Source organism: Hippopotamus amphibius, chromosome 2 (genome assembly GCF_030028045.1).
Source record: "Hippopotamus amphibius kiboko isolate mHipAmp2 chromosome 2, mHipAmp2.hap2, whole genome shotgun sequence".
Classification (NCBI taxonomy): Eukaryota; Metazoa; Chordata; class Mammalia; order Artiodactyla; family Hippopotamidae; genus Hippopotamus; species Hippopotamus amphibius.
The window spans coordinates 118,195,295-118,267,383 of NC_080187.1; the positions used below are offsets into that span (position 1 = coordinate 118,195,295).

General features: G+C 42.3%; 2 pseudogenes; one reads left to right on the top strand and one right to left on the bottom strand.

Annotated features, from left to right (window-relative positions):
- Nucleotides 1-5,372: 5,372 nt before the first annotated feature.
- Nucleotides 5,373-6,776, top strand: LOC130844461 (elongation factor 1-alpha 1-like; annotated as a pseudogene).
- Nucleotides 6,777-15,963: 9,187 nt separating this feature from the next.
- LOC130844462 (F-box/WD repeat-containing protein 12-like) lies at nucleotides 15,964-34,634 on the bottom strand (annotated as a pseudogene).
- Nucleotides 34,635-72,089: the final 37,455 nt, after the last annotated feature.

Here is a 72,089-nt window from a genome sequence, read left to right on the forward strand (position 1 = left end):
ATAAAATTATATTACTCTATATGTTCCCTCTTCTAAATGTTTTATAGTTTACTTCACACATGTCATGGAATTAATTCTTGCCTATGGTTTGAGGAAGGAATACAGTTTTTCTTCTATAAGGATACCTGATTATCCTTGCACTATTTATTTAAAAAGTTGTCCTTTCCTTGAAATTTTTTAATCTAGTTAAAGGTTTGTAAATTTTATCTTTAAAAATCACCTCTTAGTTTTATTAATTTTTTGTATTATTTTCTTGCTCTCTATTTCATTTATCTTTGCTCCGACCTCTGTTATTTCCTTCCTTCTGCTAACTTTGGGCTGGTTTGTTCTTTTTCCAGGTCCTTGAGGTGTAAAGTTGGGTTGTTTGAGCTATTTCTTCTTTCTTAATGTAAGTGTAAACCATAACCTCATAAATCTCACTCTTAGAACTACTTATGCTGTATCCCACAAGTTTTGGTATGCTGTTTCCATTCTCATTTGTTTCAAGATACATTTTCATGCTCCTTTTGACTTTGTCTTTGATCCACTGGTTGTTCATTATTATGTTTTTTCATTTCCACATATTTGTGATTTTCTAGTTTTCCTTCTGTTATTGATTTCTAGTTTCATACCACTGTGGTTAGAAAAGATAATTGGTTTGATTTCAGTCTTCTTGAATTTGCCAAGATTTGATTTGTGACTTAACATGTGATATATCCTGGAGAATATTCCATGGGCATTTGGGAGAAAGCATATCCTGCTGCTATTGGATTGAATGCTCTGTATATGTCTGTTCCTTCCTCTTAGTCTAAAGTATAGGTCAAGTCCAATGTTTCTTTATTGATTCCCTGCCTGGATCATGAATTCTTCGTAGAAAGTAGGGTACTGAATTCCCCTAATATTATTATATTATTGTCTATTTCTCACTTCAGATCTGTTAGGATTTACTTAATTCATTTGGGTGCTCCAGTACTGGGTGCATACATTTACAATTGTTATATTTTCTTGATGAACTGATGCCTTCATTATTATATAATGTCCTTCTTTGTCTCTTGTTACAGCTTTTGAGTGAAAGAGTATTTTGTCTGACATAAGTATAGCTACTGTTGCTTTTTTTAATTTCTATTGACCTGAAATACTTTTTTCCTTTCCTCACTTGAAATCTATATATCCTTAAAGCTGAAGTGAGTCTCTGGCAGTAGCATAGAGTTGGGTCTTCTTTTTACATCCACTTGGACACTCTATGCCTTTGATTGGATAATTTAATCCATTTACATTTAGAGTAATTGTTGGTAGCTAAGGACTTACTAATGCCATGTTATTAACTTTCTCTGGCTGATTTGTAGTTCCCTTGTTCTTTTCTTCTTCTCTTGCTGTCTTCTTTTGTGAACTGATGATTTTCCATAGCATATGATTTTTGTTCCAAATTTATTTATTTACTTACTTATTTATTTATATATATATATATATATATATATATATATATATATTATTTTTGGCTGCACTGGGTCTTAGTTGCAGCATGCAGGATATTTGTTGTGGTGTGCAGGATCTTCTGTTGCAGTGCGTGGGCTCTTGGCTGTGGTGCATGGGCTTCTCTCTAGTTGTGGCATGCAGGTTTTCTCTCTTGTTGAGGAGCATGGGCTCAGTAGTTGTGGTGCACAGGCTTAGTTGTCCCATGGCATGTGGGATCTTAGTTCCCTGACCAGGGATGGAACCCGCGTCCCCTGCATTGGAAGGCAGATTCTTAACCCCTGGACAACCAGGGAAGTCCTGCATAAGCTTTGATTTTCTTCTCTTTAGCTTATGTATATCTCTGCAGGTATTTGCTTTGTGATTATCATGAAGGCCTACATAAAACATCTTATAGATGTAACAATATACTTTTAGCTGGTAACAACTTAAGTTCAAGCACATAGAAAAACTCTACCTTTTATTTCCCCTCTTTTGTTTTTGATGTCACAATTTACCCATTTTTATATTGTGTATTCATTAACAAATTGTTGTAGTTATAGTTATTTTTATTTATTTAAAAAAATATTTATTTATTTGGCTGCACCAGGTCTCAGTTGCAGCATGTGGGATCTTTTTTTTAGTTGCAATATGCGGGATATTTGTTGCAATGTGCAGGATCTTTAGTTACGGCATGTGAACTCTTAGTTGCGGCATGCATGCAGCATCTAGTTCCCCGACCAGGGATCGCACCCGGGCCCTCTGCACTGGGAGCATGGAGTCTTACCCACTGCACCACCAGGGAAGTCCCTCTAGTTACTTTTAATATTCTTATCCTTTAACCATTATACTAGATTTAAGTGGTTGTTAACACATTACCATAATACAGTATTAGAGTATTCTGTATTTGACTATACTCTTATTTTTACCAGCGTGTTCATATATTCATATGTTTTCTTATTATTCACTAACATCCTTTCATTTCAGCTTGAAGAACTCCTTTTAGTATTTCTTGTAAGGCAGGTCTAGTGGTGATGAACTCACTTAGCTCTTGTTTGGGAACATCTTTATCCTTCATATCTGAAGGATAATTTTGCTGTATAAAGTAGTGTTGATTGGTAGGTTTTTTTCTTTCAATGCTTTGAATATACTGTCCTACTCTTTACTGGCCTGTAGGCTTCTGAAAAATCTGCTAGTAGCTTTATAGGAGTTCCTTTGTAGGTGATACACTTCTTTTCTCTTTCTTCTGTTAAAATTCTCTTTGTCTTTGATTTTTGACAGTTTTATTATAATGTGTTTGGAGACCTTTTTGAGTTGAATTTGTTTGGGGACCTATGATATTCATGGACTTGAATGGCCAAATCTCTTCCCAAGATTCGGGAAGTTCTCAGCCATTATATTTTTAAATAAGCATTCTGACCCTTTCTCCTTCTCTTCTCCTTCTGGGATTCCAGTAATGCTCAGATGCTTCTCCTGATGGTATCCTATAATTCATGTGTGCTTTCTTCACTCTTTTTTATCTTTTACTTTTACTTGTTCTCCTCTGATTGAATAATTTCAAAGATCCTGTCTTCTCCTTCACAAATCAGATTCTTTCTTCTGCTTGATCTATTTTGTTGTCAGTGTTCTCAATTTCATGTTTCATTTCATTTATTGTATTCTTTAGCCCCAGAATTTTAAAAAAAAAATTGATTTCTAGCTCCTTGTTAAACTTCTCGTTTTGTTCATGTTGTTTTCTTGACTTCACTGAATTGTCTTTCTGTGTTTTCTTGTAGCTCATAGAGCTTCCTGAAAACAGCTATTTAAAATTATTTATAAGGTAAGTTACAGATCTCCACATTTTTAGAGTCAGTCACTGGAAGATTATTTTGATCCTTTGTTGATATCATGTTTCTTTGATTTTTCATGTTCCTTGAAGTCTTGTATTACTGTCTTCACATTTAAAGTAGCAGCCATGCCTCCAGTCTTTATTGTTTGACTTTGGAAGATAAATAACTTCCATCAGCCCTGCTAGTGTACTGAGGTTTTCTCAGACCTTCTAGGATATAGCTGCTCTGCACTTCTTGCTCCCACATTGTGGCAGAATTCTCAACTTGGGTGACTTCCTTTGATCCTGCAACACACCAGGCTGGGTGTTGATGGCTTCTCTTTTGTTTCCCAAAAGCAGTGCTAAAGCTCTAATTTGTGATCTCTCCCTTGCCCACAGATTTGGGCTGGCTTTCTGCACATGCTTACCAGCTGCCTGTCAAAGTTTGCTTGTTGCCATTGGAAGCTCACACAGGGAGCAAGCCACAGGGTATGGGTGAGATGCATGGTGTGCTGGGGATACTTGTGGGCCAGTCTGGGGGATCCATGGGCAAGGCATTCTCAGTGGCTCAGGGCAGGTTTCTTGCTGGAGTTCACAATGCAGTTAATAGGATCTACATCCCTTTACTGCCCACTGAAAGTCCAGTTTTCCTCTACTAGCCCCCAAGTTATGTAGCTCACTATTCAGTACCCTGAATGGGGCCAGAGAGAAATGGACCTCTTTAGCAGCATCCTGCATAGCTGGAGAAGCCAGGTGCTCACTCACATGCTCCCACTTTCCCCATAGAAGAAATCATGGGCTGAGAAAATCTGTCTCGAAACTGAGCTGTGCTGTCTTGGGAGAAGGTTTATGTGAGTAAAATCAATTGGTTCCTCTTACTCTCTCCGATGCACCCAGTCTCAGATTTCTCTTGCTCCAATGGTGTGCTACAACTTCTCCATTGGACTCCTGGACCTCTGCAAGGTCATTAGGGTTCTCCAAGGTCTTCTGTATTATGGCCAAGATGGAGCTGGAGCCAGTTTATGGGCCACTGCAAGATCCATAGGTGGTTCTGAGTTCTGTACTCCTGTTACCTGAGACCACAGTGAGCAAGACTCCTCTCAGGTCCTTTGCATATGGTGCTGGATCCCACAGCAACAACAAGGGTACTTTCGTCCATGAATGGATGTCAAGTTTTTGTTGTGGGAGGGGGTATGTGTAAGAGATATCTTATTCAGCCATTGTGCTGACATCACTCCGGTCTTAGCTCTTTGTATTGGCATATAAATTTTAGAATCAGATTGTCAAGTTCCAGAGAAAAAGTATGTTGAGATTTTGTTGGGATTACATTAAATATAGTTATTTATCTTCACCATTGAGCCTTTCGATCAAAAACAAAACAAATTCTGTATTTACTTAGGTCTTCTTTAATAGATCTAAGTAAAGATTTATAATTTTACCTGAAAAGATTGTACACACTTTGGTACACTTATTTCCAGGTACTTTTAACTTTGTTATTCCATTATAATTAATATCTATTTTATTTTATAATTTGCTGGTATGTAGAAACACAGACTTTTATCTTTTCATTTTTTTTATCCAGCAAAGTTGCTAAAATATCTTATCAATGTTAGTAGTTTATTGTAAGCTCATTTTGAATTTAGTACATACATTGTCATCTTATTTCCAAAAAGGATATACTGTTCTCTCATTTGTCCAATCACTATGCATTTAGTTTTATTTACCTTATTGCTCAGGCTCAGTTTTCCAATAAAAATGTTAAACAACAGAAGTAATAGTGGATTGTTTTGTTCCTGGTTGCAAAGGGGAAGATTTCAATGTTGCATCAGTAAGGATGCTTTGTGGTAGCTTTTTTTATAGGAACATTTATAAAATTAACAGTTACCTTTTATTTCTTGTTTGCTAAGACTTTCTATCAACATAAATGGATATGAATTCTAGTAAGTCATTTTTCTGGATCTTTTGAGGTCATATGATTTTTATCCTTTTATCCATTAAAGTGGTGACTTACATAGATAGATTTTCTAATCTTATACCAACCTTATATTCTTAGGATAAATTTGTCTTGACTATGATATATTGTCTATTTTTAAACTATATTATTGGACTTTCACAATAATTTTGCACCGGTGTCATGAAAACCACTGATAAACCTAAACTAAAATGGGAACGAGAAAGACATACCAACATCATCATCACTGGGCACATAGATTTGGGCAAGTCTACTGCTACTGGCCATCTGATCTACAAATGTGGGATTGACAAAAGAACTATCAGAAAATTTGAGAAGGAGGCTGCTGAGATAGAGAAGTGCTCCTTCACGTATTCCTGGGACTTGGATAAACTGAAAGCTGAATGTGAGCATGGTGTTACTATTGATATTTCCCTGTGGAAATTTGAGACCAGCAAGTGTTACGTGACCACCACTGACGTCCCAGGACACAGAGACTTTATGAAAAGCATGATTACAGGCACATCTCAGGCTGAGTGTGCTGTCCTGATAGTTGCTGCTGGTGATGGTGAAGTTGAAGCAAGTATCTCCAAGAATGGGCAGACCCATGAGCATGCACTTCTGGCTTCCACACTGAGTGAGAAACAATTAATTGTTGGTGTTAACAAAATGGGCTTCCACTGAGCCACCCTACAACCAGAAGAGATATGAGGAAATCATTAAAGATGTCAGCACCTACATAAAGAAAACTGGCTACAATCCTGATACAGCAGCATTTGTCCTAATTTCTGGTTGGAATGGTGACAGGATGCTGGAGACAAATGCTAACATGCCTTAGTTCAAAGGAGAGACACTCACATGTAAAGATGGCAATACCAGTGGAACCACACTGCTTAAAGCTCTGGATTGCACTGTCACCAACTCGTCCAACAGACAAGCCCTTGCTTCTGCCCCTCCAGGATGTCTACAAAATTGGTGGTATTGATACCGTTCCTGCAGGCTGAGTGGAGACTGGTGTTCTCAAATCTGGCAACGGTGGTCACCTTTGCTCCAATCAAAATAACAACTAAAGTCAAGTCTGTTGAAATGCACCATGAAGATTTGAGTGAAGCTCTTCCCGGGGACAGTGTGGATTTCAATGCCAAGGAGATGTCTGTTAAAGATGTTCATCATGGTGGTGCGGCTGATGACACCAAAAATGACCCACCAATGAAGGCAGCTCAGGTGATTATCCTAAACCATCCAGGTCAAATCAGTGCTGGATATGCATCTCTGCTGGCTTGCCACGCAGCTCACATTGCTTGCAGGTTTGCCAAGCTGAAGGAGAAGATAGATCATTGATCTGGAGAAAAGTTGGAAGATAGCCCCAAATTCTTGAAATGTGGTGACGCTGTCATTGTTGATATGGTTCCTGGCAAGCCCATGTGTGTTGAGAGCTTCTCTGACTATTCCCCGCCCCCAGGCTGTTTTGTTGTTTGTAACATGAGACAGACGATTGCTGTGTGTGTCATCAAAGAAGCGGACAAGAAGGCAGCTGGAGCTGGCAAGGTCACCAGTTGTGCCCAGAAAGGTCAGAAGGCTAAATGAATATTACCCTCAATACTGCTACTTCAGTCTTAATCAGAGGTGAAAGAATGGTCCCAGAACTGTTTGTCTCAATTGGCCATTTAAGTTTAATAGTAAAAGACTGGTTAATGATAACAATGCATTGTAAAGCCTTCAGAAGGAAAAGAGAATGTTTTGTGGACCATTTGTTTTCAACCCATAAGGTTCCCTCATGCCACCATGTATTTGATCCCCTCTCCTTGCCCTCAGACTCAAGAAACCACTGATTTCGTTTCTGTTCCTATAGTTTTGTGTTTTCAATAATGTCCTATACGTGGGATCATAGATATGTAGCCTTTGTGACTGGCTTCTTTCACTTAGCATAATACTTAATACTTTTAAGATTCATTCATGCTTGCGTGTATCAGAATTTTGTTCCTTTTTATTGTTCAGTAGTAGTCCACTGTGTAGATGAACCACAATTTGTTTATCCACTCCCCAGTTGATACACATTTGGGTTGTTCCTAGTCTCTATTATCAGTAAAGTTTCTATAAACATCCTTGCTCAAGCCTTTGGGTGGATATGGTGGTCACCCTGCAAAGGTATATTTGCCAAGTTTGCTTTGGATGTCGAGACTGATAATGCCACCCATACACCAAGGAAAGACTGAGTACATTATGAGGTTTCCTGGGGAGAGCAGGATAGCTACGAAACCATTCTAAAAATGGCTTGAAAGACGAAGGAAAGGAGCCAAGCTTGGAGTTTTTATGGTGGTTGTTGGGTGGGGCAAGGGTGAGAGTTCCAAGCATGGGCAGGGGCTTTTGTGGTTTAAGCCTCCCATGATCAAGGGAGAGAGCACCTGAGCTGAGGTCTTGTCTTCTTGCTCAGATGTGGACAGAGGGGAGGAGAGAGGTGTTAGGCTTAAAAGCTATCAAACATCAAAAGAACAACAACAAAAAGTTAGACTCCTACAGTGCATGTATAACTTCATAAGAAACTAGCAAACTCTTTTCCAAAGTGGATGTACCATTTTGCATCCACACCAGCAGTGTATGAGAGTTCCTGTTGTTCTACGTCCTTGTCAACGTTTGTCATTTTGGGGATTTTTTTTTCCTTTAAAATTTTTACCTATATTAGTAGTTGTGGTTTTAATTTTCATTTGCCCAGTGACTAGTGATCCTGAGCATTTTTCATGTGCTTATTTGCCATCTATATATCTTCTCTGCTAATTTTTGTGGAAACTCTCAACTCTGTTCAATTCTGTTTTTAATGAATATAGGACTATTCAAGTTCCCTGTTCCTTTTGGTGGGTAATCCTTTCCTAAGAATTTATCCATGTCATCCAAACTAAAAATTTACTAGCATATAACTATTCATATTTTCTGTTTTTCCTATTATTATAGTATCTTTAATGATGTCCCTTACTTTCCGAAAATTGGCTTTTTGTGATTTTTAAAAAAAAATGTTCATTAATCTTGCTAGGGAGTTGTCAATTTGTTAGTCTTGTCAAAGAACAAAATTTTAACCTTTGTTGTTCATTTTATTATGTACTTTTTCTATTTTATGAACTTACTGTTTTTATGATTTCATTTCCTGTTCTTTTATTATTTATTTTCCTTTTCTTTCTTTTTAACAGTTTTAGATGGATGGAGGCTCATTAATTTTCAGCCTTTTTTTCCCTCTGAATATAGACACATAAGACTATAAAATTTACATAATACTAGTTTAGCTGCATTCTGCAGATTTTGATAATATTTTTTCATCATTTAGTTCAAAAATTATCAAATTTCTCTTTCAGTGTATTCTTAGACATGGCTATTTTGTTGTATGCTTCTTAATTTCAAAACATATGGGAACTTCTGATTATATTTTTGTCACATACTTCTAAAATAATTTTATTATGGCCAGAGAACATAATTCATGTAATATTAGTTCCTTGACATTTATTGAGAGTTTATTTCCAAGTATATATTTTCTTTTTCTTTCTTTTCTTTTTTCCTTTCTTTCTTGTTTTCCTGTGTACTTGCAAAGAAAATATATTCTGTAGCTGTAGAAGTGATGTCCATGTTGGGATGGAAACTCTGTGTACCTTCTTAGATTCTCTATAACTCCTGCTTCTTTCTCTCTTGGTCAACGACGTACCTGAGATTAATTTCCCCTCTAGTACTTGGATGAAATACAATATCTTGTCATTTTACAAAAAGTAGATGACAGCCACCTTTCAACTTAAGCTATTCTCTGAAAACCAGAGAACCATATCTTCTGCAGCCACAGGGCAGGTTGCTGAAAATCGGGCTCAGGATCTGATTATAAAAGTGCCAGAGCTGCAAAAGAGACTAAATGTACAGTCTCAGCAGGTCTCATATAAAAATTAGGCCCAGACATGGAAAGAATAAGACTCTAAGATTTGGAGTTGGGATATTTGAGTGAACAATCTGAGAATCTTGAACCCACCCCCAAATTTCCCTGAGCTCTTCCTGATGGCAGAAACAGCCCCTTCCACATTATCAGGGATGATCAGCCTTACCTGAGGTGGATGCCTTGCAAGATGATGTTGGTTCTTCTCAGGGCCTACTCCTCATTACTTCTAGGGTTATATCAAGAGCCAGGTACCAGCAAAGCCCAGACTGAGAAATACAAACCCTGCCTCAGAAAAAAAAAAATGCCTTCATAGCAAAATAATTATAGGACCTGCCTAATAATAGGACCTGGGAGCATGCGTAAAAGTGGATCTTGGTGTAGGACAACGGAAGGCAGAATTTAAGACTGGAGACGACACTGACATAGGGCACTCATCTTTGAGGATTCTTACTGGGGTAAAAACACCTGAAGCCATCCTGGCAAGCTAAGGACCAGCAGGCTTGGAGTGGCAATCAAGGTGGTTTGACCTGCAGGATCTGAAGTGGTGGTTGATACATCACAATTCCCTAAATGGAGAGCCAACTAGGGCGCTAGTATACTTACATAAACAGAGAAAAGTGAGAATGTGTGAACTGTCTTCCACCTCAATGGAAAATTAAGGCCCCACACCCAGTTTCCAGACCTAAATGTACAGATCCAGAGCACCTGATTGAAAAGGTCAGTTCCACTTGAGTAAAGTGCCTGTAACTCCGTCACAAATATATGCAGTGAATATCCCCGCAATCCTTTCTCACAGGAACAATCTGTGACCATATGCCAGAGTAACCATGCCCCAAGCAAGGTCTAGGGCATGTCAGGATGTTTCCCCTCAGGTGAAGGACACGCTCCTGCACCTCAAATATCTGAACAGTAAAACAAAAACAACAGAAGGCACCTGGTGGGCCTCTTGGGCATTTGAATTTGGAGGAAACAAGTACCAAATTTTGAAATACTTCTCTGATTCAGTTATTGAATAACCCCAAAGGCTGCCAAATTTTTAGGGGCCTAAAGCAAGAGATGGCTGTACAATCAGATCCACAACCAGATCCTCGTTGTGGCACAAGTTTCCCTCTTTCTTGGTCATATAACCCAGCAGGTCAGATGATGCTAGAGATATCTAATGGGAAGGAATCTAGAAAGTTCCAATAGGGGAAAGTTTCAGTAGGGAGCCACAAAAAAGACCATTATAATTTGGGAGTAAATCTACACCCTCCACAGAAGAAAACCAGTCTTCATTTACAGAACATCTCTTGTGCCCTGGTAGCAACAAACCACCCCGTCACATGACACAAAGTGACAGTTGATACGAGTTATACCTCATGAGCTGGATGTGATCTATTCCAATGAATCATAAGATTTGGTGTGCACCGCAGTGATCTATTGTGCAAAAGTAGTGGCCCAGTTGGAGCTGAGCTTGGACAGGACCACACGGCCCAAGTAAATTACCCAGACTCCCACATCACCTGCCTCTGCTGCACTGCTGCCTCTCCCTCGACCAGCACCAGGCCTCATGGCCCTACAACTAGCCAGCACATGAGGAAAGGACTCAGGTGCAGATCCTAACTAGGTCGCCTCATTATGCGGGCTTTTGCTGAAAATGGTTGCCCGCTGCACTGCTGCCTCATCTCAGCACCACTTGGGGATATCCCTGAAAGACATATAAAAGGAGGTCCTTCACATGGGCCAAAATCAGAGTGGCTCAGTCATTCATTCATATGGAAAGAAAAGTGGTTGGAGGTACAGATATATGCTTTTGGCAGTGGCTAATGGCTTCGGCTTCTCAAGGGCTTGCAAGGATCAAAACTGAAGGTCTGAGGAAGAGGTATGTAAGTGGGTGAACAGTACGCAGATCTATTTTACCTAAAAGACCAACAGAGACCAATGCATTTCAGAGAAAGCTCTCAGTAGTCAGGAGGATGGGATGGTGGTCCTCTGGCTGCTAGGCAGACTCTTCTTACCAACCCAGTCCTTGAGCAAAGGGACCATGGACAGTGTAAAGGGTCACAGCTCAGCATGGACCCAACAACGTCTTCCTCTGTCAACACTGACGTAGTTGCTGACTGATGCTGAGCTCTTGACTTGGCACCATTAACCACAGGGCAGTGTTCTGGCCTCATGAACCCTGCCCATACTTCTGCCAGCATCACCCCCCAAACCTGCAGAATGCCTTATCCAGGTATCTTGCACAGTACTGCCTCAGAACAAAAGGACCCATTTTACATCAGAGGTGTGACAATGAGCCCATGACTATGGAATGCATTGACTTTGTCACTTGTCCATCATCAAGTAACTGGCCTGATACAACGGTGGGATGGCCTTACTGAAGGCTCAGCTAAGGTGCTGGCTGGGGGAGACAGCACTCAGTGACGTCTGGACACAATCTTCCAATGCAGGATGTGGTATGTACTCTGAACCAATGACCAATGATCGACAGTGTGACTATAGCTAGAATACACGAGTCTGAGAACCAACAGGTATAGCGGTGGGCCCTTTTATTATTACACCCAGCAGCCCACTTGTTTATTTTTTGTTTCCCATTCATGCCACCTTAGGCTCTCAGTGTTGTAGGCCCTAGTTCCTCTGGAGGTAGGAGTGGAGACAGTTCTTTCAGGAGTCACTGAAATTGTTCCTCTTCAGTGGAAGCTGTGATTACCACCTGAGTACTTTCTGTTCTTTTTCCATGGCCCAACAGGCAAAGAAAGGAATGACTATCATGATTAGGGTTATAACTGACAAACATCAGGGACTAGATTGCTGGTGTGTAATGTGAGTAGGGTGGCGTGTGTCTGGAACTGAGGTAAGTAGCTGGGCTATCTTTCTTATACCCAGAAATGACTTTCAATGAGCACGGGAAACAACCACAACCAACACCTTGGGGATGAAGGGCTGGGGCACCACACCAAGCAAACAACCCAGACTGTCCAAAGCACTCATTTGGGTGGAGGAAATCCAGCAGAGGGGACTCTACCTTGTTTCACTAACACTCTTGTCATAGGCTTCCGGATCAGAAATGGTCACCAGCTTGGGGTCTCCAATCCGACTTGTAGCGTAAGGATGTCTCCATTCTCAATAGAGGGGGCCTGGGGGACAGCAGGCCTCATTACAGTAGGAGGGTTGTATATAATGGGAGGACGTGAGTGGTACAAAGCGTGGACTGAGTTGGGACACAAACTTGTACACTTTCTCAAATTCCCTCAGCCATTCTCCTCTCTCCCTTGGTTGGCACCTCACCTGCACCAGGCTACTCCCACTTCTGGAGTTGGTTGAGGCACACTGCAGGGCAGATACGGTCTTCCCTCAGCCATCGAAGTGTTGGATGCTGCAAACTGGAAGTGCACAGGAGTCAGTCCCACAATGAGCTAGGACCTCAAAGAAGGACCCTCTCAGAATAAAGGTGTTTAGCATCTAAACCTACCCCTACTCCAGCCAATTGCAGGGAGTAACAGATAGGCAACCTTGGTGTTGACCAGAGCAGGAAACTGGGTGGGGGCAGAGTGGGGAGCTGAAAAACTGTGACCATGAACATGCACTGGATGGATGTGCACTACTGGAATGGCCAAAGACCTTCAGACTGTGAACAGGGTTGACACAGCCTCCGTCATTAGGGTCCTGTATCCCCATATGCCTGCAAACACTTGGCATCATGCATCTTCCTCTCCCCCGCCCCCATCCCCTGCCGCCAACCTTTTCTAACCAGCCTAATAAAGTGATGGGTCATTATTGTTTTATTTGCTTGTGATTATTAACGATTTTGAACATTTTATCTCATACTTCAGGATCTGGTTTGGTTTGTTCTGTAAATCACATTTCTTGGCAGTTGCTGTCAACATGGATGTATCTCTTTATTCTTTAGAAAAGCTTTGTTTTTTCTCCATAAAGTTTGTTAAAAATTACTCTGGGATATTATAGTTTCTGCTGTTATTGTGAATGGAATACTGTTCCTATCATATTTTCTAATTGTTAGTACACTGATTTTAAGAGGTAGATAACCTCTTCACCAGTCATGCAGAACTGTGCTTACTAATTCTACTGATTTTCTTAGTTTTCTAAAGGAGGTTGTACTGTTTAGAAATTATGGTAAATAAACCTCTTATCCTTTTAGAACTCAGTTTTGTCTTCTAAAAGTATTATATTTATTAGCACTTTCAGGGCGATACTTAATTATGCTGGTGATATCACCCTTACCGTGCTCCTAACACCAGCGAAAGTGTTCCCCATGATCATTATGCATGTTTGCTGTAATTTTTTTAGATTCCTTTATTGAGTTAAGAAAACTATCTTCTATCTCTATTTTATTGAGATTTTTATAATTTCTACTTAATTCGTCAATTATTTTAAATCGTGTGTGTGCACACACGTGTGTGTGTGTGTGTGTGTGTGTGTGTATTCAAAGGGACTCGATTAAAAAGGAATTATTGAATTATGGTTAGCAATTAGTATTTTGCAAATTGTTAAGACTTGACTTGTGGCCAGATACTAGGGAACTTTTTTTCCAATTAATACAGACTATCTTGGGCTACACCAGGAATGCATGGAAGATCTCACAGAGATGTGCCTGCTTCTGAAGGACTCAAGGAGGACCACTTAGGTCCTCACGCTCCTCCAGTGGCACAGTGCCCCCTGCATGCTGGAGAACAAGCCTTCAGGGCTTGGATCTAGAGGCTTGAAAGCATGGCGTACTTTCTAAGGGCCTCTTCCTGCAGCCATGGCACCACACCTCAGCAGGTCATGTTTTCCTAATGACAGCCCATCTGCCAGACTCAGGACTCACCCTCAGCAAGATTCACAAAATCCCCCAGAGCTTCCTGTGTTCCCATAAAGACTCCCTTACCAAGACTCTCCACACACCCAAAACAGGGATCCCTAGAGTTGCACATGTTCTCGGGTAGGGCTGCCATCCCCAGACATGACACCCCTCTAATGTTGCAGCTGAGGACAGAGTGCCTGGACCTGATTAGTTGCCTTCCCCTAAGAAATGACCAGAACTGCTTTCCTAGCCATTGTGTCTCCAAGCTTCTCAGGTGGACCCATACACTCAACATTCCCTTGTCTGGTCCCCAATCTCTTGCCGACACCCCAACTCCTTCCCCTGTGTCTTCAGCAAACCTCCCTATATCTCAATTTACCTGAATTTTTCCTTCACCTTCTGAACAGCTATATCCTTTCTTGCTGTGTCGTGTGTGTGTGTGTGTGTGTGTGTGTGCATTTATTTCAGCTAATTTCTCATCTCCTTCCCCTTTCCCCACTGCTTTGGAACAGTAAGCAAAACTATGATAGAACTAAAAGAGAGACACACACCCCTAAGAGTTCTGACTTGATGCCAGTTTCCAGAGCTAACAAAGACCTTGAGTTTTCAAATGTATCACAGTCATGCAAGGTTAATACATTACGGGTAAAAGGCATATGGGAATCCTCTGTACTGTCTTTGCAACTTTTCTGTAAATCTAAAATTACTCCAAGGACTTCCTAGGTGGCGCAGTGGTTAAGAATCTGCCTGCCAATGTAGGGGACACAGGTTTGATCCCTGCTCCAGGAAGATGCTGAGGAGCAACTAAGCCCATGCACCACAACTATTGAGCCCACATGCCCCAACTACTGAAGCCCAAGAGCCTAGAGCCTGTGCTCTACAACAAAAGAAGCCACCACAATGAGAAAGCCCATGCACCACAATGAAGAGCAGCCCTGACTCGCCGCAACTAGAGAAAGCCCGTGTGCAGCAATGAAGACCCAATGCAGCCAATAAATAAGGAAATAAATTTATAAAATAAAGTAACTCCAAAATAAACCTCACCTCAGACTAAAAAAAAAAAGGAAAGAAAGAAAGAAAAAAAGCCTTAGATTTTCTCCTTTGGGGGAAATGACTGCATCTGGAGTTGGCTACGTAGGATATAGATACTGTTAGGCCAAAAAACTGTTGTTAAAAGGCAAATACAGGAAATAGCATATATTGGGTATTGGGCAGCCACAGTATTAGAATGTAATAAAGAGGTTTTTAATCCTTATTTCCTATTTTTGAGGAATTTTTCATTGTGTGAGTCTTGGTTGGCAGTAACTACTATTAGAGCTGAAGGGGCAGACTCTCCCATCCTGGACTTGATGATGTGGGCATGTGACCCAGGTCAGCAAATCACACACACACACACACACACACACACACACACCCTGCCCCGCTACAGTGTCAAAGAATCACACTTCCTCAGGGGCAGCTGGGAAGTTTCCAGCTGGTGGCAGTGATGCCTGTTCAGTGACAGCGATGGGAGGACAGTGGCAGCAACACGGTGGAGCCAGAGGGGAAATGGTGCTGCGAGCGGCAGAGCCAGGGACGGCCTAGGCCAGGCCTTGCTGAAGCAGGCCCTGGTGGCTGCCTGCTGCCTGGCTTCCCTTGGTGTCAAGTCTGTTTCTCAAGCCTGCACACTGACCCAGTGCTCTACTCTATTTCTTTCCAATAAATTCCATTTTTGATGTTAGTGAGCCAGCTTGCTGTTCCTGCTGCCTGCAATTAAGAACTCTAAAGATACATGCACTAAACTAGCCAGGGCTTCCTTGTGGACCAAATCCAGGGGCGCCACTTTCACAAAACACAAAGCGGCATCCCTGCAGCTATGCAACATGGCGCCACACCACTCACGTGTATGACAGTGAGAACCGTTCACTAGTGTGTGTCTAGGGCACAACAGGGATGAGGAAGATAAAAAAGGTTTCCTTAGTTACATATTAGGACAACAAAAAACAATTATGTTACAATCCCAGTACTTTAAACCTGGGCTTTCTAGCACCCAAAGTCTTGCACTCACCCCTCGTGGCTACTTGATATCTGAATAACCTCCGGGCAGCTTGCTTGATAGCTGGAAAATGGAATAACAATGGGTTAACTACTCTTCTGTTATATTTCATGCTCTTTGTCTGAAAAATAGAGACAATAATACCCATTTCGTTGCCTTCTTGCCAGGATTTAAAAATAAAGTCACATCACACAGTGTGTGGCCCATAGTATTTGAGGATTACTACTTCCTTTCCCAATGTTCATGCATTAATTACTTTAGGCTTTGTATGCAGACAAGCTCCTCATCAGATGTCCTGATCATCTTCAGTTGATGCAGTCATCTCAGCCACACTGCACTTTGAAGTAATATGATCTTAGAATACTCGTTCCGATGTTTCTGGCTTCCACGCCGACAATGCTCATACTGTTGCTTTCCACATGAGTAGATCCACTGCGAAGGGAAGGGACATGCTGTGTGTTAACTTGAGAAAAGGAGAAATGTTTAAGTGTCAAAGCTTTTACAGGAAGATGGAGTGTAACCTCGTACCTTTTCCACCCAGTCCACCCCATCCATGTTTACTCTGGGCTCTGACTTGAGGACTTACGTTCATTTGTATGAATTAGCAAAAATCACCACGTACTTGAGCGTGATCAGTTCTAGGTCCTCCTGATAGTAGCTGCCTGAATCACAATGATTCCAGCTACTCTAGAAACTTCTCCTGATACAGGAGTGGAAGGCACCTCATCCAATCTGGGCAAGTCAGAGTCATTTCTCCAGAATTTAGAAGTACTATCATTTCCTAACCAGTCTCAGTGAAGGAGACATAAATGCAGGAGCCAATGGGGCCCTCATTTTTCCACAAACATACAATGCTGTTCTATTGCACAAGAGAAAAATGAAGCAAGTGTATAGAGAACTGAATCAAACCAACAAACAAAAAAACTAGAGAAGGAACTTCCTGAGTTCCCTACAGAAGCCCAGTTTTTGTCTATAGGTTGCTTCTGAAATATTTCTGCTTTGGCTTTCATGAAATATCTTTCAACGTAAATTCTATGCTGATTTACTGAGTGTCTTTAAGCAGCAACTGAAGTTCTATTCAATTTAGAATTTAACATCAAGACTGGAATACGACAGTTTCCAGACTACGTCAGAAAACTGCAGCATTGGCTGGTCTATGTGGGGCTGAGCAAGAAGCAGGGTGACAGGTGCTCCCTGAGATGGTACGGCAGCCAGAAGTCTCTGTGGTTTGTTAGCACAGAAGGTTGAACTAGTACCTGTCTTCTTTCTTTTTCTCTTTAGAGACTTCGTCTTAGTCTTTCTCCCCCCTCAACTGATTTTTACTAAATTTGCAGAACTGTGTAACTATCACCAAAACCCAGTTTAAGAATATTTCCATCAGCCCAAAAAGATCTGTCATAGTCATTTGCAATAATGGCTCCCAGCCCCGGGCAGCCAGTAACTTACCTTCTGTTCCCACAGATTTTCTGGATGTACCACATTAATGGAATCATTCAATACGTGATCTTATACATTTGACTTCTTTCACTGGCACCATGCTTTTGCAGTTCAACCATGTCAAGTGTGTGTCAATGCACCGTTCCTCTTTATGGCTGAATAACATTCCCCTGTGGGTTTATCCATTCACCTGCTGATGGACATTTGCACTGTCTGCACTTTCGGGGTATTCTGAACAGAGCTGCTAAGAACAGTCAAGTCTTTGTAGCCACATGCAGACATATGTTTTATTTCTCCCAGGGGTACGCTCCTAGGTTGTTGTTAAATTTATGTTTAACACACCCGTTTTCTTTGGAGAATCAGAATACATGTTCACAGATGATAACACTTTAGGAAACCGAAAAGCTCCTAAAAAGTACTCTTTATCTCCTACAGCATTCAATAAGGTGCTGGAAAAGAGAGAGGAAATGCAGTCCATGGCTGCCTGTCTTGCAGGGAACAGCAAGAAGCAAGACTACTGGGTCTATGATTGCCAAATGAAACTCCCAAAGAGAAATTACCACTCATCCAATCAACTAAGGATTTCTCGAGGACTCTGTGATGAATCAGGAAAGAGTGTAATTCAAGACTGTAATCCATTCTAGGGTTCTGATTAAAGCACATTTCTCAGAAGATGCTTCTAAGTGTGCTACTCACATCGAGAACAGTCATTTCAGTGAATGGATGAGTTTACCATCCTATAGTGCAGGTAGTGCAGTTTACAAATACCTGTAAAAAAGAAGTTTCTAACTCTGCTACATGCTCACCACGAGTATAATTTCAGTGAATGAAAGTTTTGCTTTGCGTAATGCATGTAGTGCAGTGTTTAAAAACACATGTAAACATATGCTAACTCATATATATGGAATCTAAAAAAATGGTACTGATGAACCCAGTGACAGGGCAAGAATGAAGATGCAGATGTGAAGAAAGGACTTGAGGACATGGGGTGGAGGGTGAAGGGGAAGCTGGGACGAAGTGATAGAGTAGCATTGACATATATACACTACCAAATGTAAAACAGATAGCGGGCTGCTGCATAACATAGGGAGAGAAACTTGATGATGGGTGATAACCCAGAGGGCCGGGGTGGGGAGGGTAGGAGGGAGTCGCAGAAGGGAGGGGATATGGGGATAACATTTATAAGTACAGCTGCTTCACTCTGGTGTACCTCAAAGGGTGGCACAGCAGTGTAAAGCAATTATATTCCAATAAAGACCTTTAAAAAAAAAACAACATGTAAGAAAGAAGTTTCTAGAAGTGCTCCTTCCTTGTTAAGTTGACAAGTGTTACTTCAGTGAAAAGATATTCTAACCATTCAGTAATGATGTAAGAATTCTTTAAAGACATGTATAAAAAAGGAAAGAAAAAAAAATCACATCTTGGAGGCCAACATCAGCACACAAACCCCTGAAGGGTGAGCTGGCCAGGGCCCTGGCAACCTCTTCAATGGCCTCTTTCCAGCGGCAACAAGTGTCTGCACGGATGTCTCCCTTAGAAGAGGAAAGGTTTTCCTGCCACTGGAGGGAGAAAATCATTACTGAGGAGTCATGAGTGCTTGTGGGGAGTGTAGCCACCGGCCTGAGGGCTTTGCTTCACAAAGGCTGGCCTGTGGCCAAACGCAGAAACAGCCCAGCAAGGCCACCTATCCCGAGTGCAGGGGAGAGTAAGTAGCAACATATCAGGGTGCTAAGTAGGAAAAATACAGCACTTCACGGCCTGCAGTGTGGAGGTGGAGCATTAGGGCTCGCAAACTCAGAAACTAGGTAGGTTTGTTATAGAAATCTTTAACTTTAAAAATATTTAGTTTGGGGCATTGTATTTTTTCATTTAACACTGTGAGATGTTTGTTACAGGAAGCTGAATTTACCCCATACCTCGTGACAAGTAACTGACAGCTGTGAGGTCAGTGGTCTCACCATAACCCAGGGGGAGTATAACATCTGTCAGCCCTGTCCTTACTTTGTAGGACTTACTCTGACAAGAAGGAACATAAGTCATTCCAAAATTCTAATTTTAAACCACAACACAAAAGCGCATTCTTTCTGACTTTTACAATCTTGCCCCCACTGACTCCCCCTGGGTATGGTAAATGGCTCTGGGATTGTGCGGGTTACGGAGGGGAGGTAAGAGCCGGGCTGCAGGGCTGCATCAAAGCCCACCCTGGGCTCCACTATGCATCCCTGTGGGTCTTTGGGCAAAACAGCTACATCTCTGAGCCTCTGTTTCATCTGGGAAATGTGGGTGACGCTAACTGCAGGCGGTGGTTTTGTACATTAAAGGAGATAATGTAGATGATGCACAGCGTAGCTTCTTTCTATAAAACAGTGGATGAATATCAGCAATGACTTGCCTCAGGTCCCCAGATAGTGAGGGGCAGGCTGGGCTATGACGCCAAGTCCCATTCACATCCTTTCCAATGGCATCCTCCTGCTGGGAGGCCAGGAGAGGCCATCATACAGGTAACATTTTAAAAATCAGAAGCAATTACCTGGCCCATCTGTGTGACCCACCAAGCAAATGATAGCAGCTCTTGAGGACAGGAAATTTATTTTCCTTTTTCCACACGTAGACTCGCAAGGAGAGGTCGAAGGAAGAGGTGACGACTCGACTCTGGTCCTTGAAATGAAAAACCAAGTGAGGCAGGGACGTGGGCTCCAAAGCATGGAGCTGAGAGGCAGGCAGGCGGGCAGGGCACCACACTCACCACCCACGTGGACGTGATAGGCCTCTGGTGGTCCTGAAAGGCTGCCAGCTGCAGGCTGTGTATGGTGAAGAGAACCAGCTCCGATCTGGACACGAGCAGGATCACCTGAAAGCCAGGGCCCTTCATGAGGTGAGGAGGCATCATGGTGTCTGGCAGCAGGAAACTTGCGATCTGCTGTACTTTTTGAAATAAAAACACACAGACTGTCATTTCTTAGGAGCAGCTGGGGTCTGGAATAGACACGCCTCTCATAAGATGATGTGGCATAATGAAAACAACAACAACTTTGTGGTCCCACCTGCATTCAGTCCGGACCCACGCATTTACTCCCCTACGCCTCCCGGTCATTGCCTCCCGGTCATCGCCTCCCGGTCATCGCCTCCCAGTCATCGGCTCTAAACTGCTGATTTTGATGCTGATTACAGCCTCACAGGGTCTGTAAAGGTTCAAGGCCATATGCATGTGAAAGTGACAGTATCTGGCACACAGCGCTATCCAGGGATGAGGCTTCCACCCTGTGTTCTACCCTTCCTCATCTAAAACACGTTGATGTAAGAAATGGCCACATGAGAACTGTGACACTTATGACAAAACTACTGTTGAAGATACTGTCTTTTATACTGTATAGCATTCCCTGTTAAAAAAAATTGATCATTTCCTCATGGAGTTTAGCAGCAGGAAAATAAAATTACCTCTTCTGAAGAATTCATGCATTTTCTCATATCAGACAAGGGATTACAGTACCCATCCCATTTCCCTTTTTTCCTCGGCTGCTGGGAAGCTCAGTGTAAAATTTATGGTCAAATGATGACACAAAAACAAATGAATAGAATACAAAAGAAAAAAATGATAAGGACCATAGGAAAGGCCTATCAGGGTGATTTGGGGTTTGGGAAACAGAGGTGGTAGGAAAGGAGAGGGATGTGGGTCTTACTTTCCTACTAGACTAGGAGCTCCTTAGGGAAGAGAGAGTTGTGGCTTTTATTCATCTCTGTATGCACTCAGTGCTGAGAACTGTGACTCTGACATAAAATTGTGAAAGAAGAGATAGGGATGAATGGAAGCAGAGAAGGGAGGAGAGTGGACAGTAGCTAACGTCTGAATCCCAGGGCCATGCAGAGGACCCAACACACAGCAAGTACTCAACCACTCCACCAGTACACAAAATCACAAGAACACATCTGTGGGGTCACTATGATTCACTGAGAAGAAAGAAAAAGTACCCCAAAGGAAACATGAGGAACCTGTGCTTGAAGCACTATAAGGCAGTGGTGGTGACCATCCTGATATGGGCATCCTCACCCAGAACATCCGCTCTATCCCTGGACTTCTTGGCCCCCAGCTCATAGGTGGTAACAGCCAACTGCACACCGTTGTCACTTACGTATATCACCATTAGCCTGGCTGCCTCTGCGTGTCAGACGGGTGGGAAGAGTGGCGGAGACAGGAGGCTTGTCTTCTGACGGGCAGAGCAAGGAGTGAGTGTGGAGCACCTGGCAAAATAGCACCGCAAGTCTCCTCATTGCCAGTGAGGGAGGGCACTTCTTCAACCCAGGAGCACTCTGAAAGCCCCTTCCACAGACCCACACCCACAGTGACCTTACTGGGTCTTACAGGATGGCCCATGTGGACCCTCCTTTCCTGACCACAATGACCAAGAGGGAGCAAGGTCAACCCCAGCTCACATCTGGCCAAGAGGGAGCAAGGTCAACCCCAGCTCACATCTGGCCCCGCTGGAAACATCTTGGCACACCAGTCCCAGTGAGGTCAGTGTAATGGGTGAATCAAATAAATGGATTTTCTGTTTTTGAGCAGCTGCATTTCACCATCTTGCTTCTGTTTCCCATGTCTTCCTCTGTCTTCCTTTCCTATCTCCTTGCAGTCTGGCTCCAAACACCCCTTCTCGGCCCCCAGAACTGCTCTGTTGCTGCCCGTTGATCCAGTGGCCTCTCTCCTCTGGCTGCCCCCTGACCACTGGCCTCCCCTGGCTACCAGGTCCCAGCACTGCCCATCCTGTCCAGCTCTGCCACTGCTTCTCTTTCTCTATCCTTCCTTGTCTCAAGACCCTCTCCAGCTGCCCACTTTTTACTCTGGTCTAATTTTCAGCCTGGCACCCAGGCTGAGCATCTCTGAGTCCAAGAATCTCTCACAGAGGCAGCCACTCTCCCAGGCCAGCTGTGTGCGGGCCTGCAGGTGACGGACACTATCCCCATGCTGTCAGCACCTCCTCTGTGCCTGACCTGGAAACTCTCTTCCTCACTCCTGTGGAAGCCTGTTCTCAGGCCACCAAATACCTCATGATCATTTCCACCAGGAGGGCCCTAAGGCCCCAAACCTCTTCAGAACTAAGCTCTGTCGTCTCCAGCTGGGCAGCTGACCCCTTCCAACCTGTGGGCAACATGGGAGCCTAGAAAGAGTAGAGGCTCCTGGGAGAGGCCAGCACAGCCATCAACCCAGCTGGTGGCCCTGAGAAGGGGTTCACTGCTGTGAACAGCCACGGATGACTCATCGTCATCATCCTCACAGCTATGGGACTTGGTCCTACGTGAGAAGCTGCCCCCAGATGCACCCCACAAGCCTAGGGCACAGGACCCGTCACCCTGTATACATAGAGCCAGGCCCCTCCCTCAGGCAAGGGACACAGCCCACCACTGACCTTCGGGCCCAGGTCTGAGTTCTGGGTTGATGCAAACACCCACTGCCGGTCAGGAAAGCAGAGGAGACTGGTGGGGTTGTTGGGAAACACGTTCACTCTGGAGAGTGGCTGCAGCTGCGGCACCATCAGCGTGTAGAGCGCCCCTTCGGCACAGGTGGCCTGCAAGCAAGAGAACAAAAATGGAATCAAGAACCAAAAAGAATCGAAGAGAAGGTGTCCAAGAAGAGAAGCGAAGATCTAATAAACACATAAGTGAGTTTCGTACAAAGGAAAAGTTAAATAATTAACAGACATTTAAAATTCATGTGCAATGAAACTTTTTTGGAAATAAAAGAAATCCTGGGAAAGTTGAGCTGGGATGGTCATCACAGACATGTCACAATACAACTACTACACTTTAAATATTTCAAAAAAGTCTTTTAGGCCTTTGATTTAAAAAGTCCAGTGTCTAACAAAAGAAATAAGGATGGCTGTAGACTTTTCAACAGAAATATACACTGTGGAATGATATTTCCACAAAATTCAAGGAAAGCATGAGCCAGAGATTTAGTGCCCAGCCAGGCCATCCTTCAAGCATCAAGGCTACAGAACAGCAGCGTTAAACATGCAAGAACTGCATTCCTGAGCACTTCCTCGGGAACTGACTAGGGGATGGGCTTCATCAAACCACAAGATACAAGGAAAAGGTCACCAAAGAACTGCTGTGGTTATGAAATATATTAAACTGTAGATCAAAGAGCTATTAAATAAAAAAGTGGACACAAGGGAAGAACAGTGTATAAATACTGTATGGTCTCAAAAAAGTTGGAAATAATACATCTTAAAAAATGAGAAGAAAGATCAAAATAGAATAATTCAACTACCGTAGGAGTAAAGGAGTGTCATCGAAAGTTAACAAATATAATAGGAGACAGGCCATACCAAGGAAAAAGGAGAGAGACAATGTTAAGATAAAGAAAACCACTACAACAAAAATACAAACCCGCCTATATGACAAAAGATATCACCCCCTAACCCAACACACAGATTAAACAGGAAGAAAACAGATGTGGAGAAAGGAGCCTGGTAATGAACCACATCACATAGCAAACGTGAGATAAAACGCAAGGCGATATCGCACAGTGTAAATGGCTTAATTCACTTATTCAAATAAAACGATTTTCAGATTGATGAACAAAAGAAAACACAACTATCTGTATTTTCTTTTTTTGTGACATCTTTGTCTGGTTTTGGTATCAGAATGATGGTGGCCTCATAGAATGAGTTTGGGAGTGTTTCTCCTTCTGCTATATTTTGGAAGAGTTTGAGAAGAATACCTGTTAGCTTTTCTCTAAATGTTTGATAGAGTTCGCCTGTGAAGCCATCTGGCCCTGGGCTTTTGTTTGTTGGAAGATTTTTAATCACAGTTTCAATTTCAGTGCGTGTGATTGGTCTGCTCATATTTTCTATTTCTTCCTGGTTCAGTCTTGGAAGATTGTACTTTTCTAAGAATTTACCCATTTCTTCCAGGTTGTCCAATTTATTGGCGTATAGTTGCTTGTAGTAGTCTCTCATGATCTTCTGTATTTCTGTGGTGTCAGTTGTTACTTCTCCTTTTTCATTTCTAATTCTGTTGTTTTGTGTCTTCTCTCTTTTTTTCCTGATGAGTCTGGCTAATGGTTTATCAATTTTGTTAATCTTCTCAAAGAACCAGCTTTTAGTTTTATTGATCTTTGCTATTGTTTCCTTCATTTCTTTTTCATTTATTTCTGATCTAATCTTTATGATTTGTTTCCTTCTGCTCACTTTGGGGGTTTTTTGTTCTTCTCTCTCTAATTGTTTTAGGTGTAAGGTTAGGTTGCTAATTCGATATTTTTCTTGTTTCTTGAGGTAGGATTGTATTGCTATAAACTTCCCTCTTAGAACTGCTTTTGCTGCATCCCATAGGTTTTGGGTCGTTGTGTTTTCATTGTTATTGTTTTCTAGGTATTTTTTTATTTCTTCTTTGATTTTGCACAGCAAAAGAAACCATAAACAAGACAAGAATACAACCCTCAGAATGGGAGAAAATATTCATCAATGAAACAACTGACAAAGGATTAATCTCCAAAATATACAAGGAGCTCATGCAGCTCAATATTGAAAAAACAACCCAATCAAAAAATGGGCGGGAAACCTAAATAGACATTTCTCCAAAGAAGACATGCAGATGGCCAAGAGGCATGTGAAAAGATGCTCAACATCACTTCTCATCAGAGAAATGCAAGTCAAAGCCACAATGAGGTATCACCACACATCAGTCAGAATGGCCATCATCAAGAAATCTAGAAACAATAAATGCTGGAGAGGGTGTGGAGAAAAGAGAACCCTCCTGCACTGTTAGTGGGAATGTAAACTGGTACAGCCACTATGGAAAACAGTTTGGAGGGTCCTTAAAAAGCTAAAAATAGAACTACCAAATGACCCAACAATCCCACTACTGGGCATATACCCTGAGAAAACCATAATTCAAAAAGATACATGTACCATAATGTTCATTGCAGCACTATTTACAATAGCCAGGACATGGAAGCAACCTAAATGCCCATCAACAGATGAATGGATAAAGAAGATGTGGCACATATATACAATGGAATATTACTCAGCCATAAAAAGGAATGAAACTGAGTTATTTGTAGTGAGGTGGCTGGACCTAGAGCCTGTCACACAGAGTGTGTAAGCCGAAAGAGAAAAAGAAATACTGTATGCTAACTCATATATATGGAATCTAAAAAAAATGGTACTGATGAACCCAGTGGCAGGGCAAGAATAAAGATGCAGATGTAGAGAATGGACTTGAGGACATGGCGGGGAGGGGAAGCTGGGACGAGGTGAGAGAATAGCAATGACATATATACACTACCAAATGTAAAATAGGTAGCTAGTGGGAAGCTGCTGCCTAACACAGGGAGATCAACTTGATGCTTGGTGATGACCTAGAGGGGTGGGATGAGGAGGGTGGGAGGGAGACTCAAAAGGGAGGGGATATGGCGACATATGTATAAATACAGCTGACTCACTTTGTTGTACAGCAGAAACTGGCACAACAGTGTAAACCAATAATACTCTAATAAAAAAAAATGACTATATTTGGACCTTTGCACCCAATAATGGAGAACACACTGCCCTTGCAAGCACACACGGACATTTACAAAAACTGAATATAGAGTCACAAAGAAAACTTAATAAGTTATGTATGGCAAAGTAATACAAACAATATTCTCTAATCACAGTGATATAAAACTAGAAATCAATAGCAATATTAAATAAAACAGACAAGGCACTAGCTAATATAATCACAAAAAAAATGGGAGAAAAGTCTTATATACAAGAAGAAATGACAAGAGGGAAACAAATGTTCAAATAGAGGAAATTTAAAGAAAAAAAACCTTAAGAGAATATCCTAGACAACTGTGTGCATAAAAAATTGAAAACTTGGATATATTGGGCAGTTCCCTAGAAAAATACAATATATCAAAATTGATCCCAGCAGAGACAGAAAGGCTTGAGCAGACCAATTTCCATAGATGAGAGAGAGAAAACTACCGGACAAAAAAGTATCCAGCACCAGATGATGTCAAAGATTAATTCTACCAAACTGAAAAGTATGTAATTTCAATGTAACTTAAATTGTTCCAAAGCATTAAAAAAGAAGAAAAATGTTCAGATTTCTTTCATGAAGAAAGCAGAGCCTTTATATGTAACCCTGATAAAGGAAAGTCCCCAAAGAAGAACTACAGAACAATCTCACATACACAGATCCAAAATCCTAATAAAATATCAGCATTTAAAATACATCAGTACATTAAAAAGAAATGCATGGATGACATATTTTAAAAATCCAATATTTCACCATAACAATAGAACTAAGGAGAAAATCCTATATCTCCATGCTGAAAAAGCCTTTCACAAAATTCAACATTCAATCCTGATTTTAAAAAACTAATATTAAGGGACTTCTCTGGTGGTGCAGTGGTTAAGAATCCACCTACCAATGCAGGGGACACAGGTTCGAGCCCTGGTCCGGGAAGATCTCACATGCCACGGAGCAACTAAGCCCATGCGCCACAACTACTAAGCCTGCACTCTAGAGCCCACTAGCCACACCTACTGAGCCCTCATGCCTAGAGCCGGTGCTCCACAACAAGAGAAGCCACCACAATGAGAAGCCTGTGCACCACAACAAAGAACAGCCCCCACTCACCACAACTAGAGAAAGCCCACATGCAGCAACAAAGACCCAATGCAGTCAGTAAATAAACAGAGAAAATTTCTTTAAAAATTTTTCAAAAAACAAAATAATTAGTTTGGTGCATTGTATTCTTTCATTGTAAGATGTCTGTCACAGGAGGTTGAATTTACTGCATACCTCGTGAGAAGTAACTGACAGCTGTGAGGTCGGCGGTCTCACCATAACCCAGGAGGAATATAAAATCTGTCAGCCCTGTCCTTACTTTGTAGGACTTACTCTGACAAGAAAAAACATGTCATTCCAAAATTCTAATTTTAAACCACAGCATAAAATCACACTCTTTCCGACTTTACAGTCTTGTCCCCCTGACTCCCACTGCCGCCTGGGTTTGGTAAATGGACCTTGTACACAAATAGAATTTAACTTGAAATGAGCCACTGACCTACATGTAGAACAACTTCCAAATAACCCTTGGGACAGAGAAAAAGTCACACAAAGCCGAGTCAAGGTGGCAGGGTGCTAGCTTCTCATTTGGGGGCCCATTCAGGTTGTTGGCAGTTCAGGACATTGTGGCTGCAGAACTGAGGTTTCCCCGCCCGCTGGCTGTTGGCAGAGATTATTCTCATTCCCAGGCCCACTAACAGCCTGGCAGCTAGCACATAAGGCCCCTGTGCCCTCGCTTCTCTGACTTCCCCTTCTGTGACCAGCCAGAGAAAACTGTCTGCTTTTAAAGTGCTCATGGAATGCGTGTGGGTCCACCCAGATCATCTCTCTTTAGCCAGGTAACAGAAATTTCTCCTCTGCTCATAGCTTTGGCCATTTCTGTTTGAAATTCCACACATTTTTGCTTGATATATATTTTAGGCTATATTTTGGAGGTGCATTAAAAATTAGCCTTGCCAGGGACTTCCCTGGCAGTCCAGTGGTTAGGACTCTGAGCTTCCACTGCAGGGAGCGCAGGTTCAATCCCTGGTCAGGGAACTAAGATCCCACGTGCTGCATGGCGAGGCCAAAATAAATAAGTAAATAAAACCACCACCAACAAAAACATACACACACACAAAAACAAAACACAACAACAACAACAACAAAACACAAAACACAAAAAACAAAACCAAAACCAAAACCAAAATAAACAAAAAAACCTACAAAGCAAAAATTAGCCTTGCTGTATCTTCCTGGGAGGTTGATCTAATTATTATTCTGAAATGACTGCTAAGATATAGTAAAGACTTTTATCATCTCGTCTTCTCATCTAACATTACTAGCTGTGTTAGCTAGCTTCTGATTAGCATCTCCAACGCCCATCATTTTCCCATTCTTTTAATTCCAAACATCCTTAAGTGTTCTCTTTTAGATGAGTCTTGCATTAGTTTCCTAGGAGTGCAGTAACAAAACAAGGTGACTTATAAAAACAAAAATTTATTCTCTCACAGTTCTGGAGGATATAGGTCTGAAATCAAGGTGCCAGCAGGGCTATGCTTCCTCTGAAGGCTCTAGGGCTTTCCTTGGCTTGTAACAGCACATCCCAATGTCTGTAGCGTCTGCACATGGCTTCTCTCTGTGTGTGTGTGTGTGTGTGTGTGTGTGTGTGTGTGTGTGTCCTCTCCTCTTCTTATAAAGATACCACTTGTTAGATTAAGGGCCCAAACTAAATCTAGGATGATTTCATCTTGAGATCCTTAAATATATGGCAAATGCACCATTTCCAAGGAAGGACAAAGAAGGTCACATTTTGAGGCCCTGGGCAGACCTGAATTTTGGGGGAATGCTCTTTTCCGTACCCTGTTGGTACATGTGTAGTCAGCAGTCTCCAAAATTTGAGCCAAATTTTGGTTAGGGGTTGATCCTGCCCCATCCTCCGACAGGGCAACCTCAAGAAAATCAGTGCTTCTGGTATAAAATCTGCCAACCTCGGCCATGCACAACACACGATCAAAGTGAAAGTTATAGTTATATCTGGGCTCTTGTGGTGACAGAGGTGATCACAGGTCCAGAACCCATGACTCTTTGTTGTCAGGTAGGTATTGTGCCTCAGGAGGTGGAGGTAGCATCCTGCAGGCTCTGCAAAGCCACTAAAGCCTCCTTGCTAAGACAGAAATGACACCTTCAGGGTGAAGGCAGGCCTGGTCATCTGGTGCAGGAGGAAGCAGCTTCCCATTGTCCTCAGACCCTTGCCACAGGCAATGACACTAGAGTAGGCCACCCTTTGAGTAGATAAGAAAAGGAATTCTCACACTGTATAGATAGCACTGCCACCACCCCATGCCATGTGGTCCACCAGAGCAGTGCTGCTGCCTGTACCTTAACCAGGTATCCCTGATAGAGGAAGGACCCAACAGTCCACACAAATGGTTAACCTCCAGGCAGTCAGCTTAGCCCTCAATGCCCAGCCAATAACCAGCCCTGAACATGCATGTTTACACTCTCAGGCCATGTGGTGTGGCCATGTGGCCAGTGAATGCAGAAACTAAATTCTTATCCAAGGTTTCCCCCTTTGGGATGAAGACCTCAGGACCTCCTGCCCCCCAGACATCCCAAATATTAATGACGGTCACACATGTCTCCACATATACCAGGCACCTCTATCTGCTTTGTAGACCCAGACATTACCTACAGTGACCAAGACTCTCATTTCACACAATACTGAGCTCCTGAGCAAGTCACCCCAAAGAACTTCCCTTCATCTGCCAATTTAACGCAGGCTAATTGGTATGTTTAATCTTCTTGGACAATTTAAGGAGCTTAGACCGTTCAATTCTTCATAAACTGCTCCCAACCTAAATGCTAAAGTCACACATTTTACTTCTATATATAGTTAAAAGTCCATAAGGGATTGTTGTTGCTGTTTTATACAGTTGATACTCATTTAGATTTCCTCATATTTCCCACAGTTTTTGCTCATAAATCTTTCCTGCTTCTCTGAAATTTCATCTGTGGTCACTTTCCCTTTGATTGAAGCAGTTTCATTAGTATTACACTGAAGGTAGTTTTATTTCCTCTTTCTGCTACTAAATAGATTTTTCTTAGTCTTCAATGATCTCAGTTCACTCTGATGGGTCTCTATGCAGATTTATTTTTATTTACCCTGCTTGGGGTTTGCGGGGATTTCCTGATTCCATGGATTAACGTCCTTAGTCTAGTTTGGAAACATATGTACCATCATCTCTTCAAATGTTTCTCATGCCTCCCTGCCTCAACTACTCTTAGGACATCAAAGAAACAAATAGTAGAATTTTTCATGGATCCTTTATGGCCTCACCACTCAAAGTGTGTTCTGTGACCTGATAGCATCAATATTCTCAAGAAGCTTCTAAAAAACTCAAAAATCTCAGGCATCCCCAGGGACCCACCGAATCAGAATCTTCATTTAAACAAGAACCCCCACTGATTCACGTCCCATTCAAGTCTGAGAAACAGTGGTCTCCATCTCTCAGCCTCTCTTCTACATTTACCACTCTTGGTATCCCCATTCCATTCCAGAAAATTACTTTGATAGTCCAGTTCACTATTCTTTTATATTCTTAACTTCTTAATTGATATATATAATACACATGGAAACTTGCACAAAACATAAACGTAAAAAAGCTCAGTAACTTATTACAAAATAAATGTTCATGTTGCTACCAAAGTAAAGAAGTAGAACACTGCCAGTGGCCCACAAGGTCCCCTCACCCTCCCCAGACTTTTGTGTGATTCAACTGTCCTGCTATTAAATTCATCCACTGAGTCCTAACCTTTGTTATTCAGTTCTGCTATGCTAGAATTTCCTTCTACTTGGTTCTTTTCCAAATCTACAACATCATTTTTCATGGCTTTAAGTTCTCTGTTGAAATTTCTCTCCCTGAGCAGAGCAACTATATGCTTGCTAGTGTTTAGAGCTACTAACTGCAATATCTGAAGCCCCTGGGGCTCTACTGACATTGTCTGCTGCTTATCCTGCAGGTCCTAGTTCACATTATCTCCTTTTTTTTTAAATTTCTATTGGAGTATAGTTGATTTACAATGTTGTGTTAGTTTCAGGTGTAGAGCAAAGTGATTCAGTTATACATATACATATATTCATTCTTTTTTAGATTCTTTCTCATATATGTTATTACAGAATATTGGGTAGAGTTCCCTGTGCTATACAGTAGGTCCTTGTTGGTTATCTATCATATATATAGCAGTTGCATGTGTTCATCCCAAGCTCCTGAGTTATCCCTCCCCACCATTTTCCCCCTTTGGTAACCATAAGTTTGTTTTTGATATCTATTAAGCCTGCTTCTGTTTTGTAACTAAGTTCACTTGTATCTTTTTTTTTAATTAGATTCCACATATGAGTGACATCATATGGTATATGTCCTTCTCTGTCTGACTCATTTCATTTAGTATGATAATCTCTAGGTCTATTCATGTTGCCGCAAATGGCATTATTTCATTCTTTTTTATGGCTGAGTAATATTTCCTTGTATACATGTACCACATCTTCTTTATCCACTCCTCTGTCAATGGACATTTAGGCTGCTTCCATATCTTGGCTATTGTAAATAGTGCTGCAATGAACATAGAGGTGTGTGCATCCTCTCGGATTATGGTTTTCTCCAGATATATGCCCAGGAGTGGGATTGCTGAGTCATATGGTAGCTCTATTTTAAGTTTTTTAAGGACGCTCCATTCTGTTTTCCATAGTGGTTGTACCAATTTACATTACCACCAACAGTAGGAGAGTTCTCTTCTCCACAGCCACTACAGCATTTACTGTTTGTAGACTTTTTGATGATGGCCATTCTGACGAGCATGAAGTGATATCTCATTGATGTTTTAGCATCATGATTTGCATTTCTCCGATAACTAGTGATGCTGAGCATCTTTTCATGTGGTTTTTGGCCATCTGTATGCCTTCTTTGGAGAATTGTCTATTTAGATCTTCTGCCCATATTTTGATTGGGGTGTTTGTGTTTTTTTTTTTGACATAGAATTCCATAAGCTGTTTGTATATTTTGGAGATTAATCCCTTGTCAGTTGCATCACTTGCAAAAATTTTCTCCCATTCTGTGGGTTGTCTTTTCGTTTTATTATAAACAAAAGTTTAATAGGTCCCACATGTTTATTTTGTTTTTATTTCCATTACTCTAGCAGATGGATCATGCGATTTATGTCACAGAGTGTTCTTCCTATATTTTTCTCTATGAGTTTTATAGTGCCTGGCCTTACATTTAAGTCTTTGATCCATTTTGAGTTTATTTTTGTGTATGGTGTTAGAGAATGTTCTAATTTCATTCTTTTACACGTAGCTGTCCAGTTTTCCCAGCACCACTTATCAAAGAGACTGTCTTTTCTCCATTGTATATTCTTGTCTCCCTTGTCATAGATTAATTGACCACAGGTGCATGGGTTTATTTCTGGGCTTTCTATCCACTTCCATTGATATGTATTTCTGTTTTTGTGCCAGTACCATACTGTTTTGATGACGGTAGCTTTATAGTATAGTCTGAAGTCAGGGTGTCTGATTCCTTCAGCTCTGTTTTTCTTTCTCAAGATTGCTTTGGCTATTCGGGATCTTTTGTGTTTCCATATAAATTTTAAAACTTTTGCTCTAGTTCTGTGAAAAATGCCATCGGTAGTTTGATAGGGATTGCACTGAATCTGCAGATTGCCGTGGGTAGTTCACATTATCTCATCTCACATGCCTATTCAGCTCTGAGTGCTGAACACTGTATTTGAACAGAGAGGCCTTGGGAGGTGTTAACCTCCAGAAAGGATTTTCACTCACTCCTACCTGGTAACTGGGCAGCTGCAGCCAGTGCAGGGACCATTTGCTTTCAGACCACCCTCACCCTTAGGTTGCAACTTGATAACCTGCCCAAAGTAAGAGACTTCACAGGGCCCCAAACCTTGGTGGCCCTGCACTCCAACTTTTCTCTACTTGGCTATTAAAGCTCTGCTCATCCCCTTAGCCTTGAAGTAAACATCTCCAGAACAAAGGCAGCCCCAGTGTTAAGCTCAACACTTTGATTTCTGCCACCTTCTGAATCTTGGCTTAGAAACCATTTGTTCTTTTTAACTCTCTGACCTGATATATATTCTAATTTTTCTAATTGTCCTTTACCAACAAGTAAGTGTGAATCATGTGCTCTACCATTCCCAGGAGAGAATCATAGTGGCTTCCTCTTCATCTGTACAATATATTCTCAAATTGCTGTGGAGATGTTAATTACACTTATTCCAAAGTCTTCTTTAAACAACTATAGAGTTGTTTATATGAAATCTGTTTCATCAGGTCTTACTTTTCTTGTTTACAAGCTTAGTTCATTTACAGAGTTAGTTCTGTTTACATATGAAACTTTTCCTGGATGTCTGTTCATCTTGATATTTGGGATGCCAGCTTGCCCACACTTTCAAAGACCTCCTTCCCCCCAGGAGGAGGATACTGACCCCAGATGGAGGCCACTTCCTCCATCTGACAGCTTATACCCACTTTCACTATTTCTCTGTGGTCAAATGCTCCCTCCCAATGCCTAAGAATCACCTCTAAACCAAATGTCCTGACAACAGGAGGCCTTCATCATCTCAGGCAAATGCTTGCATTCTGTCAAACATGCCTCAATTTTCCTTTGAGTTGGGCCCTCACAGAGACTTGAAAAGGGGGAAAGAAGGGTGAGAATGCAGTAGGGAGAAGGAACCGCAAGGGGAAGAATGACTATGAGCAGGACCAGGAAACAGGAAAGCAGGAGCCCGTGGATAAAAAATCACAGCCAGCCCACAGGGCAAGGTGCCACCTGGCACAGTGGTCTGGTGCCAGGTCCACAGACCCTGGGAAACAGCAGAGACTCCTGGGAGCCGGGTCACTCACCAGCAGGAGGGGGCCCTCTGGAATGTCACAGGCCTCCAATGAAGACGAGTACGTAGGCAGGGAGAAAGAGGCTTGCTCACACCCTTCCTCTGCTTTCCATACTTTGATCAGTCCCCACTTGTCCACGGTGACAACCAGTTGCAGCTGAGGGTAGGTCACCAAATTCAGCAGAGCCACAGGCTGCAGAGGGCTCGACCAGATCTCCGTGCCCTGGACAACAGCAAGATTAATGTAACAACTCACATAGACCCCATTCGTTTCCTAAACATGTATTATTTTCATTCATTCAACCATCACCCAGCTCACACTGGGGAAGTGTAGGTGGAAAGGGTGTGATCCCCATCCTCACAGGATGCACAGCTTGGTAGGGAACACAACACAGAAGAAATGTTCCACTACAGAGGAGACAGGTGCATCCGGGAGGAAAGCAGTTGCTGAGCATGGGTGTGGACACTGCCTGGGATTGTGCCATTGCAGGGGGACTGACGGTGGGGTCTTTTGTGAGCATGGGCACAGCATGTCTGAAGCATTCCTGGTGGTTACCTACAGCTCAACTGAAGAAGGCTGCACAGGGAGGCAGGACCCAATACTACCCACCCTGCCTGGGACCTGGGCTGTACTCAGAACCAGGGCTGTGCAGGGCCGCATACAGAGAACTTCCACTTGGAGCATCTCACTTGGTCCCCAAGGAGCCCAGGTTTACAGATAAGCACATTCGGGCCTGTGGATGTAAACAGCTTCTGTTGCATATCTGCAGCTGCCTGCTCAGAACACACCCTTCCCAGCAGTGCACCCAGCAGTGCCACCACGGGCCAGGCCTGGCCAAGGTCCATGCCCTGTCACGGCCATTAGCACAGAGGAAAACAACTGGTCCAAGATGGGCTGATTCCCAGATACACAGTCTCTCTCAGGATTCTGATAGTTAGAACAATGAGGTAGATTAGGAAGAAAAAAAAGATGGCAGTGAAGTAGAGGGTGTGGAATGCATCCCTCTCCACAGATGCATTGGGAATGAACCAAAAGACACAATAATTCCCATAGAGAACCAACTGAACACCAGCACACGACCTCGGACACCAGAAAGTATTGTAAGGATCCTGACATAACCAGTAGGGAGGCATCTACGATGGCTCAAAGAGGGTGAAGCGGCAGAGCTGTGGCAGATGGGAGGGAGTGAGAAACACATGGAGGGTCCACACTGCAGCTCAGCGTTCCTGGACTGAGACGTTGATTCACAGCTGAACAGAGGGTCCAGGAGTGGGAATGTGGGAACTGGAGAGCTGATTCAGAGTGAGAAAAATTGTTACCAGTAAGGTGACGGACTGAGAGGACAGGAGGGAAGAGGCCCACAGCGAGGAGTGCTTGCCCCTGAGAGCTGCCTGGCCACGATGGCTGCTGGATGCTGCAGGCTCATGGGCGGAGGGGAGGAGCCGTGAGCATAGCCTCTCTTTCTCTTTCGGCACCTGCAGGAGGCAGTGGAGGGACCCCCTGTGGGCCATCTAAGGCGCTCAGGGATAACAAGCACTCTCAGGCACTCGGGCGGGGCTAGATTAAAACCCCTTGGAGCACTGGCAGCAGGGAGGCTGCCGAGAAACAAACAAACAAAAAAACCCTGAGAAAGGCCCAACTCTGAGACTTTCTGTTTACACCTGAGCCACCGGCGTCCGTCTGCAACAAGCACTTCCAAGCCCGACTGAAACAACAGTGCACCACTGCTCACTCACTCCCAGGGGAAGGAGCCACTACTGTACCCTCTCCCTCCCCACACACCAATACTTACAGACGAACAATAAAGGAACCTCTGCTGGTCACAGAATAATACAAAAAACCCAAGGCGAGTAGGAGGACACTTACAGCTGAGACTCTAAAGAAACAGAAATATTAGTATCAATTCTACTGAACTGGTCCATTCTGGGATGAGTTCTGGATTTTTTTTTTTCTTTTTCTCTCCCTTTTTTATTTTCCCATTAATAATTACAATCTTAGTCCTAAGGGATCTACAAGTTTTACAACATATTTTCTTAATTCTATTTTTTATTCTATTTTTATATTTTTTGCCTTTTTATATACTTCTATTTCTAGCTAAGTTTTTGGTAGTACAGACGACATATCTCTCATAGCTTCCTTTCATCCTATCTTTTATACATTTCTATTCCTTTCCTTTTATTTGCATATTTCCAGTCACACTACGCTCTTCTGTTCCCTGTCTTCCATCCATTTTTAGTTTATTTTATCTTAACATACTTATAAGCAACACTATCAATCTGCTCAGACTCCTTGCTCTATTTTCCAGATGACACACCGCCTTGGTATTTAATGTCAGGTTTTTGTCTTTATCTTAGCTCTTAGTACAATTGTCTAATTTCATTCTAAGAATCTCCATTCTGACTGGTGGTACTCTAGCTCTTTTTTATATTTGATCCTAGCCTACAAAATCTCCCTGGATTAGCGTTTGTATGTGTAAGCTGTTATTTGTTTGTTTGTTTTTGCTTTTGTTTCTGTTTTGTTCTGTTTTGATTTTGAATTTCCTTGGGATTTCTCTTTGAATATCTGGTAGCGTACTGGGATTCTTCTGTCAGGTCTTTCCAGAGACTTCTGTCCTAATGGATTCAGTAATTATGTGTCTTATACATGTATGTGTTTCCTAGACTTAGTATTTGTTTAATCCAACACTCGGACATTAGTTTGGGGCATGAACAGTCTTCTATAAACCCCTCTATTGCCGGGACAAGCAACCCTAAAAGTTTGGACTACCATGAGGAAACAAAGAAACACCATGCAGACAAAGGAGCAGGAAAAAAACTCCACAAGACCAAATAAATGAAGAGGAAATACGAAAAATGCCTGAAAAAGAATTCAGAGTAATGATAGTAAAAATGATACAAAATCTCGATAACAAAATAGAGAAAGTACAAGAAACAGTTCATAAGAACTCAGAAAACAAACAGCAATGGATAACAAAATAACTGAAATTAAGAACACTCTAGATGGTATAACCAGCAGAATGACTGAGGCTGAAGAACGAACAAGTGAGTTGGAAGATAGAATGGGAGAAATAAACGCCACAGAGCAGGAAAACGAAAAAAGAATAAAAAGAATAGAAGACAGTCTCAGAGACCTCAGTGATAACATTAAGTGCACCAACATTCGAATTATAGGCATCCCAGAAGAAGACAAACAAAAGAAAAGGTCTGAGAAAATATTTGAAGAGGTTATAGTGGAAAACTTCCCCAACATGGGAAAGGAATTAATTAACAAAGTTCAAGAAGCACGGAGAGTCCCATACAGAATAAACCCAAGCAGAAATACACCAAGGCACATATTAATCAAGCTAATGACAATTAAACACAAAGAAAAACTATTAAAAGCAGCAAGAGAAAAGCAACAAATAACATATAAAGGAAAATCCATAAGGATAACAGCTGACCTCTCTATAGAAACTCTGCAGGCCAGAAGGGAATGGCAGGATATACTGAAAGTCCTGAAAGAGAGAAACCTACAGCCAAGAAGACTCTACCCAGCAAGAATCTCATTCAGATTTGAGGGAGAAATCAAAAGCTTTCCAGACAAGCAAAAGTTAAGAGAATTCAGCACCACCAAACCAGCCTTACAACAAGTGCTAAAGGAACTTCTCTAAGTAGGAAACACAAGAAAAGGAAAACACCTACAAATACAAACCCAAAATAATTAAGAAAATGGTAATTGGAACACAAATGTCAATATTCACCTTAAATGTAAATGGATTAAATACTCAAACCAAAAGACACAGGCAGGCTGAATGGAACAAAAACAAGACCCTTCTATATGCTGCCTACAAAAAAACCCACTTCAGACCAAGGGACACATATAGACTGAAAGGAAAGGGATGGAAAAAGATATTCCATGAAAATGGAAATCAAAAGAAAGCTGGCATAGCACTACTCATATCAGACAAATTAGACTTTAAAGTAAAGACTATTACAAGAGACAAGGAAGGACACTGTATAATGATCAAGGAATCCATCCAAGAAGAACATATCACAATGGAAAATATCTATACACCCAACACAGGAACACCTCAATACATAAGGAGAATGCTAACAGCCATAAAATGGGAAATCGACAGTAACACAATAACAGTGGGAGACTTGATCACCCCACGTACATCAATGGACAGATCATCCAAACAGAAAATAAAGACACACAAGCTTTAAGTGACACATTAGACCATCTCAACTTAATGGATATTTATAGCATATTCCATCCAAAAATGACAGAATACACTTTCTTCTCAAGTGCACACACAACATTTTCTAGGAGAGATCACTTCTTGGGTCACAAATCAAACCTCAGCAAATTCAAGAAAATTGAAATCATATCATGCATCTTCTCAGACCACAACACCATGAGACTAGATATCAATGACAGGAAAAAACTGCAAAAAATACAAACACATGGAGGCTAAACAATTCACTATTAAACAACCAAGAAATCATTAAAGAAATCAAGGAGGAAATCAAAAAAAAATCTAGAAACAAATGACAGTGAAAACACAACAACCCAAAACCTATGGGATGCAGCAAAAGCAGTTCTAAGAGGGAAGTTTATAGCAATACAGTTCTACCTTAAGAAACAAGAAAAATATCAAATAAACAACCTATCCTTACACCTAAAACAATTAGAGAAAGAAGAATAAAGAAACCTCAAAGTGAGCAGAAGGAAAGAAATTGTAAAGATCAGATCAGAAATAAATGAAAAATAATGGAAGGAAACAAATTGCAAAAATTAATGAAACTAATATGTGTTTCTTGAGAAGATAAACAAAATTGATAAACCATTAGCCAGACTTATCAAGTAAAAAAGGGAGAAGATGCAAATCAACAGAATTAGAATTGAAAAGGGAGAAGTAACAGACACTGCAGAAATAAAAAGATCATGAGAGACTACTACAAGCAACTATATGCCAATAAATTCGATAACCTGGAAGAAATGGATACATTCTTAGAAAAATACAAGCTTCCAAGACTGAACCAGGAGGAAATAGAAACCATGAACAGACCAATCACAAGTATGGAAATTGAGGCTGTGATTAACAATCTCTCAACAAAAAAGAGCCCAGGGCCAGATGGAATCATGGGCGAATTCTATCAAACATTTAGAGAAGAGCTAACACCTATCCTTCTCAAATTCTTCCAGAGTATAGCAGAAGGAGGAACACCCCCAAACTCATTCTACAAGGCCACCATCATCCTGATACCAAAACCAGGCAAAGATGTCACAAAAAAAGAAAATTACAGACCAATACCACTGATGAATATAGATGCAAAAATCCTCAACAAAATACTAGCTAACAGAATCCAACAGCACATTAAAAAGATCATACACCATGATCAAGTGGGGTTTATCCCTGGGATGCAAGGATTCTTCAATATACACAAATCAATCAATGTGATACATCATATCAACAAATTGAAGGACAAAAACCATATGATCATCTCAATAGATGCAGAAAAAGCTTTTGACAAAGTTCAACATCCATTTATGATAAAAACTCTCCAGAAAATGGGCATAGAAGGAAATTACCTCAAAATAATGAAAGCTATATATGAGAAACAAAATCCAACATCATTCTACATGGGGAAAAACTGAAAGAATTCCCTCTAAGAACAGGAACAAGACAAGGGTGTCCACTCTCACCATTATTATTCAACATAATTTTGGAAGTTTTAGCCACAGCAATCAGAGAAGAAAAAGAAATAAAAGGAATCCAAATTGGAAAAGAAGTAAAATTGTCACTCTTTGCAGGTGACATTATATTTTACATAGAAAACCCGAAAGACTCTACCAGAAAACTGCTAGCACTAATTGATGAGTTTAATAAAGTAGCAGGATAGAAAATTAATGCGCAGAAATCTCTTGCACTACTACACACTAACAACAAAAGAGCAGAAAGAGAAATTAAGGAAACTCTCCCATTCACCATTGCAACAAAAAGAATCAAATACTTAGGAATAAACCTGCCTAAGAAGGCAAAAGATCTGTATGCAGAAATCTTTAAGACATTGGTGAAAGAAATCAAAGATGACACAAACAGATGGAGGGACATAACATGTTCCTGGATTGGAAGAATCAACATCGTGAAAATGTCTGTACTACCCAAAGCAATTTACAGATTCAATGCAATCCTGATCAAATTACCAATGGCATTTTTCACAGAACTAGAGCAGGAAACCTTACGATTTGTATGGAAATGCAACAGACCCCAAATAGCCAAAGCAATCTTGAGAAGGAAAGACGGAGTTGGTGGAATTAGGCTTCCTGACTTCAAACTATACTACAAGTCCATAGTGAACAAGAGTGTATGGTATTGGCAGAAAAATAGAAAGGAAGATCAATGGAACAGAATAGACATCTCAGAGGTAATCCCAAACACATATGGGCACCTTATCTTTGACAAAGGAGGCAAGAATATACAATGGAAAAAAGACAGCCTCTTCAATAAGTGGTGCTGGGAAAATTGGGCAGCTACATGGAAAAGAATGCAATTAGAACACTTCCTAACACCATACACAAAAGTAAACTCAAAATGGATTAAAGACCTACATGTAAGGCCAGACACTATCAAACTCCTAGAGGAAAACATAGACAGAACACTCTATGACATCCATCAAAGCAAGATCCTCTTTGACCCACCTCCTAGAATAACAGAAATAAAATCAAGAATAAACAAATGGGACCTCAGGAAACTTAAAATCTTTTGCACAGCCAAAGAAACCATAAACAAGACAAGAAGGCAACCCTCAGAATGGGAGAAAACAGTTGCCATCGAAGCAACGGACAAAGGATTAACCTCCAAAATATACAAGCAGCTCATGCAGCTTCATACCAAAAAAGCAAATAACCCAATCCACAAATGGGCAGAAGACCTAAATAGACATTTCTCCAAAGAAGACATGCAGATGGCCAACAAACACATGAAAAGATGCTCAACATCACTCATCATCAGAGAAATGCAAGTCAAAGCCACTTGAGGTATCACCTCACACCAGTCAGAATGACCATCATCAAAAATCTAGAAACAAAAAATGCTAGAGAGGATGTAGAGAAAAGGGAACTCTCTTGCACTGTTGGTGGGAATGTAAGTTGGCACAGCCACTATGGAAAACAGTTTGGAGGTTCCTTAAAAAAATAAAAATAGAACTACCATATGACCCAGTAATCCCACTATTGGGCATATACCCAGAGAAAACCATAATCCAAAAAGAAACATCTACCATAATGTTCATTGCAGCACTATTTACAATAGCCAGGACATGGAAGCAGCTTAAATGCCCATCAACAAATGAATGGATGAAGAAGATGTGGCATATATATACAATGGAATATTACTCAGCTATAAAAGAGAATGAGATGGAGCTCTATGTAATGAGGTTGATAGACCTAGAGTCTGTGACACAGAGTAAAGTAAGCCAGAAAGAGAAAAACAAACATTGCTTGCTAACTCATATATACGAAATCTAAAAAAAAGAAAAAAAAATGGTAGTGATGAACCCAGTGACAAGACAAGAATAAGGATGCAGATGCAGAGAATGGACTGGAGGACATGAGGTTGGGGGGGGAGGGGGTGAAGGGGAAGCTGGGATGAAGTGATAAAGTAGCATAGACATATATATTCTACCAAGTGTAAAATAGATAGCCATTGGGAAGTTGCTATATAAGAAAGTGAGATCAACTCGATGATGCATGATGCCTTAGAAGGCCGGGATGGGGAGGGAGGGAGGGAGTCATGGGAGGAAGGGGATATGGTGATATATATATAAATAGAACTGAGTGAGTCTGGTGTACCTCAAAAACTGGTCAGCCATGAGACGAAGTGAGAGAGTAGCACAGACATATATATACTACCAACTGTAAAATAGTCAGTGGGAAGTTGTTGTATAACAAAGGGATTCCAACTCGAGGATGGAAGATGCCTTAGAGGACTGGGGCGGGGAGGGTGGGGGGGACTCGAGGACGGGGAGTCAAGGAAGGGAGGGAATACGGGGATATGTGTATAAAAACAGATGATTGAACCTGGTGTAACCCCCCCAAAAAAAAAACAAACAAAACAAAACTGGTCAGCCATATAGATCTAGATCTTGAACTTCCAAACTTGAGGTTCAAATAACCCTAACTCTAGCCCTAGTCCCAGCGCTACCAATAACACTAATGTTAACCTTAACCCTAACATTGGCTTCTATCCTAGCGCTAGGTTTAGCCTCAGACCTTATCTTAACCTTAACCATAACCTTAACTTCAAACACATACCTAACTCTAAGCCTAAGTCTAGCCCTAAGCCTAATTTTAAATATGTCACAATGAGATGGTTAGAGTTCAACGTGTGAGAAGGGGCCAATTTTCCTTAAAAAAGGATTCCAAATAATGGACGGATATTCCTATGTCTAGGAGATGGAATTTAATTCCCTTCCCCTTATGTGTAGGTTTGACTTAGTAACTCAATTCCAGAGAGTATGGAAAGAGGAAAATAGCAAATTTACAGTGGAGAAACTTGGTGGGAGAAAGCTTACCCAAATGATCAAAGTTAACATCACCAGCAATGGCATGTTGCTATCACGTATTCCTCATGTGTGATTAAAAGGGGACTATACTTCTGTGGAATTCTTCCGCCAAGCTCATAACTCAAATATAATCATAATAAAGTACCATGCAAACCCAAATTTAAGGACCTTCTACAAAATACGTCATTAGTACTCTTCAAGGTGGAGTCTAAAGTTTATGAGAAAAAAAGGAAAGACTGGAACAATGTTACAGATCAGAGGAGGCTAAAGAAATATGGTGACTAAATATAATGTGGTGTACTGGATAGAATCCTGAAACAGAAAAAGGACATCAGTGAAAAAATTGTGAAACCTAAATAAAACCTATACTTTACTTAACAACATTGCACCAAGGTTAATTTCATAGTTTTGACAAATGTACCCTAGCTATGAAAGATGCTAACTTTAGGGGTAACTGCATGAAGGGAACACTTTGTACTATCTGTGCAACTTTTCTATGAATCTAAAATTGTTCCCCACAAAATGTTAAGGGAATTATTAAGCTTTTATACCTATTAATTATAATTGTAATTATTATATAATTATAGAATATATATTATATATTTCACATATTATTAGTTATCTATATATAATATAATATATTTTATTATATTAGTATCATATATAATTACTATTATTAATATATAAATTATTATATATTATTAATATATAAAAATATATATTATATTTACAATAATAATATGTCATGTATTAATATATTTAATTTTAATGTATATAGAACATATTTACATATCAATTTAATATATATTAATAATTTTAATAATATAATATTATTAATTATATATAATTAATTTAGTAATTATTAATAATTAATTATTAATATAGTGATTATTATTGGCTATTGATATGTTAATAAATATATAATTGATATATTATTAGTATATAATATGTTAATATATGTCAATGTGTTAATATATATAGAACGTTGTTTTAATGTTAACATATTAATATATTAATAGAATTATATATATTAATTATAGCTATTAATAACTGTGTAAGAGAGTAACTACAGAGATCAAATTGATGAATAACTGCTCTTTTGTATACATAAAATCTAAAACTAGAAACAATGACTGAATTATAAATTCACTGCTGTGCATCTAATGGAATAACTATTTCAAGCAATATCATTAAAAGAAAGTTTAATATTTTCACAAATATTATCATGGATTAACACTTTTCTTTACATAAATCATATAGTAAAGGAACAAAACAAACCAGGGGAGGGAAGGAAAATAATGTAGATCTTTTAGAATGTATTTGAACTTAAATGACTACCAGATTAAAACAGGAAGATGTAGGTATAGGTGAACATGGTAATTCCATAGCAATTACAAATCAAAAACTGACAGTAGACACAAAAACCAGAGAAAAAGGAATGCAAGTATCCCATTAAAGAAAATGATCAAATCACAGTGAAGAAGCTCAAAGAAAAAGAAAAGAACAGAGAAGATTTACAAAACGACCAGAAAACAAGTAATAAAATCACAATAAGTACGTACCTATTAATAATCATTTTAAATGTAAATAGAGTAAATGTTCCAATCAAAAGATTTAGGGTGCCTGTATTTCAAAAAAGACCGATCTATATGCTGCTTGCCATTGACTTACTTCAGAGCTAAAGAGATGGAAAAAATGTTTCATGCAAATGGAAACAACAGGAAAGCTGGGGTTGCAATACTCACATCAAACAGAAGAATCAAAATAGCCTTTAAAATAAAGTCTGAAACAAAAGCCAAATGATTGTATTATATAATGATAAAAAGATCAATACTAAAAGAGGATATAGCATTTGTTAACATACATGCACCGAACATAAGAGGACCTAAATATATACAGCAAATATTAACAGACATAGAAAAAGAAATTGATAGTAATGGAATAACAGCAGAGGACTTTAACACCCCACTCACATGAATGGACAGATAATTCAGACAGAAAATCAGTAGGGAAATTGTGGTCTTAAACCACAATTAAACCTGGACTTGATAGCTGTAGAACATTCCATCCAAAACAGCAGAACATTCTTTTCAAGTGCACAAGATTTCAATTTCAAGATTGAAATTATATCTTTTTTTTTACCACAACAGTATACAACTAGAAATTAATTACAAAAAAAAATAGAAAAAACAAACACATGGAGACTAAACAACACGCTACTTTGAAACCAACGGGTCAATGAAGAAATCAAAGAGGAAATCAGAAAATAACTTGAGACAAATGTAAATAAGGCCAAACCTCCCAAAACCTATGGGACGCAGCAAAGGCTGTATTTAGAGGGAAGATTATAGGAATTCAGGCCTTCTCAAGAAACAAGAAAAATGTCAAATAAACAACCTATCCTACCCTTTATGGACATTAGAGAGAAAAAAAAAGTTAAAAATAAAGATCAGAGAGGAAAGAAATGAGAGAGACCAAAAATTTGATAGAAAAGATCAAGGAAACTAAGAGCTAGGTTTTTGTAAAGATACCCATAACTCATATGCCAGGCTCATCAAGAAAAAACGAGAAAGGACACAAATGAACAAAATAAGAAATGAAAGAAGAGAAATTATAACCGATATCACAGAGCTTAAAATATCCTAGACAATACTACAAACAGCTATGTGCCAACAAATCAGACCGTGAGAAAAAATGGATAAATTTCTAGAAACATACAATCTTCCAAGACTGAATCAGGAAGAAAGAGACAACTTGAACAGACTGATCACTAGTAGTGTAATTGAAATAGTAATCAAAACACTCCCATGAAACAAAAGTCCAGGACTAGATGGCTTCACAGGGAATTCTATCAAACAACGTAAATTGTAATGTCAATCAGTGCAGCCACTATGCAGAAGGGTATGGAGATTCCTCAAAAAATTTAAAACATAACTACCATATGATCCAGCAATTTCATTCCTGGGCATTTACCTGAAGAAAACAAAAAACACTAATTCAAAAAGTTATGTGCACCTCTATGTTCATTGCAGCAGTATTTACAATAGCTGAGATATGGAAGCAACCTAAGTGCCCACCAATAGATGAATGAATAAAGAAGTTGTGGTATGTGTGTGTATATATATATATATATATATATATATATATATATATATATATTGCAATTCCACACATAATGCAACAACATGGATGGACCTAGGGGGTATTATGCTAAGTGAAATAAGTCAAAGAGAGAAAGACAATAGTTTATGCTCTCATTTATACATGGAATCTAAAAAACAAACATCACAAAATAGAAACACGGTTATAGGTACAGAGAACAAAGAGCTGGTTGCCAGAGGGGAAGAGGGTTGGGAAAGGGGAGAACTAGGTGAGGGTACAAACTTCCAGTTGCAAAAAAAAAGTCATAGGTATGAAATGTACACTGGGGGAAATACAGTTAATAACTAGGTGATATCTCTGTATGGTGACAGGTTGTAACTAGACTTATCATTGAGATCATTTTGAAATATGCAGATGTATCAAAACACTGTTTCGTGTAACAGGAACTAACATAGTGTTCAGGTCAACTCATACTTCAAGAAACAAACATTAAAATCTCATAGAAAAAGAGATCAGATTTGCAATTACCAGAGGTGGGCAGTGGGTGGAGGGGGAGTTGGATGAAGGCAGTTAATAGGTACAAACTTCCAGTTACAAGATAAGTAAGTAGTATGGATGTAATTATAATATGATAAATATAATTAACACTGCTGCATATTGTATATGAAAGTTATTAAGAGAGCAGTCTTAAGAGGGACTTCCCTGGTGGCACTGTGGTTAAGAATCCACTTGCCAATGCAGGGGACACAGGTTCAATGCCCGCTCCAGGCTCCATGAAGATCCCACATGCTGTGGAGCAACTAAGCCCATGCACCAAAACTACTGAACATGTGCTCTAGAGCTCGTGAGCCACAGCTATTGAGCCCATGTGCCACAACCACTGAAGCCTGCAAGCCTAGAGCCCATGCTCTGCAGCAAGAGAAGCCCCCGCAAAAAGAAGCCCGCGCACTGCAACGAAGAGTAGCCCACGCTCACTGCGACTAGAGAAAGCCTGTGCGCAATAACGAAGACCCAAAGCAGTCAATAAATAAATAAATAAATAAATAAATAAATAAATAAATGTATTTTAAAAAAGAGAGAGAGTAGTCTTGAGTTCTCATCACAAAGGAAAAAATTATCTATTTGTTTAGTTATTATCTATAATATATGAGGTTATGGATGGTCACTAAAATTTATGGTCATCATTTCATGATGTATGTAAATCAAACCATTATGTTGTACAGCTTAAACTTATACAGTGCTGTATGTCAACTATATCCCAATAAAACTGGAAGAAAAAAAGGAAAAAATGGATGGAACTCTAAAAAAAGAAAAAAGAAAGATGGGTTATGCCTGGAATTCAATACATAAAAATAAAAAGAAATAAATTATTTGGGCAGAGATATCTATGGTATATAATTTCAAGTCTAGTGTTCAATAGTAAGTTATAAGACGTGAAAAGAAACATAAAATGTGTTCATACTAGGGTGAAAATAAAACAATAGAAATTGTCTTTAAGTATTCTCAGATATTGTATTTTTCAAACAAAGAATTCAAAGCAGCCTTAAGGGACACCGTCGAGTGGATCAACAATATGCAATATAGTGGTCCCAGGAGAAGAGGCAGAGAAAGGGACAGAAAGTTTATTCAAAGAAATAATACCCAGCAAATTTGTCCTTCAGAACTGGAAGGAGAGAGAGAGTTTTCCAGAGAAGCAAAAGCTGAAGGAGTTCATCACCACTCGATCAGTCTTACAAGAAATGTTCAAGGGAGCTCTACAAGCTGAAATGAAGAGATGCTAACTAGTAAAAGGAAAATACACCAAAGTATAAAACAACTCCCTGGGACAGGTAAGTATACAGTTAAATTCAGAGTACTCTGATGTTGTAACGGTGGTGAGTAAGGCATTTATATAACATATCCCTTAAAACTCATATAGTATATCAATTATAATTCCAGTGTTAGGCCAAAAGATAAAAGTATTAAAAATAACTATAACTACAAAAGAACTAAGGGAGCCATGTTTGAAGAATTAGATGAAAATATAAGTCAACAGAGAAACTCAATAAAGAGCTACAAATTGTGAAATAAGAAAGCAAATATAAATTCTGAAATTGAAAACTACAATAAAGAAAATGAAAAATTGGTTAGAGGGGTTCAACAGTATATTTGAGATGGAAGAAGGAAGAATCCGTAAACTTGAAGGTAGATTAATAGATTTTAATGTAAAAACAAAGAGAAAAGATTTGGAGGAGAGTGAGTTATGGCCCCCATTAAGTACAACAGCATGTGTGGAGTGAGTCTCAGAAACAAGGGAGAGAAAGGAGAGGAAAAAAAAATAACTGTAGGCATAATGGCTGAAAACTTACCAAATTTGATGGGAAACATTACAGATTTAGTGAATACCTCTAGTAAAATGAAAGCAAGCAGATCCACTTTAAGACACATCAGAGTCAAAGTGTGGAAAATCCAAGGAAAAATCTTCAAAATGGCAAGAGAGAAACTTTCTCCATGTATGAGGGGACCACAGTAAGATTAGTCACTGACTTCCAATCAGAAACAGTAGAGGGAAGGCTGTGAGGTGACATATTCAGAGAGCTGAAAGAAATAAAACTGTCAATCAAGGATTCAATGTCTAGAAATCCTATCCTCCAAAAAAGAAAGCAAAATAAAAATATTCCCAGATAAACAAAGACCGGGAGAATTGGCTGTTAGAAGTCCAACTTACAGCAATTACTGAAGGAAGACTTCTGAACTGAAAAAACAAAAACAAAAACAAAAAACTTGCTTCCTAGATTTGAAAATGCTGGAATCATTTGTTAAAAGATGTGTTTATCTGTACAGAATGTTCCAAAAGTTTTTGTCCAGTTTATTGATTTCAGAAGCAAGGATGCTGCAAACATGAAAAATTTACTCTGGAGGTTTCACTATTTCAATATGATTTATATTTCATAGCTTTGAAAAATTTGAATAACTATTGATTTAATGTTTAAGTCCCTGCAGCTGAATAGAGTGAAAATTAATTTTTTTTAATTTCTTAAATATTTTGAAACTCACATAGCTAAAGAAGTATGCGAGAAGTTTAAATTCTGTATCTGGGCTAATGCAATGCAGAAACACACTTTGTGTAAACCTTAGAGCTACAGACAAGGGCATCCTGTGAATACAAATTCCTGAGATTCACTGAAATTCCAGGGACAACTCCAGAATTGTAAAAGGTATTGATGGGGGTCAAGTAGAAATCTCAAAGGAACCAAGTATTATCTGAGTTCCAGGTGGAATGAATCAAAGCTTAACTAAGTCTATGTCTAGCAGGATGAGGAGGAAGTTGGGGAAGGCTCAGAGAAGGTAGATGAATGGAGCTGTGGGGCTGGAAGGTTGGGGAGGGGCCAGGGTCCAGGCTTCTCCTCTAATACTCCCTCCCCACCCTCAGGAGCCCTTTGTGACCAGACCACAGCTCTGTGATGTGGGCCTAGGACTTTAGTCCCCAAGTACACACTCTGTGCTCAGTTGCCTGAGAGCAGCAGTGTGATTCACAGGATGGAGAATCTTCTCTTTTCCCTGAAAAGCACTTTTGATACTTGGCTGAACTCTAGTTCCACTTCTTGGGCAACTGACATCATCCTTGCCTTGCTGTGTGGACTGGGGCTCTTTTTCCTGTTACTTCCCTACCTTCCCTCCCTACCTCCCTACCGCCTCCTAGGAAACATGGAAACATCAGGAAGGTTAGGAACATTTGTCCCAGGACCACGAGCACATGACTCCCTCTTCTTTTCTATTATTATTTCCACTTCTCTGAATCAACTAGAGAGACTCCTGTGATGGGAAAGAATAGGACACCTATTGTCAAGAAAGAACAGAACATCTCCCCTCTATGGACAAGCCAGCCTGGGCAGGGACAGAGGAAACACTAGGATTTCCATCCAAAAATCTCAGACCATTTGTCCAGGTGTGGCCGAGGACTCCAGGGCAAGTCCCAAACTCAGTGACCAGAGGCCCAGGACTGGACACTGAGTTCAATCTCAGCCAGAGGACAGGCCCCTGAGCACTGGGTCACCAGCCACGAACAGGGGTCTTGGATGAGGGCTGATCTGCTGGCAGTGCTGAGGCCATGAGAGCCTCGTGCGGGGGCTGGAGGGGGGCCCTGGCTTCCAGAAGCAGAGACCAACCTGATGGAGCTCACATTGTAACAGAGCACTGCATGGGCAGCCCTTAGCTCTGGCCATTGCTGCTCCTTGTTCCGCTGCACCCAGGTACCAGGCAATGGTTGCTGGGAGACTATTAATGCAGGAGGGTTAAAGCTTGTTAGAGGTCCTGCTCAGCCACTGCTCAGTGCCATAGTGGGCCCCTCCCCCAGCAAGCAACTCTCAATGAACAGCTGTTACTTGGCAGATTCAGCCAATGGTCCCCAGGGAGGTGGTCTTCAGGGGGAGAGCGAGGTAAGAGGAGACCACGGCCTGCTCCACCCGGGCCCTATAGCTCACCCGGCCACCTGCGAGGTGAGCTGGGCTGCCCAGCAAACAGGCTGGGTGTTGTGTCCAGCATGGTTCTAGAGCCCTTGCCAAAGCCACCCCCTGGCCAGGCCCAGGCCTGGAGGCGACAGGGAACCTCTCCCCTCTCCCCGCCTCTGTGACCTGATGGCAGCGGCTGTCTGCCTGGCACCCAAGCTGCAGGATCTGACCCCGCCATTTGGGTGGCCTGAGGAACCTGAGGGACAGTTGTGTCCTGGGTACCCAGCTCCCTCAGCAGTGACAGGGGGTAGGTTGTGGGGACCTGGCCCTGAGGGAGCTGCCAACTGAGATCTGCCTCTCCAGCCAGGACCTGGACCTTGGAGGCTGAGAGTTGTGCCTTGGGACCTTGCCCTTTCTTGTCAGAACAGAGAATACCATTTGTCTGTTGGAGATTTATAGGAACATCTTACCTGACCATGACCTGAGTTTAACAACAAAGGATCTGACACCAAGAAGTCTGCAACCACTAACCACATCCCTCCCTCACTTTTCTTGTAAGTAGGCTTTGCTGAAAGCTTTCAGGGAGTTTGGGGTTTTTCAGGCATGAGCCACCCACCTTGCATGGCACTGCAGTAAAACTTTCTCTGTTCCGAACTGCAATGTTCTGGTATTGTTGGGCCTCACTGGGTGATGGGTACACGAACTGTTGTTTTGGTAATGAAATGAGCCCATAGGTCTGAGAATGTGTGCTTCTTGAGCAGATGAACAGTGATGAAAGAAATCCAGGGTGAATCTCACTTTGGAAATCCTTCTTTATGTTCTTCAAAGAGGAAAACAGACAATATTTTTATCTGCTTTAAAAATGAGTGAAAGGAAACAAAAAATATGGAACTCTATTAGTTAAATGTAGAAAGTCATACTATATATGGACAGAGTGTCTGATGCTTCTTTAGACAGGGCACAGTGAGAATAGGGTCCCAGGTCCTCATTTTTTTCTCTCTCGCAGCATCAAATTGAGCTGAGGGTGAGAAGCAGGCACAGAAAGAAAAATGGATCTTTGAAAGGGAAGTTCTGCCGTTCAGCCCTGTGTGCCCCAAGCGTGTGCCCACCTCTCCCGGCCCTGAGGGCCCAGCTCTATGGGCTCCAGTGGCAGGGCCTGTCCCTCAGGAAACAGAACCCCAGGGAGGCTCCTGGGAAGGAGAGCAGAACCCAGATACATCCCAGATTTCAGGTGCAGAGTGAAGCCACGAGGGGCCTGGAAAAGGGTGAGGCCCAGCAGAGGCATGTGGGCTGCAATGGACCCAAAGCTCCTGGACTGGGAGGTGGGACCTCCAGGTCTGACCACGGACAAGTTGCATAGCTTTACCGAGATACCTCCGTGAGGTGAGCCCTGCCCACTCTCTCCCACAGTGAGGTTGTGAGCGCAGCAAGGGGTAATGGATAAGGAAGCACTTTGTAAATGAGAAACCCTTTCATGAGCTTGGCCATCACTGTCAGGGACCATATGGACCTGGAAGCTGGTGCTTGGCCTCCAAACTCCCAATGGTGTCCCCTAAAGGGACCCTGCACTCAGCCTCCTGTTAAGACCCCTAGGCGCCTGCCTTCCCCACCATGACCCAGTCTGCTGATTTCCAGCTTGCAGAGATTGCCTGGAGGAGCTGGAGGAGTTCGAGGCGCTTCTGGACCTCATGGCACTTCTGCAAAGGTAAAGAATCTTCTCCTCCTCTCCTGGGTTCTTCTTCCTCCCAGAGCCTATGATGTCACCCAGGGCTGCAGGCAGCCTGGGGCTGAGCTGGGAGGGGAGCCCTGGGGGCAGGGTATGGCTAAAGCCCTGGGGATAGGGACCGCAGGAGCACTGTGAAGTCAGCATGGGGGCCCTGGAGGGCGGTGGGCTGAAGGTGTCCACCCCTGCCTGGCCGGCCCAGCCCTCCTGGCTGCAGCTTGTGCCTCGTGTCTCCTGCAGCCACATGGGGAGGCTCCCGGACAAGGGCCGCTTTCATCAGCTCTCCTGTCAAGAATCCCAGCAAGGTGTGCAAAGCAGCGGCCACTGCAGCCCACCAGCCATGCAGGGGAGAGACAGCTCCTCTGACTGAGTGGCCTCTATCTCGGGCCTCCACTCTTTCTCTAGGCTCAGTGACCTCCTCAGGTTCTGGTCATAAACACTTATCCCTGAGAACCTCTCATCCACCTGAGTCTTTCCTTCCCCTGGATGGCCTTTCACCCCGGCCACTGGCTCTTTCCCCTTCCCCGCCATGCCCCCCAGATGCAGGGCCCTGCCCTTCACCTCTCTAAGCCTCCTCTGCCCCACCCCCACCAGGCTCCATGCTGAGCCTCACTCAGGGTGACTCCACGACACTCCCCCTGGGCACCATCCCACCCACCTCATCTCCACGCTCCCCTCCAAGACCGGCCATCTCAGGCCTTGTCCGTTCAAGCTGTCCCACTTCAGCCCCATCTCGGGGGCAGGTGGCTGCAAAATCCTGGAGCCCTGCCACCTTGACACACTTCGAGTCCTGGCAAGAGCACCTTCTCCACCACCCACCAGAGGCCTCGTTTTTGAGAGACCCCACAAACAGGCAGGGAGAGCCTGGTAGCCTCTCTTTTGCCAACCCAGAGGTGCACAAGCTGCTGGAGATACTCATCACCAAGAGGGTAGAACTGAAGCTTTGGAAGGAGAAGGAAAAGGAGGAGGAGTCAGGCTACCACCTTAATTCTTTGGGGAAGAGCATCAAATCTCTGGGTGACAAGCAGGACACCTTGGGTCATCAACACTTCTGGAGCATAAACAGCAAACCAGAACAGCTGCTTGGTCCCAGGAAGCCCGCATACCCTGACACTTTGGGGGACCATCTACAGAAGACATGCATCCAGCTCCTCTGGGGTCTCCCCTTTCTGCACAGCGAGTCTCTGGTGGCTACAGCCACGGTAGCTGGTTCCCCTCTAGAGTTACGCTCTGTTGCTTTCAATGAAGACACTAATGCAGTACCATTCCATTTTCAAGATAAAGTAACATCACGACTGTCATTGGCTCAGCCCTTGAACTACCCTGGTGCCCAGGCTCCATCTCAATCCTTGACTCCAACAATTCCCCAATGTCAACCACCACCTCAGGCTCACATGGAAATCGAGGCCCGACCCCAACCCTTGATGCCAACCATGCCTCAGTGTCAGCTCACACCTGTGGCTCAGTTGGAGACCACTGCCCATCTCACACTCTGTTTCCCAATCAGTCCATTTTTGTCTCAACCTCAGATTGGGTCCCGTGACATATCTTGCCCTACCGTTCAAAATAAGGCACAATCTTGCTTCCCCAAAACATTTCATGATCTGGAAAATCACTTCTTGAAAAAGAAAATAGAAAGTGGGAGAACTTTAGCTTCTATGGTGAAAAGATCTCAGGAAATCTTTAGCCAAATCACTCCCAACCTTCCCCAGAACAGCAGGTCTTCCCAGGCCCAGAATTCTGTCTCCATCCTTCCTGGGGATTTGATCAGCCTTGAGGTTTGGGAGAAATTGGAGCACCACACTTCAAAAAGGTTCATGCAGCAACAAAGTGGCCTGCCTCACAGAATTCAAGCATCTCAGACACTGATGCAGCCTCAGGATGAATTCCCAAAGCCTTGTCAGGCACAGGACAAAAAGGAGCCCTCAAGGCCCTTGGCAGGTACAGGCAAAAGCAGCCAGGATGCACAGAAGATGGGGGCCAGGTGCCCAGCAAGGATCCCGGGAGGGAAAGACCTGAACCAGGCTGTAGGGCAGAGTGTGGGGAGGATCCTAAAAGATCTGTACATGGCCTCAGCCAGCCCCCCAGAAAAGGTTCCAAGAGTGAAGCCTGAGTCAGAAAGAGAATTGGGCCCAGGCAGGAAGCCTCCAGAAGAAGGCTCGGGAGTCCCTGTGGGCAGGAAGGCAGAGCAGACCCAGGAGAGTCAGATCCGTATGCATGTCCACCATCCGGGGCTTGCTGCCTCCCATGTCTTAGACTTTCTTGGAGAGTCACATGCTCATAAGCAAACAGAAGAGTCCTCTCAGGATGGCGGAGCCTCCATGGACACCTCCCACGGGTCTCTTGTCCTCAGTCCTTATATGCAACAGGAGCTGGAAGCACATATTGTAAAGTTTGGGTGAGGCACAGGTGGAGCCTAACCCTCAAGGTCCTCAAGTTCATATGTACCTTGAAGTTGGAAAAGGCTCACCCCATACCCCTTCCAGGGGCCACACTGGAATCTGTGGACCACTCAACAGCCCGGTTAACTGAGGACTTAGAAAAACCTCCTCAGCCCCAACTGGGAGAGAAAGTGATAACAATAGAGGCAGTCCCCCCCCGGAGAGTCCCTTCCCTGTCCCCTCACAGGCAAGTGAGGAAACCCAGGCGGGCCTGGGAGGGCCTCCACCTGGCAACGTCCATAAACCCTCAGAGGCCCCTGTGACTCAACAGGAGGAGAAGCCACTATCTCAGACCCCCTCCTACAACTTTGTGGGCAGAATCTGGCATGATGGGTTTGTTGTGGGGGCTGACAAAGGCAGCCTGGAGCCCAGTCCACGTGCAGCAATGGCCAGGAAGGAGCCACAGGAGGAGGCTGGGGGACAGGCCTCCCCAGACTCTTGCTCTAGCGTGACTGTGGTGGATCTCAATGCAGGGTCCCAATCTGCCAGGGCCCAAGAGGCCCTCCATGGAGGGGGACCCTGCTTCAAAAGTCACCTTTGAACCGAGTATGCTCATCAAATCCCAAATCATTAAATATTTGAGGAGCTCACGATCTCCAAGGGCCAATAAAAGCCTCTCGTCAAATATAAAGATTTTTGGCTCAAATCCAGAGAATTTATACTCTGAGGCACAGTTTCATAAACTTGAGGTCCAAGCGTTCACAGACCAGCAGAAACAAGCCCCAGGCTGGGCCACCAGCATGCTGCTTCACAACTGTGCCACAGACATGGTTCTCAAAGACTGGTGCTCAAACATATTCACTGCCGCAGACATCTTGGCTTCTCAGGAAACTCGGTCCTGTTCCCAGACCTGCTCCAGTGAAGACATGTCCATTTCCCAGATAGTCTCTGCTCTTACAACCAGTGGAGAGAGCAGCCAGGGGCAGCAGGAGGACCTGAGACGGCAGCCCCAATATAAAAACCAGAGCAGGAAATCTGCCCCCATTAATGGGATAGAGAATTAGAGGAAGCCCAAACTAGGATGGCGCAAAAAAGGGGTTGGCAGAACGAAGGGCCTACCAGGCCCGTGGGATGATCCACCCTGGCCAGAAAAAGGAATCCGCAGAGTCCCTAGGAAGCAACTTCCACCAGTTAATCATGAAGAACGGCCAGGTTCCTTCAGAAAGCCACTTCAGACAAAGGATTAAGCACCTTCTGCAGTGGATGTTCCCCAATCAAGGCAAAGGACCAGATGCACCCCTGCAAAAGGGCAAGCCTGCAGCAGCCGCTGCCCAGAGCCAGGCACCCGTCAAAAGCAGGTTGTCTAAGGACAGCAGGGCTGCTGAGGCCCAGGCTCTCATGATAGCTGTTGGACGGATGGCAGGGGAGACGGTGGCACTTCACCATGGACTTCATGCCTCCCAGTTACATTGGTGCAAAGGGGAACTCTGGGACCCATTAGGTCCACACTCCTGCTACCATAGGCTTCTCTCCTGGCAAGAGCAAAGGAGAGTGATGAGAGATACAGCCCATGAACACCAAGCTACCCCCATGGGCCACAGCTGTCCTCAAAAGAGGGAGTGGACCCGTCCCAGGGAGAGCAAGTGGGCCTTCCCCCCCAGGGAGCCAGGTCCCCCCCAGGGAGGGCCTGCCAGCATGGAGCAAGAGCGGCACGTGTCCCAGGCCATCCCATGTACTGTCCAGGGCACTGTATCCTTGACAAATACACCTCTTCTGCTCAAACAGAACATGCCTGTCACAGCTTTCCTGGTAGGAAAATGCTTCTCCAAAAAAAATGCATACCGTGCAGAAAAAGGCTTTGTTCTCTCATGTTAGCACATCCTCTCTGTGCTAATGGGCTCTTCCCAGCACAATCTTTATTGTTTCCTGAAATACATGTTCTTTCTCATGAGACATGGTGACCTCTGTCCGTGCCCTGCTGGGGGGAGGGGATGGGATCAGGGTCCACTCTTCCCAGGTGCCTGCTTTGGCTTCCAGGTGGGATGGGAGGGAATTTGAGCCCAGCATGGAATACTAAGCCTCACACCAATTCCCTAACTGTACCTTAAGTATCTATCATAGCAGCACTACAAAAACAAGTAACAGCATTCAGGATGTGTCAAGGTGAACTAACCCTAATGACCTCCCCTCTCAGGATCTGGCTCAGTCCTCTCCTGCTCTCTACCTTGAACTTGTGTGGCTTCTAGGGGAGGGCTTTGCAGAGGCTGACATTGCCCTCAGGCTCCAGAAAGTGTCAGAGACAAGTTCATCTGTCAGAACAAGGAGGGGAGTTTGGGGGCAGTGCTGACCCCAAGTCCAGTGGTGGGAGAAAGCCTGCCCCCATGTCTCAGTGGGGATAGCTGATGTCTGCCCTGAAAGCCCCTCCTCTCCCCATGGAGCTGGGATTGAGATGGGCCGGGAATGTCACCCTCCCTCTGCCTCTCTCTCCCTGGAGCAGTGGGGAGGATGAGGACCATGCAGTCCCAGCGCTGAGGGTGTGAGGTGAGGAGTATACAGGCCCCCAAGGGCCGGTCTATCCCTACTCCGGAGGAGAGGACAGCCCTGTTCACGGCGCCCACTTCCCGCCGGGGGGCTGAGCAGGGGCGTGGCTGTGTGTGCAGTCACCTCACTGTCTGACATGTGCCCCTAGGGTGGGATGCAGGGGAAGAAGGCAAGTGGCAGGGGTGCCCATAAGTGGTGCAGTGACCAAGAAGCCCCTGGGGTCCCACCACCATCTACAGGCTCAGAGGAAAGAAGTTCGGGCCTGGTGGTTCCACCCCAGTGTCTCCCCCACTCCAGCTCCCAGAGCCCAGACAGGTGGAGGCTATCTGGAGATCCCAGGGGACAGGTGGGACATTACAGGCCCAGGGACTGTGCTGGGGTCATAGCACATCTCACCTGCTAGCAGCGTTGCTCACCCCAGAGCCTGGCGAGGAAAGAGGCCAGCAGACAGGCTGTGTCACCCAGAGGCCGGGAAGTGACCTGTAGGGAATGAGGGTGCTGTCAGCTTTCCTCCATGGCCCCGTCCACATGGGAAAGTGGGTAGATAGGAGCAATTCTCTAGAGAGATGCGGGCCTCTGTGCACCAGTCAGTCCCGAGGGGGAGAGTCCTGCTCCAGGAGGGGCCCTGATCCAGGGGCAGCATTAATGGCCCTGCCCCCATGCCTGTCAGGACCCAAACATGGAGGACCAGGACCTGGGTTTGGGGGGGCACTGGACAGAGGTCTGCTCCTGCCGCAGTTTCTCCCTGGAGCCAGGTCCCCTCTCTGGGCCCCATCCTCCAGGGTGGGCACAGCAGTGGGGGCACAGCCAGGGCCCCTGGGAGGGGTGGGACCCAGGGCACAGAGCGCCCTCCAGAGCTCAGTAGAGGCTAGCACAGAGCAGAAACCCTAAGCCTGGCTGCTGCCTGGTCCTCTCAGGGGCACCAAGAGGGGAGGACTGGGGTGGGGGGAGCTGGACCCCTATGGTATCTGTCAGGGGAAGTGACAGAGAAGGGACCTGACAGAACAGCAAGGAACAGCAAGGGGCAAGTCCCTTTGCTCTTCTCCTGCCATGAGGGGCAGTAAGGCCATCAATGGAGGGCCCCCCACTGAGTCCCCACACAGGGGCCCACACTGACCCCCCCCGGCAACCTCCCACAGACCCACATTGACCCCACATAGAAACTGTGATAGACCCACACTTAACCCCCACATGGACCTCTCACCACCCAACACTGACCCCACACAGAGATGATCCTCACACCCTCTCTTACCCACACAGGGACCACCCACTGACCCACACCGACCCTAGACAGGATAACAGACATAAACACAGTGACCCCACACACAACCTCTGACAGACACACACTGAACTTACCCAGCTGCCTTCTGCAGACCCACAGGGAATCCACACAGTGATCTCTGAGTGTGTCACCCTGACCCCACAGGGGGACCTCCTACAGACCCACACTCACCCCACAGAGACCCTCTGACAGATCCACACTCTGACCCCACCCAGGGACCCCCCACATACTCACACTCAACCCACACAGGCATCTCCTCACACACACACTGAGTCATCTCACCCAGAGACCTCTAGATCATCCCACAGAGACCTCTCCCTGTGACCACCCGCAGAGACGTCACAGGCATTCTTTAGGTTATGAGTAAACACCCATTGATAGGTCCTTCATGGTAGGTCTGATGTCACTTAACACACTGGCTACACAAGAGAAGGACCAGTGACCGTTCCCTGATGCCCCAGAACTCCAAGGCCCCCAGACATTGTCAGCTTTGCCCCAAACGGGGTTCTTTGTTTGGAGAAGTGCTCATGAAACTTTGTCCTTTTCTAACCCTTGCCTCTGAACCGAAGAATTACAGCATTCCAAGTGCAGACCTGAAAAGGTCTTTCCTCCCCAGGTCTTCATTAGCTTGAGCTCTGACCCAGGCCTTAGAGAATACAAATTTTAAATATGAGTAAAATGCTGCCAACCTCTAATGGGAGAATATATCTTATTTGTGCCATTTTAGTCCTCTTCCAGTCAGAAGGTGTCAATATTATACTGTTTTTATTTACTTGGGGAAACTATCTGACCTCAAGATGGTATTTTTCTTTTCTTTGGAAACAAGGTAAAGGCCGGCAGCAAATGGGCTCTAGGAATAAAATAAACCAGCAAAAAGGCATGTTGGGTCTCACCCACCTCCCAGGGGGCTGTGCAACTGACACATTGTATTGCACATCACAGCTTGGGTCAGATGTGTGGGTTTTGCTTTGTTTTTAAATGAAACAGGCTTAAAGTATGTGAAGATGTTTCAAATGAATCATATATCTGGAAATATTCCTTTTTTGCCCTCTGTGGTAAGGCCCTCAAATGGTATTATACATATTTCCATGATATGTCAAAATCTTAATGTCTAGGTAACATAGCTTAAAGTGATGAGCTATTTAGGAAGATTCCTTGATCAAAGTGCACATTAACATACACAAAGTGTACATTCACCATCATACTCCTCACATTGTAGAATCTGCCCTTTCCAAAGGGGAGCTTTCCTGATACTACATGCGTATTTCTCATTGCTCATAACAACTAGTTTTCCTTGCCTTGTTAAAAGCTACTTTAATGATGGCTGTCAACTGTTTATCATTGGTTAAGTCAGATTATCCATTAGGATAACAGTATCATGATCCTTCCTCTAAGAGAAGCAGAGAAGACATGAGGGCTCTTTTGGCCTATTTATTTCAACAACAAAAAACATCCCCTTCTTGTATTCTCCATGATTTACAACGTTATAACTAAGTTTCTACCTTAATTCCTTACAATCTTCCTTGCAATTACCACTGAATGACACCATGATGGAATGTGGTCATGGGTGCCCTATAGTGTTCTATTGGGGGGTATTTGTTTGTAGTGAAAGCTATGCAGGTACGTTTCATGATCATAACAAAATGGGACCAATCAGGAAAAATTCCACATGGGAAGTATTTACAAAGTGTATTATTTCCTTTTCAAGTTGACTATCTTAACAGTATTAGACTGATTGTTATTCAGTCCTTTGAATTTCAGTTGAACAAACTTAAAAACTGAAAACATAGACAAATTTCCATGATAGTTTATTGTGATGACGTGTGAATGTGATTGTCCCTCATGAGCAATTCATTGTTCAATAAACTGTGCAAAACTGCAATAAACAATGTGCAGTACAGCAGCATTCCCCCTGGTAATTGCACGTGCATCTGTCATATGTTGCCTCAGATGATATGTGCGTCCAATTTCCATGGCATAAATGTGCATGTTTGCATTAGATGAAACTATCAAGGAGATTCCACCTATTTTGAAAACATTGTCAGGATTCCCAGACTTTATAGTCACCTGTATTTTATTTCATTTTTTATTTATTTATTTTTATTTATTATTTTTTTGAGGTACACCAAGTTCAATCAACTGTTTTTATATACATATCCCTATATTCCCTACCTCCCTCGACTCCCCTCACACTCCCTGACCCAGTCCTCTAAGGCATCATCCATCCTCGAGTAGAACTCCCTTTATTATACAGCAACTTCCCAATGGCTATCTATTTTACAGTTGGTAGTATATATATGTCTATGCTACTTTCTCACTTCGTCTCAGCTTCCTCTTCACCTCCCGCACTCCAAAACCTCAAGTTCTCCAGTCCATTCTCTGCATCTGCGTCCTTCTTCTTGTCTTGTCACTGAGTTCATCAGTACCATTTTTAGATTCCATATATATGAGTTAGCATACAATATTTGTCCTTCTCTTTCTGACTTACTTCACTCTGTATGACAGACCCTAGGTCTATCAACCTCATTACATATAGCTCCATCTCATCCCTTTTTATAGCTGAGTAATATTCCATTGTATATATATGCCACATCTTCTTTATCCATTCATTTGATGATGGGCATTTCGGTTGCTTCCATGTCCTGGCTATTGTAAATAGTGCTGCAATAAACATTATGGGAAATGTTCCTTTTCGGATTATGGTTTTCTTTGGGTATATGCCCAGGAGTGGGATTACTGGATCATATGGTAGTTCTATTTTTATTTTATTAAGGAACCTCCAAACTGTTTTCCATAGTGGCTGTACCAACTTACATTCCCACCAACAGTGCAGGAGAGTTCCCTTTTCTCCACATCCTCTCCAACATTTGTTTTTTCCAGATTTTGTGATGATGGCCATTCTGATCGGTGAGAGGTGATACCTCATTGTGGATTTGACTTGCATTTCTCTGATGATTAGTGATGCTGAGCATCTTTTCATGTGTTTGTTGGCCATCTGTATGTCTTCCTTGGAGAAATGTCTATTTAGGTATTCTGCCCATTCGTTGATTGGGTTATTTGCTTTTTTGGTATGAAGCTTCATGAGCTGCTTGTATATTTTGGAGGTTAATCTTTGGCCGTTGCTTCGATGGCAACCGTTTTCTCCCATTCTGAGGGTTGCCTTCTAGTCTTGTTTATGGTTTCTCTTGCTGTGCAAAAGCTTTTAAGTTTCATGAGGTCCCATTTGTTTATTCTTGATTTTATTTCCATGATTCTAGGAGGTGGGTCAAAGAGGATCTTGCTTTGATGGATGTCATAGAGTGTTCTACCTATGTTTTCCTCTAGGAGTTTGATAGTGTCTGGCCTTACATGTAGGTCTTTAATCCATTTTGAGTTTACTTTTGTGTATGGTGTTAGGAAGTGTTCTAATTGCATTCTATTACACGTAGCTGTCCAACTTTCCCAGCACCACTTATTGAAGAGGCTGTCTTTTTTCCATTGTATATTCTTGCCTCCTTTGTCAAAGGTAAGGTGCCCATATGTGTTTGGGCTTACTTCTGAGTTCTCTATTCTATTCCATTGATCTTCCTTTCTATTTTTGTGCCAGTACCATACTGTCTTGATCACTATGGCCTTGTAGTATAGTTTGAAGTCAGGAAGCCTGATTCCACCAACTCCATTTTTCCTTCTCAAGATTGCTTTGGCTATTTGGGGTCTTCTGCATTTCCGTACAAATCGTAAGATTTCCTGCTCTAGTTCTGAAAAATGCCATTGGTAATTTGATCAGGATTGCATTGAATCTGTAAATTGCTTTGGGTAGTACACTCATTTTCATGATGTTGATTCTTCCAATCCAGGAACATGGTATGTCCCTCCATCTGTTTGTGTCATCTTTGATTTCTTCCATCAGTGTCTTAAAGTTTTCTGCATAAACATTTTTTACCTCTTTAGGCAGGTTTATTCCTAGGTACTTTATTCTTTTTGTTGCAATGGTGAATGGGAGAGTTTCCTTAATTTCTCTTTCTGCTCTTCTGTTGTTAGTGTATAGGAATGCAGGAGATTTCTGGGCATTAATTTTCTATCCTGCTACTTTATTAAACTCATCAATTAGTGCTAGCAGTTTTCTGGTAGTCTTTAGGGTTTTCTATATATAATTTCATGTCATCTGTGAAGAGTGACAATTTTACTTCTTTTCCAATTTGGATTCCTTTGATTTCTTTTTCTTCTCTGATTGCTGTGGCTAAAACTTCCAAAACTATGTTGAATAATAATGGTGAGAGTGGACACCCTTGTCTTGTTCCTGTTCTTAGAGGGAATTCTTTCAGTTTTTCCCCATTTAGAATGATGTTGTCTTCTGGTTTCTCATATATGGCTGTTATTGTGTTGAGGTAATTTCCTTCTATGCCCATTTTCTGGAGAGTTTTTATCATAAATGGTGTTGAATATTGTCAAAAGCTTTTTCTGCATCTTTTGAGATGATCATATGGTTTTTATCCTTCAATTTGTTGATATGATGTATCACGTTGATTGATTTGAGTATATTGAAGAATACTTGCATCCCAGGGATAAACCCCACTTGATCATGGTGTATGATTTTTTTAACATGCTGTTCGATTCCGGTAGCTAGTATTTTGTTGAGGAATTTTGCATCTATATTCATCAGTGGTATTGGTCTGTAATTTTCTTTTTTGTGTGACATCATTGCCTGCTTTAGGTATGAGGGTGATGGTGGCCTCGTGGAATGAGTTTGGGAGTGTTCCTCCTTCTGCTATATTTTGCAAGAGTTTGAGAAGGGTAGGTGTTAGCTCTTCTTGAAATGTTTGATAGAATTTGCCCATGAATCCATCTGGCCCTGGGCATTTGTTTGTTGAGAGATTGTTAATCACTGCCTCAATTTCCGTACTTGTCATTGGTCTGTTCACATTTTCTATTTCTTCCTGGTTCAGTCTTGGAAGATTGTATTTTTCTAAGAATGTATGCATTTCTTCCAGGTTATCCAATTGATTGGCATATAGTTGCTTGTAGTGTTCTCTCATGATCTTTTGTATTTCTGCGGTGTCTGTTGTTACTTCTCCTTTTTCATTTCTAATTCTGTTGATTTGCATCTTCTCCTTTTTTTCTTGATAAGGCTGGCTAATTGTTTATCAATTTTGTTGATCTTCTCAAAGAACCAGTTTTTAGTTTTATTAATTTTTGCTATTGCTTCCTTCCTTTCTTTTTCATTTATTTCTGCTCTGATCTTTATGATTTCTTTCCTTCTGCTCACTTTGGGGTTTCTTTATTCTTCTTTTTCTAATTGTTTTAGGTGTAAGGTTAGGTTGTTTTTTCGACATTTTTCTCATTTCTTAAGGTAGGACTGTATTGCTATAAACTTCCCTCTAAGAACTGCTTTTGCTGCATCCCATAGCTTTTGGGTTGTTGTGTTTTCATTGTCACTTGTTTCTAGGTATTTTTTGATTTCCTCCTTGATTTCTTTAATGATTTCTTGCTTGTTTAAGAGTGAATTGTTGAGCCTCCATGTATTGTATTTTTTACAGTTTTTTCCTGTCATTGATATCTAGTCTCATCGTGTTGTGGTCTGAGAAGATGCTTGATATAATTTCAATTTTCTTGAATTTGCCTAGGTTTGATTTGCGACCCAAGATTTGATCTATCCTTGAAAATGTTCTGTGTGCACTTAAGAAGAAGGTGTATTCTGTCATTTTTGGATGGAATGTCCTATAAATATCAATTAAGTCAAGATGGTCTAATGGGTCATTTAGAGCTTATGTGTCCTTATTTATTTTCTGTTTGGATGATCTGTCCATTGATGTAAGTGGGGTGTTCAAGTCTCCCACTGTTGTTGTGTTACTGTTGACTTCCCCTTTTATGGCTGTTAGCATTTGCCTTATGTATTTAGGTGCTCCTGTGTTGGGTGCATAGACACTTACCATTGTGATACGTTCTTCTTGGATGCATCCCTTGATCATTAGGTAGTGTCCTTCCTTGTCTCTTGTAATAGTCTTTACTTTAAAGTCTAATTTGTCTGATATGAGTAGTGCTATGCCAGCTTTCTTTTGGCTTCCATTTGCATGGAATATCTTTTTCCATCCCTTTCCTTTCAGTCTATATGTATCCCTTGGTCTGAAGTGGGTTTCTTGTAGGCAGCATATAGAAGGGTCTTGTTTTTGTATCCATTCAGCCAGTCTGTGTCTTTTGTTGGAGCATTTCATCCATTTACATTTAAGGTGATTATTGACATGTGTGTTCCTATTACCATTTTCTTAATTATTTTGGGTTTGTATTTGTAGGTGTTTTCCTTTTCTTGTGTTTCCTACTTAGAGAAGTTCCTTTAGCACTTGTTGTAAGGCTGGTTTGGTGGTGCTGAATTCTCTTAACTTTTGCTTGTCTGGAAAGCTTTTGATTTCTCCCTCAAATCTGAGTGAGATTCTTGCTGGGTAGAGTCTTCTTGGCTGTAGGTTTCTCTCTTTCAGGACTTTCAGTATATCCTGCCATTCCCTTCTGGCCTGCAGGGTTTCTGTAGAAAGGTCAGCTGTTATCCTTATGGGTTTCCCCTTATATGTTATTTGTTGCTATTCTCTTGCTGCTTTTAATATTTTTTCTTTGTGTTTAATTGTTGTTAGTTTCATTAATGTGTGCCTCAGTGTATTTCTCCTTGGGTTTATTCTGTATGGGACTCTCTGTGCTTCTTGGACTTGATTGATTATTTCCTTTCCCATGTTGGGGAAGTTTTCCACTATAACTTTTTCAAATATTTTCTCAGACTCTTTCTTTTGTTCTTCTTCTTCTGGGATGCCTATAATTCGAATGTTGGTACACTTAATGTTATCACTGAGGTCTTGGAGACTGTCCTCTATTCTTTTTATTCTTTTTTCTTTTTCCTGCTCTGTGGCAGTTATTTCCCCCATTCTATCTTCCAACTCACTTATTCGTTCTTCTGCCTCAGTCATTCTGCTGGTTATAGCATCTAGAGTATTTTTAATTTCAGTTATTTTCTTATCCATTGCTGTTTCTTTTTCTGATTTCTTATGAACTGTTTCTTGTACTTTCTCTATTTTGTTATCGAGATTTTGTATCATTTTTACTATCATCACTCTGAATTCTTTTACAGGCATTTTTCCTATTTCCTCCTCATTTATTTGGTCCTGTGGGTTTTTTTCCTGCTCCTTTGCCTGCATGATGTTTCTTTGTTTCCTCGTGGTATTCCAAACTTTTGGGGTTGCTTGTCCTTGCGATAGAGGTGTTTACAGAAGACTGTCCAAGCCTCAGACTAATGTCTGAGTGTTGGGTTAAACAAATACTAAGACTAGGAAACACATACATGTATAAGACACACAATTACTGAATCCAGTAGGACATCAGTCCCTGGAAGGACCTGACAGAAGAACCCCAGTATGCTATCAGATATTCAAAGAGAATCCCAACAGAAATTGACAACCAAAACAGAAACAAAAGCAAAAGCAAACAAACAAATAACACCTTACACATACAAAGACTAATCCAGGGAGATTTTGTAAGCTAGGATCAAATATAAAAAAGAGCTAGAGTACCACCAGACAGAACGGAGATTCTCAGAATGAGATTAGACAACTGTACTAAGAACTAAGATAAAGACAAAAACCTTATATTAAATACCAAGTTGGTGCATCATCTGGAAAATAGAGCATGGAGTCTGCGTAGGTTGATAGTGTTGCTTATAAGTATGTTAAGATAAAATAAACTAAACATGTATGGAAGAAAGTGGAACAGAAGAGTGTAGTGTGATTGGAAATATGCCTATAAAAAGAAAGGAATAGAAATGTATAAAAGATAGGGGTGAAAGGATGGTATGAGAAGTATATTGTCCATACTACCAAAAACTTAGCTAGAAACAGAAGTATATAAAAAGGCAAAAAAATAAAAATAGAATAAAAAATAGAATTAAAAAATATTTTATAAAACTTTTAGATCCCTTAGGACTAAGGTCATAATTAATAAAGGAAAAAAAAATCCAGAACTGATCCCAGAATGGACCAGTTCAATAGAATTGATAGTAATATTTCTGTTTCCTTAGAGTCTCAGTTGTAAGTGTCCTTCTACTCACCTTGGGTTTTTTGTATTATTCTTTGACCAGCAGAGCTTCCTTTATTGTTCATCTGTAAGCATTGGTATGTGGGGGGGGGGGAAGGGTACAACAGTTGCTCCTTCCCCTGGGAGCGGTTGAGCAGTGGCGCACTGTTGTTTCAGTAGGTCTTGGAGGTGCCTGTTGCAGAAGGATGCTGGTGGCTTAGGTGTAAACAGAAAGTCTCAGAGTTGGGCCTCTCTCAGGGCTTTTTTTTTTTTTCTCAGCATCCTCCCTGCTGCCAGAGTTCCAAGGGATTTTTAATCTAGCCCTGCCCGAGGGCCTGAGGGTCCCTATTTTCCCTCAGCAACTTAGGTGGCTCCACTGCCTGCTGCAGGCAGTGAAAGAGAGAGAGAGGGTATGACTGTGGCTCCTCCCCCCCGCCCATGAGCCTGCAGCATCCAGCTGTCATCATGGCCGGGCAGCTCTCAGGGGCAGGCACTCCTCGCTGTGGACCTCTTCCCTCCTGTCCTCTCGGTCCGTCACCTTTCTGACGACAATTTTTCTCACCCTGAACCAGCTCTCCAGTTCCCATGCTCCTGCTCCCGGACCCACTGTTCAGCTGTGAATCGATGTCTCATTCAGGGAACACTAAGCTGCGGTCCGGACCCTCCGTATGTTTCTCACTCCCTCCTGTCTTCCACAGTTCCACAGTTTCACCCTCTTTGAGCTGTTGTAGATGCCTCCCTACCAGTTATGTCGGGATCCTTGTGGTCCTTTCTGGTGTCCGAGGCTATCTGCTGGTGTTTAGTTGGTTCTCTGTGGGAATTATTGCATCGTTTGTTGCATTCCCAATGCATCTGTGGAGAGGGATGCATTCCACATCCCTCTACTTCACCGCCATCTTTTTCCCTCTGTATTTCATTTTTAACAAGATTCACCTACAGCAAATCTTATAAACATTTTGCCACTTATACATACCAAACCAAAGTGGATACCAAAAAATAAGATAATGGAGAAAATAACAAAAGAAAGACCTTTCTTTTGACATTCTTCACATGAAAACATGTGATTTTTAATCTATAGATAAAAGCCTGTCTCCACAATATTCAGGATCTATTACACATTTGGTTTTGAAATTGATTTATATTTAAAACAATTCTCATACTGATTATAATGAAGCAGGCATTCTAGAAAACAAATGTGTGGCAATCATGTGATAACTTGTAAAGCTTTTCCAAATGGGCAAACAAAAGAGAAAGAAAACAGAAAAGAAAGAAAAACTAGTCAGTCTACAATGTTAACCCCGAAGAGCTCCCTTGATAGGGTACAATGCTATTTTCAGTTTCATACCCTTTGAGTTTATAACGAACTCCCACAGGAAGAGTTCTGGCAGTGTTTCCACACATATACAGGTGCATTTTCTGCCATGCTCACACCATGGACATGGTAGGGAATGCCAAGATCTGGAAGGTCCAGAAGCTTTACTGCTGCCTCTACCTCTTTGAGGTCTCTCACAATGATAGTCATTCCTGGAACAGGATCCGTCTTTATCACTGGGCCTCTGACATAAGGCCCCGTTACGCAGGCTTGCTGTGGCAGCTCCCTCAGCCTGTGGCTAGGCTGGTGTCCACATAGCACAAGGACCAGAAGAGCCATTTCCCCAAGGATATGGTCTCTGCTCTCCACAGCCACGCTCTCCTGTAGATATGCAAGTGGCACCACTGAAAATAGCTTGCAGATAGTGATACCATAGTGCCATGCCAGACCCCGTGCATGAAGGTGCAGCACACACCCTCATCTTTCACAGCAAACCTGGGTGACACAGCTCTCTGACTTGAAGCTTTTTTGTGCTTTCCAGTTTCTCACCCTCACTCACTGCAAGGACATCGGCAGCTCTTCTTTCCTCCTCAAAGCCCAGAAGGGAAACTCACCACTACCTGCCCCCTCTGGTTTCACAATCTCTGCTCTTTGTTTCCAATGAACATTACAACCAAACAGACTTCTCTCAGCTCACATATTGCCCTTCAACTTCAGAAGCAAGACCACTATCTTTCCTTTTTATTCCTGCCATAATTTTATGCTGGTGACACTTTCCATGCCTATTTCCAATGTCAATAAATATTTCATACAATGTGTAAACTTATTTTACACTGTATGGTCCCTGGAGTGAGACCATATGTTTTTCACCAGTTTTTGACTTGGGCAAGTCACCCAGTGCCTCCAAATTTCATTTCCTTGACTTGGAAAATGGGGCTCAAAGTTAATAGTGTTGCAGTGAAGGGGAAGTGAGTTACAATGTTAAAGTACTTCGTGACTACTTGTGAATCATTTTGCTAATATCCTTTTTATTTTTTCATGTCATTTCCAAGTTAGTTTCTACTTGTTAAAGTACAGACAATTAGTTATTTTTTACAGAATTCAGCTATACAATTCTCTAGGACAAAAGCCAGTTCCTTATATGTATTAAATATTAAAAATCCTTTCTGAGAAAACAAATATTCTTCAAATAATTTGCAAATCATTTCTTGGCACACAGTATTTCATAGGTTTCTTCTAATTTACTGTGATTTTCAAGGACTCTTTCTGCAATCCCAAAGCCTCTGCTTCCTTCACTTTGAACAAGCTGGGCTCACTGGGTACTTTGTAAACAACTGTTCCCTCCACCTGTTCACACCAGCTTCTTGGTCCTGGTGCCCCTAGCTCTTGGATGAAATCCAGGCATCCTCTAGTTATCTCCAGTAACAAGAGGAAGTTTGATTTCAGCAATAAAATTATGCTCGAGACATAAGAGTCATAATGCCACACTGAGTTTTACTGCAAAGTTTCTGTCCTGCAGGAGAAGAACCCACCATGGTGCCGCCTGGACTTGGCAGTGCTTCAGAATGGACTTCTTCTCATGGACATTTTATGTCATTTCGTGAGGCCTCACATTCGCAGCATTTTGTCCTGGGGCCCCCCATTCCCCATCATTTGGTAGTACTCATGTGGTTGCCATCTCCTTCCCTCTCAGGGCCGCTCTCTCCAGCTGGGCCACATTAAGTCAGCATGGAACACCTTCAGCCCCAAGGCTGAGAGAGCACTTGTTATGAGTCTAAGCTCATTCTACTCACTGGGTGACAAGCCAATAAATTGGGAGAAGAGCTGTTGGGGCAAGGAATAAGGACTTTATTCAGAAACTCAGCAGACCAAGAAGATGGCAGACTAATGTCTTAGAGAACCATCTTCCTCCAGTGAGAATTCATGCTTCTGTTATACTAAAAGGGGAGGGGGTATGGCTGATTGTTGCAACTTCTTGGTGTAGAATCCTTTGTTATGGTAGGGGTCCACCTACTAAGTCAGAGCTCAGGTCACCATGTTCCTGTAAACCTCCAAGACAAGAGTTATTCCCTGTTCTGCAACTTTTTATCTCTCCATGAATGGGAAAGTGTTATACCCTTAAAGGTCACAACCTTGAGAATGGCTATCCTGTATATTTCAGGCTATAGGCAACATTCTTATCCCAAAGCAAAAACAATAGAATACAAAGGTTATAGGAAAAGAAATAGATCTAAAGTGCAGTCAGATTTGTTCTTCCCTGTTACACACTTACTCCTGGCACTTCTGCCAGCCAACCCCTCCCCATCTCCAGGATGGTCAGACAGTCATGCCCGGGGTTCCCCAAATGCCAAAGAGACACAGGCAGGTTTTCAAGATTGGTTCCTAGATGCTCCCTGTTGGAGGTGCCCTCACAGGACCGTGCAAACACTCTAAAATCTTACTCCATCCCCATCTCTCTGCACCTTCCTCAGGTTCCTGTAGGCTGTGGGGGTGGGGGCATCACATGAGGGACACATTCTACAGCCCCCTGCTTTCCAGATGCTGCTGGGGTGAGAGAGGGCTTTATTTTCTCATCCAAATCCCTCACCTCCTAAGGTTGCTGTCAGGCCTTTGAGTTACTGTAAAGGCATCTGATTTTGTCACGTTTCTTTCCATTTTCAACTAAGTTTGGTATCAACTTTTACCAGTTCATTTGAAGAATTTCTCATCCCCAGGAAAAAGAAATTAAAATACAAGCTTACAAAATTTTATATAATTTGGAAACTTAGGAACTTAGGCTTGGCTCGTATTTGTTTATGTAATATTGGCCTTTACCTATAAAAATACTTACCTCTTTCTCTTCTTTCTTTCCAAAAAACCCAGAAAATATGTTAAGAATTAGCTGTGAAAATGCCAATAGTTAGGCAGGATTTCACTTCTCTATTTTTATGATGAAATTTCTATTTTGACATCCCAAAGGAGAGAGAGTTCCTTGGCGGGGTGGGGGGGCAGCGGTGGTAAATGCCTTAAGCACATACTTGGTTGAAGTATTTATATTTCAGGGTCACCTTTCAAAGTCACCTGACATTTTCAAGACATGCCTCATGAGTTAGCGAAAAGCTCTCAAAGCTTGGGAACACAAACATATTGAGAATTAAAAGCCAAATCATGAAAATGAAGAGCCATCTGACAAGTTTATGACCCTCTCCTACACCTCTGGTAAGTGGAAACGGTTTCTGTGTGCAGAGCACGACGCTCGGTGCTTCAGGGAAACCAGCAGGAGCACAGGATATCCCCTGAGCTGAGGCCTGTGCACCCCACAGGGCTTCTCCCAGTGAGGTGCACAGGCTTCTGCGAGGTGATGGGATCTCACGAGACAAGGGTGGCTATTATTGCTGCTGTGTGGCTCAGCTACATTTTCCTTCCGTCAATAAATATCATCAAGTTTAGTTACACCAGTATTAAATCACATTCAAGCATGTGTTTACCTGCTGATGGGACCTCAATATTATGGGCCAGATGACATTGGTCCGGGGGAGGTGTTGGCACAAGCAATTCTTTTCTGAGTGACTTTGCAATGATGAAAGTTCATCCAACACAGATGGCTAGGAAAACATTTGTCCTACTAACTTTCTAGGAGGAAGGTCCAACACTACATTTATTTGGGGACAACAATGTGTATTTGTCTTAAAAGAATTTTCACAAAAGAGCAGGGACTGGAGGAAATGATGCATCTGGGTCTGGTGAGTAATATTCCTCCTTTCCTTTTTTTTTTTTTTTGGCCGCACCTCGCTGCTCCTGTGATCTTAAATCTCCAGCCAGGGATCAAATCTGGCCCCAGCAGTGAGAGTGCCAAATCCTAACCACTGGGCCACCGGGGAATTTCCCTTTTCTTTTTTCCCTCCTTCACATTTTTGTTGCGGGCTCCCAGGCCTTGTATGTCTGCTGCCATCCTGGTCCTCAGGCCATGAGTCTCATATCAGACTCAGGGCAACCCAGGGAGCGCCTGTCCCTTGTTGTGCAGATAGACACACGGCATCATCTCCAATGGAGGGGCTTTGTTTAATGAACTAGTTCTGTTTCATAGGACACAGTTCATAACGTTGAAGGCATGTTCATTAGTGCCTTTTACAATTTCAGGGCAGAGAAATAGACAACCAACGTGAAAATCATCCTACTTGTATAATAAAGTATGTGATGTTGTTTTTCAGTAACACTGGTCTTAGTTTTGTAGCCAATGGAGTCTAACCAGTGGTCACAGGGATGCAGGATGCAGCAATGACAGTGCTGGGTAACATTATCATTCAGGACCAAAGCCCCCGAGAGTTGGGAGGGTGCAGAGGTCAGTCTATAGATTCAAGTCATCTCATAGGATCACAGAATTAAAGATCATCGTGTCCAGGCTGAAGGAGCCCTGAAATGAGAGTGACCTGAGTGGGGAGAGTGGGCAGTGACACGCTGATAGCACTGATGTCCTTTAACTACATCTTCTTGCTGATTATTTAATTTTGAAATAAACCTTCCAATGCTTTTTAGTAACCAAAGTATATCTACATTTTAATGAGTATAAAACAGTTTTCCCCTCTGTAACTATATGTATGTAATTGATCTCTATTTGGAGAAATCCATAAAAAAGTTATGTCCATGCCTACTGTCAGCCTCTCGTTTTTGGTGAAGGAGAACGTATCCCGTATGTTCTTGGGAATAAATTGTAATTGAATATTTTTGTCTCTATCTTTTTAGAGCAGTTTAAGATTCAGAGCAAATGAAGAAGGCACCCATGTACTGACAGCACTCTCTCACACACACACAGCCTCCCCCAGTATTAACTCCCCGCCAGAGTGCTGAGCTTGTTACAGCTGATAAACCTGCACTGACACAGCACCACCCAAAGCCCACAGTTCACATCACGGTTCACCCTTGGTGTGGTACATTCTGTGGGTTTGGACAACTGTGTAGTGACATGTATCTAT